At 41.5% G+C, this 66,084-nt stretch overlaps 2 pseudogenes; one reads left to right on the forward strand and one right to left on the reverse strand.

The window, feature by feature from the left end:
- Positions 1-22,762: 22,762 nt before the first annotated feature.
- Gm11810 lies at positions 22,763-23,095 on the reverse strand (annotated as a pseudogene).
- On the forward strand, positions 28,089-34,077 carry Gm18098 (predicted gene, 18098; annotated as a pseudogene).

The following is a 66,084-nucleotide window of genomic DNA, read 5'->3' on the forward strand; positions in this document are numbered from 1 at the left end:
CAGTGAGAAGTTTTGGAGTGAATGCACACAACTTTAAAATAACTGTTTTAAATGTGTTGAAGAATCAAAAGTAAATCACAGACAACATAAGGCGAGTTTTAATTATTTTTTAAGAGGCTGAGTAATGGGTGTGCACACATGGAAGTCAGAAAAAAATTTGCCAGAGTCACTTCTTTCCTTCTATCCTGTGGGTTTGGAAGATCAATGTGAAGTCACCAACTTAGGCAGCAACATCCTTACTTGGTAGACCATCTCACTAGCCCAAAACTCATGAACTCACCAAGTATACCTGCAAGGTGCCCAAGTTTCTCTGAAAGATACCTTCTCTCTGAAGTTGTAGAGGTCACCAGCCACCTAGTCATTCAGTCTTAAGGACTCTCCCAAAGGTTCCAGCCATGCAATGTGGCTAAAAATCCTTAGGACCTCTGGAGAAATGATTGCCTATCTTCATGAACATCTCTCTGCAGAGGGAATGCCCAGCTTTCATTTGACTCCTGTACTGGCTAGTTTTGTGTCAACTTGACACAGCTGGAGTTATCACAGAGAAAGGAGCTTCAGTTGAGGAAATGCCTCCATGAGATCCAACTGTAAGGCATTTTCTCAATTAGTGATCAAGGGGGAAAGGCCCCTTGTGGGTGGTGCCATCTCTGGGCTGGTAGTCTTGGGTTCTATTAGAGAGCAGGCTGAGTAAGCCAGGAGAGGCAGGCTAGTAAAGAACATCCCTCCATGGCCTCTGCATCAGCTCCTGCTCCCTGCCCTGCTTGAGTTCCAGTCCTGACTTCCTTTGGTGATGAACAGCAGCATGGAAGTGTAAGCCAAATAAACCCTTTCCTCTCCAACTTGCTTCTTAGTCATGATGTTTGTGCAGGAATAGAAACCCTGACTAAGGCAACTCCCATAAACTCTGAAACTCAAAACAGATTCTGCTAATTGAACTCCAGTCAATGTGAACAGGACTTCTCAGTCCTTACCTTAACAGCAAGCAGTTTCTAGCATCAGTGACCAAAAACAAAACAAAACAAAACAAAAAAACAAAACAAAAAAAAACTTCTGAGGAGGTGAACTAAGGTTAAATTGAGTTAAATGAAGTCAAGCTAAGAGAACTGATATTTGAGGAAGTATTTTTGTTAATCCAAGAAACATATGATGTATACATCCCATGCAGTACTCTTGCTCTTAAATGTATATATTTTCATTTGTGGAGAAGCTGTACAGGGCAGCTGTGTTCATCATTCTATGACCCCTAGTTGGTCATCTTCTTTGAAGGCTCCATATCCCAATCCATCCTAGAGGACCCACTGCACTCAGAGTAATTGGTAAGACCCACCCCCAACCCCAACCCCAACCCCCGTGCCCTGAGTCCTGGAGCTGCTGCTGGGAGCCTGGTGGACTCAGGACCCATCACCCACCAAAACCCGTGCCCTCCTAAACACCTCTCCCCTTTCTTCCATCCTTCCTACCCCTTCTGCCTGGTCCTTGCTGCTGGGGTGGAACCCTATTTGGTCTGTTCCCGTGAAGAGTCCATATCCCAACCCATCCTAGAGGACCTGCTGTACTCAGAGCACTTGAGAACTCACTGTACTCAGAGCAGTTGAGAAGTTGAGAACCCTCTGCACACAGGGCAGTTGAGAATCTGCTGCACTCAGAGCAGTTGGACAACAGCTTGACTGCTTCACTGAAGACCCAACAGTCTGAAGGCTTCCCAGGAGATCTACTGCAGCCAGGCAACAGATCAGCAGCTTCTCTGCCACTGTGAAGAGCCCCCATGTGGAAGACCCCACAGGGGTCTGATACAGCCAGGGCCTCAAGCCTACCAGAAGACCTGAATCAACTCAGGGAAAAAAGAGACAGACTCCATACAGTCACCTAGATCAACAAACACCAGAGATATCCAGATGGCAAAAGGCACGTATAAGACCATATGCAACAGAAGCCAATATATGTGGGCATCATCAGAGCCCAGTTCTCCCACCACAGCAAGCCCTGAATACACCAACACACCTGAAAATCAGGAATCTATCCTAAAATCCTATCTCATGAAGATAATAGAGTCTTTTAAGGAGGATATCAATAACTCACTGAAAGAAATACAGGAAAACACAGGCAAACAGGTGAAGGAATTGAATAAAGCAACCTAAGACCTAAAAGTGGAAGTAGAAACAGTAAAGAAAACACAAATCAAAACAAACCTAGAAGTGGAAAACCTAGGAAAGTGGTCAGGAATTACAGATTTAAGTATTACCAACAGAATACAAGAGATAGAAGAGAGAATTTCACATATGTAAGTATTACCAACAGAATACAAGAGATAGAAGAGAGAATTTCGGGTGTAGAAAACTGTCAACGAAAATTCAAAACATAAAAAACTCCTAACCCAAAGCATCCAGGAAATTCAGGACACAATGAAAAGACCAAATCTAAGAATAATTGGAATACAGGAGAATGAAGATTCCCAGCTCAAAGGAGCTGAAAATGTCTTCAACAAATCATAGAAGAAAACTTCTCCAACCTAAAGAAAGAAATGGACATAAAGGTACAAGAAGCATATAGAACACCAAATAAATGGGACCAGAAAAGAAAATTTTCTCATCACATAATTATCAAAACAGTAAATGCAAAGAGCAAAAAAAGAATATTAAAAGCTGCAAGGGGAAAAGGCCAAGTAAACTACAAAGCTAGACCTATCAGAATTACACCAGACTTCTCAACAGAGACTATGAAAGCCAGAAGATCCCAAGCAGAAGTCATGCAGACTCTAAGAGAACACAAATGCAAGCCCAGGCTACTATACTCAGCAAAACTCTCAATAACATAGATGGAGAAAACAAAACATTCTAGGACAAAACCAAATTCAAACAGTATCGATCTACCAACCCAGCCCTACAGAGGATCCTGGAAGGAAAACTCCAACACAAGGAAGATACCTGCACCAAAGAAAGGACAAGATAATAAGCATCTCACAACAAAGTCAAAAGTAGAGAGCCGGGGCTGGAAAAATGGCTCAGCAGTTAAGAGCACTGACTGCTCTTCCAGAGGTCCTGAGTTCAATTCCCAGCAACCACATGATGGCTCACAGCCATCTGTAATGGGGTCCGATGCACTCTTCTGGTGTGTGTCTGAAGAAAGCTACAATGTACTCATATAAGTAAAAATAATAAATCTTAAAAAGTAGAGAGCCACAAGCACATAAAACCACCTACAAAAACAAACATCAGGACTTAACAATCATCTCTCTTTAAATCTCTCACTATTGATGGATTCAACTCACCTATAAAAAGACATAAGCTAACAGACTGGATATGCAAATAAGATGCAGAAGTTTGCTGCATATAAGAAACACAACTCAACAACAAAGATAGGCACTACCTCAGAGTAAAAGGATGGAAAAAGGTCTTCCAAGCAAATGGTCCCAGGAAACAAGCAGGAGTTGCCATTCTAATATCCAACAAAATAGACTTTCAAACAAAAGTTATCAAGCATGATGAAGAAGGACACTTCATATTCATCAAGTGGAAAATCCACCATGAGAAAGTCTCAATTCTGAACATTGATACCCCAAATGCAAGAGCTCCCAAATTCATAAAAGAAACTTTACTAAAACTCAAAACACACTTTGAACTCCATGTTGAGAGATTTCAACACTCCACTCTCACCAATGGACAGGTCACTGAAACAGAAACTAAACAAAGACACAGTGAAACTAAGAAAGGTTATGAACCAACTGGATTTAACAAATATCTATAGAACATTTCACCCTAAAACATGGTACGATGGTGCCTTCTTCTAAGCACCTCATGGTACCTTTTCCAAAATGAACCATATAATTGGTCATAAAACAACCCTCAACAAATGCAAGAAGATTGAAATAATGCCATGCATTCTATCAGATCACCATGGCCTTAGGTTGGTCTTCCATAACAGCAAAAACTACAGAAAGTCCACATACATGTGGAAACTGAACAACTCTTTACTCAGTGATAACTTGGTCAAGGAAGAAATAAAGAAAGAAATTAAAGGCTTCCTGGAATTTAATGAAAATGTTGACAGAGCATACTCAAACCTATGGGACACAATGAAAGCAATCCTAAGAGGAAAGTTAATAGCACTATGTGCCCTGGTAAAGAAACTAACAACTTAACAGTACACCTGAGAGCTCTAGAACAAAAAGAAGCAAACTCACACAAGAGGAGTAGAAGGCAGGAAACAGTCAAACTCAGGGCAGAGATCAACCAAATAGAAACAAAGAAAACAATACAAAGAATCAGCAAAACCAAAAGCTGGTTCTTTGAAAGATAGATAAACCCCTAGCCAAACTAACTAAAGGGCAAGTGGTAGTATCCAAATTAATAAAATCAGAAATGAAAAGGGAGACATAACAACAGAAACGGAGGAAATTCAAAAAAATCATCAGATCCTACTATAAAAGCCTATAACTCAACAAAACTGGAAAATCTAGATAAAATGGATGGTTTTCTAAACAGATGTCACATACCAAAGTTAAATCAAGAGCAAGTAAACTATCTAAACAGGTCTATATCACACAAGGAAATAGAAGAAGTCATTAAAAACCTCAAAACCAAAAAAAGTTCAGGGCCAGATGGATTTAGTGCAGAATTCTACCAGACCTTCATAGAAGACCTGATACCAATTTTCCTCAGACTGTTCCATAAAATAGAAACAGAAAGGACTCATTCTATGAAGACACAATTACACTGATACCTGAACCACATAAGGACCCAACTAAAAAAGAGAACTTCAGACCAATCTACCTTATGAATATTGATGCAAAAATACTCAGTAAAATTCTTGCAAACCAAATCCAAGAACACATCAAAACCATCATTCATCATGATAAAGTAGGCTTCATCCCAGGGATCCAAAGTTGATTTAATATGAAAATCCATTAAGGTAATCCACTATATAAACAAACTCAAAGGAAAAAAAAATCACATGATCATCTCCTTAGATGCTGAAAAAGCATTTGACAAAATACAACATCCCTTCATGTTAAAAGAATTGGGGAGATAGGTATTGAAGGCCCATATCTAATCATAATAAAAGCAATTTACGAGACATCCAGGCACCTTCCCCGTAAGAAGAGAGGTGTCCACCCGGGAGGGCTCTGCCAGAACAGGTGGGGGAGCCATCTTGGGTCCCAGATCCCTCAGAGACTAGTCTGCACAGGTGAGAGTGCAGACTACAGAAGCTACACAGCTTCTGGGACAGGCCCTGTTTCCGGCCTTCATCTTCAGCCAGGAGGTAGGTTCCAACACCAGATATCTGTGCACCTTCCCTGCAAGAGGAGAGCTTCCCTGAAGAGAGTACTCTGACCACTAAGACTCAGGAGAGATCTAGACTCCCATGTCTGCTGACAGAGGCTAACAGAATCACAGGAGGAACAAGCTCCAACCAGAGACAACTATAACAACTAACTACAGAGATTACCAGATGGCGAAAGGCAAACATAAGAATCTTGCTAACAGAAACCAAGACCACTCACCATCATCAGAACCAAGAACTCCCACCTCAGCCAGTCCTGAATACCCCAACACACCCAAAAAGCAAGATTCAGATTTCAAGTCATATCTCATGATGCTGGTAGAGGACATCAAGAACGGCTTTAATAACTCACTTAAAGAAATACAGGAGAAAACTGCGAAAGAGGTAGAAGTCCTTAAAGAAATACAGGAAAACACAACCAAACAGGTGATGGAATTGAACAAAACCATCCAAGACCTAAAAAAGTAGGAACAATAAAGAAAACCCAAAGTGAGACAACCTGGAAATAGAAACCCTAGGGAAGAATATGGAACAATAGATGCAAGCATCAGCAACAAAATACAAGAGATGGAAGAGAGAATCTCAGGTGCAGAAGATTCCATAGAGAACATGAGCACAACAATCAAAGAAAAGGCAAAATGAAAAAGATCCTAACTCAAAACATCCAGGAAATCCAGGACACAATGAGAAGACCAAACCTATGGATAATAGGAGTAGATGAGAAGGAAGATTTTCAACTTAGTAGGCCAGCAAATATCTTCAACAAAATTATAGAAGAAAACTTCCCAAACCTAAAGAATGACATGCCCATGAAGATACAAGAAGCCTACAGAATTCCAAATAGACTGGACCAGAAAAGAAATTCCTCCCAACACATAATAATCAAAACAACAAATGAACTAAATAAAGATAGAATATTAAAAGCAGTAAGGGGAAAAGGTCAAGTAACATACAAAGGCAGGCCTATTAAAATTACACCAGACTTCTCACCAGAGACTATGAAAGCCAGAAGATCTTGGACAAATGATATGCAGACCCTAAGAGAACATAAATGGCAGCCCAGGTTACTATACCCAGCAAAACTCTCAATTACCATAGATGGAGAAACCAAAGTATTCCATGATAAAACCAAATTCACACAATATCTTTCCACAAATCCAGCCCTTCACAGGATAATAAAGGGAAAACACCAACACAAGGTCAGAAATGACACCTAGAAAAAGCAAGAAAGTAATCCTTCAACAAACCTAAAAGAAGACAAAAACAAGAACAGAATCCCAACTTTAACAACAAAAATAACAGGAAGCAACAATTACTTTTCTTTAATTTCTCTTAACATCAATGGACTCAATTCCCCAATAAAAAGACATAGACTAATAGACTGGCTACACAAACAGGACCCAATATTTTGTTGCTTACAGGAAACCCACCTCAGGAAAAAGGACAGACACTACCTCAGAGTGTAAGTCTGGAAAACAATTTTCCAAGCAAATGGTATGAAGAAACAAGCTGGAGTAGCCATTCTAATATCAAATAAAATTGACTTCCAACCCAAAGTTATCAAAAAAGACAAGGAGGGGCACTTCATAATCATCAAATCTACCAAGATGAACTCTCAATTCTGAATATCTATGCTCCAAATACAAGGGCAGCCACATTCATTAAAGAAACTTTAATAAAGCTCAAAACACACATTGCACCTCACACAATAATAGTGGGAGACTTCAACACACCACTTTCACCAATGGACAGATCCTGGAAACAGAAACTAAACAGAGACACATGGACACTAACAGAAGTTATGAAACAAATGGATTTAATTGATGTCTACAGAACATTTTATCCTAAAAAAAAAAAGATATACTTTCTTCTCAGCACCACATGGTACGTCCTCCAAAATTGACCATATAATTGGTCACAAAACAGGCCTCAACAGATACAAAAATATTGAAATTATCCCATGCATACTATCAGATCACTATGGACTAAGGCTGATCTTCAATAACAACATAAATAATAGAAAGCCAACATTAACGTGGAAACTGAACAACACTCTACTCAATGATTCCTTGGTCAAGGATAAAATGAAGAGAGAAATTAAAGACTTTTTAGAGTTTAATGAAAATGAAGCCACAACATACCCAAACTTTTGGGACACAATGAAGGCAGTCCTAAGAAGAAAACTCATAGCCCTGAGTGCCTCCAAAAAGAAACTAGAGAGAGCATACACTAGCAGCCTGACTGCACACCTAGAAGCTCTAGAACTAAAGGAAGCAAATTCACCCAGAGGAGTAGACAGCAGGAAATAATCAAACTCAGGGCTGAAATCAACCAAGTGGAAACAAAAAGAACTATTCAAAGAATCAACCAAACCAGGAGCTGGTTCTTTGAGAAAATCAACAAGATCCATAAACCCTTAGCCAGACTTACTAGAGGGCACAGCAACAGTATCCTAATTAACAAAATCAAGAATGAAAAAGGAGACATAACAACAGAACCTTGAGGAAATCAAAAACATCATAAGATCCTACTACAAAAGGCTATACTCAACAAAACTAGAAAATTTGAATGAAATGGAAAACTTCCTAGACAGATACCAGATACCAAAGTTAAATCAGGATCAGATTAACGCTCTAAACAGTCCCATTTCCCCTAAAGAAATAGAAGCAGTCATCAATAGTCTCCCAAAAAAAAAAAAAAAAAAAAAAAAAAAAAGCCCAGGACCAGATGGATTTATGGCATAGTTCTATCAGACCTTCAAAGAAGACCTAATTCCAACTCTTCTCAAAATATTCAACAAAATAGAAACAGAAGGTACCCTACCCAATTCATTCTATGAAGCCACAATTACTCTGATACCTAAACCACACAAAGATCCAACAAAGAAAGAGAACTTCAGACCAATTTCCCTTATGAATATCAATGCAAAAATACTCAATAAAATGCTCGCAAAATGAATCCAAGAACACATCAAAATGATCATCCATCATGACTAAGTAGGCTTCATCCCAGGAATGCAGGGATAGTTTAATATACGGAAATCCATCAATGTAATCCACTATATAAACAAACTCAAAGACAAAAACCACATGATCATCTCCTTAGATGCTGAGAAAGTATTTGACAAAATCCAACACCCTTCATGATAAAAGTTTTGGAAACATCAAGAATTCAAGGCCCATACCTAAACATAATAAAAGCAATCTACAGCAAACCAGTAGCCAACATCAAACTAAATGGGAAACAACTCAAAGCAATCCCACTAAAATCAGGGACTAGACAAGGCTGCCCACTTTCTCCCTACCTATTCCATATAGTACTTGAAGTTCTAGCCAGAGCAATTCCACAACAAAAGGAGATCAAGGGGATACAAATTGGAAAGGAAGAAGTCAAAATATCATTATTTGCAGATGATATGATAGTATGTATAAGTGACCCTAAAAATTCCACCAGAGAACTCCTAAACCTGACAAACAGCTTCAGTGAAGTAGCTGGATATAAAATTAGCTCAAATAAATCAATGGCCTTTCTCTACACAAATGATAAATGGACTGCGAAAGAAATTAGGGAAACAACACCCTTCACAATAGTCACAAATAATATAAAATACGTTGGTGTGACTCTAACTAAGGAAGTGAAAGATCTGTATGATAAGAACTTCAAGTCTCTGAAGAAAGAAATTGAAGAAGATCTCAGAAGATGGAAAGATCTCCCATACTCATGGATTGGCAGGATTAATATAGTAAAAATGGTTATCCTGCTGAAAGCAATCTACAGATTCAATGCAATCCCCATCAAAATTTCAACTCAATTCTTCACTGAGTTAGAAAGGGCAATTTGCAAATTCATCTAGAAAAATAAAAACCTAGGATAGCAAAAACTATTCTCAACAATAAAAGAACCTCTGGTAGAATCGCCATGTCTGACGTTAAGCTGTACAACAGAGCAACTGTGATAAAAACTACATGGTACTGGTACAATGACAGACAGGTAGATCAATGGGATAGAATTGAAGACCCAGAAATGAATCCACACACCTATGGTCACTTGATCTTTGACAAGAGAGCTAAAACCATCCAGTGGAAAAAAGACAGCATTTCAACAAATGGTGCTGGCACAACTGGCGGTTATCATGTAGAAGAATGCAAATTGATCCATTTTTATCTCCTTGTACAAAGCTCAAGTCTAAGTGGATCAAAGATCTCCACATAAGACCAGAGACACTGAAATTAATAGAGGAGAAAGTGGGAGAAAGCCTTGAAGATATGGGCACAGGGGAAAAATTCCTAAATAGAACAGCAATGGCTTGTGCTATAAGATCAAGAATTGACAAATGGGACCTCATAAAATTGCAAAGCTTCGCTCAGCCTCAGCAGCAGCGGTCGCCATCTTGGTTCCGGGACTCAGCAGAACTTAGGAAATTAGTCTGAACAGGTTAGAGGGTGCGCCAGAGAACCGGACAGCTTCTGGGACGGGCAGAAGCACAGAGCCACTGAGGCAGCACCCTTGGCGGGCCGCAGACAGCCGGCCACCGTCTGGACCAGAGGACAGGTGTCCGCCTGGCTTGGGAGGCGGCCTCAGCCTCAGCAGCTGCGGTCGCCACCTGGGTTCCGGGACTCCACGGGACCTAGGAAATTAGTCTGAACAGGTTAGAGGGTGCGCCAGAGAACCGGACAGCTTCTGGGACGGGCGGAAGCACAGACCTGCTGAGGCAGCACCCTTGGCGGGCCGCAGACAGCCGGCCACCGTCCGGACCAGAGGACAGGTGTCTTCCTGGCTTGGGAGGCGGCCTCAGCCTCAGCAGCAGCGGTCGCCATCTTGGTTCCGGGACTCAGCAGAAATTAGGAAATTAGTCTGAACAGGTTAGAGGGTGCGCCAGAGAACCGGACAGCTTCTGAGATGGGCAGAAGCACAGAGCTGCTGAGGCAGCACCCTTGGCGGGCCGCAGACAGCCGGCCACCATCCGGACCAGAGGACAGGTGTCCGCCTGGCTTGGGAGGCGGCCTCAGCCTCAGCAGCAGCGGTCGCCACCTGGGTTCCGGGACTCCGCGGGACCTAGGAAATTAGTCTGAACAGGTTAGAGGGTGCGCCAGAGAACCGGACAGCTTCTGGGACGGGCAGAAGCACAGAGCCGCTGAGGCAGTACCCTTTGCAGGCTGCAGACAGCCGGCCACCGTCCAGACCAGAGGACAGGTGTCCGCCTGGCTCGGGAGGCGGCCTCAGCCTCAGGAGCAGCGGTCGCCATCTTGGTTCCAGGACTCCCTGGAACTTAGGAATTTAGTCTGCACAGGTGAGAGTCTGCACCACAGAAGCTGACGGCTTCTGGGAACTGCCAAAGCAACACAGCTTCTGAGAGAGGCCCTGTTTTGGGCCTTCTTCTTCGACCAGGAGGAGGTCCAAAAACAAAATATCTGCGCACCTTCCCTGTAAGAGAGCTTGCCAGCAGAGAGTGCTCTGAGCACTGAAACTCAGAGGAGAGAATCTGTCTCCCAGGTCTGCTGAGAGACGGTAACAGAATCACCAGAAGAACAATCTCTAAACAGAGTCAACTATAACTACTAACTCCAGAGATTACCAGATGGCTAAAGGTAAACGTAGGAATCCTACACAGGAACCAAGACCACTCACCATCATCAGAACCCAGCACTCCCACTTCGCCCAGTCCAGGGCACCCCAACACACCCGAAAACCTAGACCTAGATTTAAAAGCATATCTCATGATGATGGTAGAGGATATCAAGAAGGACTTTAATAAATCACTTAAAGAAATACAGGAGAACACTGTTAAAGAGTTACAAGTCCTTAAAGAAAAACAGGAAAACACAATCAAACAGGTAGAAGTCCTTACAGAAAAAGAGGAAAAAACATACAAACAGGTGATGGAAATGAACAAAACCATACTAGACCTAAAAAGGAAAGTAGAAACAATAAAGAAAACTCAAAGTGAGGCAACACTGGAGATAGAAAGCCTAGGAAAGAAATCTGGAACCATAGATTTGAGCATCAGCAACAGAATACAAGAGATGGAAGAGAGAATCTCAGGTGCAGAAGATTCCATAGAGAACATTGGCACAACAATCAAAGAAAATAGAAAATGCAAAAAGATCCTAACTCAAAACATCCAGGAAATCCAGGACACAATGAGAAGACCAAACCTACGGATAATAGGAGTGGATGAGAATGAAGATTTTCAACTCAAAGGACCAGCAAACATCTTCAACAAAATTATTGAAGAAAACTTCCCAAATCTAAAGAAAGAGATACCTATGAACATACAAGAAGCCTACAGATCTCCAAATAGACTGGACCAGAAAAGAAATTCCTCCCGACACATAATAATCAGAACAACAAATGCACTACATAAAGATAGAATACTAAAAGCAGTAAGGGAAAAAGGTCAAGTAACATACAAAGGCAAGCCTATCAGAATTACACCAGATTTTTCACCAGAGACTATGAAAACCAGAAGAGCCTGGACAGATGTTATACAGACACTAAGAGAACACAAATTCCAGCCCAGGCTACTATACCCAGCCAAACTCTCAATTACCATAGATGGAGAAACCAAAGTATTCCACGACAAAACCAAATTCACACATTATCTCTCCACGAATCCAGCCCTTCAAAGGTTAATAACAGAAAAAAACCAATACAAGAATGGGAACAATGCCCTAGAAAAAACAAGAAGGTAATGCCTCAACAAACCTAAAAGAAGACAGCCACAAGAACAGAATGCCAACTTTAACAACAAAAATAACAGGAAGCAACAATTACTTTTCCTTAATATCTCTTAACATCAATGGTCTCAACTCCCCAATAAAAAGACATAGACTAACAAACTGGCTACACAAACAAGACCCAACATTTTGCTGTTTACAGGAACACATCTCAGAGAAAAAGATAGACACTACCTCAGAATAAAAGGCTGGAAAACAATTTTCCAAGCTAATGGTATGAAGAAACAAGCTGGAGTAGCCATCCTAATATCTGATAAGATTGACTTCCAACCCAAAGTCATCAAAAAAGACAAGGAGGGGCACTTCGTTCTCATCAAAGGTAAAATCCTCCAAGAGGAACTCCCAATTCTGAATATCTATGCTCCAAATACAAGGGCAGCCACATTCATTAAAGAAACTTTAGTAAAGCTCAAAGCACACATTGCACCTCACACAATAATAGTAGGAGACTTCAACACACCACTTTCACCAATGGACAGATCATGGAAACAGAAACTAAACAGGGACACACTGAAACTAACAGAAGTGATGAAACAAATGGATCTGACAGATATCTACAGAACATTTTATCCTAAAACAAAAGGATATACCTTCTTCTCAGCACCTCATGGTACCTTCTCCAAAATTGACCACATAATAGGTCACAAAACAGGCCTCAACAGATTCAAAAATATTGAAATTGTCCCATGTATCCTATCAGATCACCATGCACTAAGGCTGATCTTCAATAACAAAAAAAAAAAAAAAAAAAAAAAAACAGAAAGCCAACACTCACGTGGAAACTGAACAACACTCTTCTCAATGATACCTTGGTCAAGGAAGGAATAAAGAAAGAAATTAAAGACTTTTTAAAGTTTAATGAAAATGAAGCCACAACGTACCCAAACCTTTGGGACACAATGAAAGCATTTCTAAGAGGGAAACTCATAGCTCTGAGTGCCTCCATGAAGAAACGGGAGAGAGCACATACTAGCAGCTTGACAACACATCTAAAAGCTCTAGAAAAAAAGGAAGCAAATTCACCCAAGAGGAGTAGACGGCAGGAAATAATCAAACTCAGGGGTGAAATCAACCAAGTGGAAACAAGAAGAACTATTCAAAGAATTAACCAAACGAGGAGTTGGTTCTTTGAGAAAATCAACAAGATAGATAAACCCTTAGCTAGACTCACTAGAGGGCACAGAGACAAAATCCTAATTAACAAAATCAGAACTGAAAAGGGAGACATAACAACAGATCCTGAAGAAATCCAAAACACCATCAGATTCTTCTACAAAAAGCTATACTCAACAAAACTGGAAAACCTGGACGAAATGGACAGATTTCTGGACAGATACCAGGTACCAAAGTTGAATCAGGATCAAGTTGACCTTCTAAACAGTCCCATATCCCCTAAAGAAATAGAAGCAGTTATAAATAGTCTCCCAGCCAAAAAAAGCCCAGGACCAGACGGGTTTAGTGCAGAGTTCTATCAGACCTTCAAAGAAGATCTAATTCCAGTTCTGCAGAAACCTTTTCACAAGATAGAAGTAGAAAGTACTCTACCCAACTCATTTTATGAAGCCACTATTACTCTGATACCTAAACCACAGAAAGATCCAACAAAGATAGAGAACTTCAGACCAATTTCTCTTATGAATATCGATGCAAAAATCCTCAATAAAATTCTCGCTAACCGAATCCAAGAACACATTAAAGCAATCATCCATCCTGACCAAGTAGGTTTTATTCCAGGGATGCAGGGATGGTTTAATATACGAAATTCCATCAATGTAATCCACTATATAAACAAACTCAAAGACAAAAACCACATGATCATCTCGTTAGATGCAGAAAAAGCATTTGACAAGATCCAACACCCATTCATGATAAAAGTTCTGGAAAGATCAGGAATTCAAGGCCCATACCTCAACATGATAAAAGCAATCTACAGCAAACCAGGAGCCAACATCAAAGTAAATGGTGAGAAGCTGGAAGCAATCCCACTAAAATCAGGGACTAGACAAGGCTGCCCACTTTCTCCCTACCTTTTCAACATAGTACTTGAAGTATTAGCCAGAGCAATTCGACAACAAAAGGAGATCAAGGGGATACAAATTGGAAAGGAGGAAGTCAAAATATCACTTTTTGCAGATGATATGATAGTATATATAAGTGACCCTAAAAATTCCACCAGAGAACTCCTAAACCTGATACACAGCTTCGGTGAAGTAGCTGGATATAAAATTAACTCAAACAAGTCAATGGCCTTTCTCTACACAAAGAATAAACAGGCTGAGAAAGAAATTAGGGAAACAACACCCTTCTCAATCAGAAGATGGAAAGATCTCCCATGCTCATGGATTGGCAGGATCAACATTGTAAAAATGGCTATCTTGCCAAAAGCAATCTACAGATTCAATGCAATCCCCATCAAAATTCCAACTCAATTCTTCAACGAATTAGAAGGAGCAATTTGCAAATTCATCTGGAATAACAAAAAACCTAGGATAGCAAAAACTCTTCTCAAGGATAAAAGAACCTCTGGTGGAATCACCATGCCTGACCTAAAGCTTTACTACAGAGCAACTGAAACTTATAGAGGAGAAAGTGGGGAAAAGCCTTGAAGATATGGGTACAGGGGAAAAATTCCTGAACAGAACAGCAATGGCTTGTGCTGTAAGATCGAGAATTGACAAATGGGACCTAATGAAACTCCAAAGTTTCTGCAAGGCAAAAGACACCGTCAATAAGACAAAAAGACCACCAACACATTGGGAAAGGATCTTTACCTATCCTAAATCAGATAGGGGACTAATATCCAACATATATAAAGAACTCAAGAAGGTGGACTTCAGAAAATCAAATAACCCCATTAAAAAATGGGGCTCAGAACTGAACAAAGAATTCTCACCTGAGGAATACCGATGGCAGAGAAGCACCTGAAAAAATGTTCAACATCCTTAATCATCAGGGAAATGCAAATCAAAACAACATTGAGATTCCACCTTACACCAGTCAGAATGTCTAAGATCAAAAATTCAGGTGACAGCAGATGCTTGCGAGGATGTGGAGAAAGAGGAACACTCCTCCATTGGTGGGATTGCAGGCTTGTACAACCACTCTGGAAATCTGTCTGGCAGTTCCTCAGAAAATTGGACATAGTACTACCGGAGGATCCAGCAATACCTCTCCTGGGCATATATCCAGAAGATGCCCCAACTGGTAAGAAGGACACATGCTCCACTATGTTCATAGCAGCCTTATTTATAATAGCCAGAAGCTGGAAAGAACCCAGATGTCCCTCAACAGAAGAATGGATACAGAAAATGTGGTACATTTACACAATGGAGTACTACTCAGCTATTAAAAACAATGAATTTATGAAATTCCTAGCCAAATGGATGGACCTGGAGGGCATCATCCTGAGTGAGGTAACACATTCACAAAGGAACTCACACAATATGTACTCACTGATAAGTGGATATTAGCCCAAAACCTAGGACACCCAAGATATAAGATACAATTTCCTAAACACATGAAACTCAAGAAAAATGAAGACTGAAGTGTGGACACTATACCCCTCCTTAGAAGTGGGAACAAAACACCCTTGGAAGGAGTTACAGAGACAAAGTTTGGAGCTGAGATGAAAGGATGGACCATGTAGAGACTGCCTTATCCAGGGATCCACCCCATAATCAGCATCCAAACGCTGACACCATTGCATACACTAGCAAGATTTTATCGAAAGGACCCAGATGTAGCTGTCTCTTGTGAGACTATGCCGGGGCCTAGCAAACACAGAAGTGGATGCCCACAGTCAGCTAATGGATGGATCACAGGGCTCCCAATGGAGGAGCTAGAGAAAGTACCCAAGGAGCTAAAGGGATCTGCAACCCTATAGGTGGATCAACATTATGAACAAACCAGTACCCCGGAGCTCTTGACTCTAGCTGCATATGTATCAAAGAATGGCCTAGTCGTCCATCACCGGAAAGAGAGGCCCATTGGACACACAAACTTTATATGCCCCAGAACAGGGGAACGCCAGGGCCAAAAAGGGGGAGTGGGTGGGTAGGGGAGTGGGGGTGGGTGGGTATGGGGGACTTTTGGTATAGCATTGGAAATGTAAATGAGCTAAATACCTAATAAAAAATGGAAAGAAAAAAAAACAAAAAAACAAAAAAAAAATTGCAAAGCTTCTGTAAGGCAAAAGACACTGTCAATAAGACAAAAAAAAGGCCACCAACAGATTCGGAAAGGATTTTTACCAATCCTAAATCTGATAGGGGACTAATAGCCAATATATACAAAGAGCTCAAAAAGCTGGACTCCAGAAATTCAAATAACCCCATTAAAAAATGGGATTCAGAGCTAAACAAAGAATTCTCAACTGAGGAATACTGAATGGCTGAGAAGCACCTGAAAAAAATGTTCAACATCCTTAATCATCAGGGAAATGCAATTCAAAACAACCCAGAGATTCCACCTCACACCAGTCAGAATGGCTAAGATCAAAAATTCAGGTGACAGCAGATGCTGGCGAGGATGTGGAGAAAGAGGAACACTCCTCCATTGCTGGTGGGATTGCAAGCTTGTACAACCACTCTGGAAGTCAGTCTGGAGGTTCCTCAGAAAATTGGACATAATACTACCGGAAAATCCAGCAATACATCTCCTGGGCATATACCCAGAAGGAGTTGAACTGGTAATAAGAATACATGCTCCACTATGTTCATAGCAGCCTTATTTATAATAGCCAGAAGCTGGAAAGAACCCAGATGTCCCTCAACAGAAGAATGGATACAGAAAATGTGGTACATTTACACAATGGAGTACTACTCAGCTATTAAAAACAATGGGTTTATGAAATTCTTGGACAAAGGGATGGATCTGGAGGATATCATCCTGAGTGAGGTAACCCAATCACAAAATAAGTCATTAGATATGCACTCACTGATGAGTGGGTATTTGCCCAGAAACATGGAACACTCAAGATACAATTTGCAAAACACAAGAAAATCAAGAAGAGGGAAGACCAATGGGTGGATATTTCATTCCTCCTTAGAACAGGGAACAAAATACCCATGAAAGGAGTTACAGAGACAAAGTTTGGAGCTAAGACGAAAGGATGGAATATCCAGAAACTACCCCACCTGGGGATCCATCCCATAATCAGCCAACAAACCCAGACACTATTGCATATGCCAGAAAGATTTTGCTGAAGGGACCCTGTTATAGCTGTCTCGTATGTGGCTATACCAGTTCCTGGCAAATAGAGAAGTGGATGCTCACAGTCATCTATAAGATGGAACACAGGGCCCCCAATGGAGAAGCTAGAGAAAGCATCCAAGGAACTGAAGGGGTCTGCAACCCTATAGTTGGAACAACAATATGAACTAATCAGTACCCCCAGAGCTCTTGTCTATAGCTGCATGCGTAGCAGAAGATGGCCTAGTTGGCCATCACTGGGAAGAGAGGCCCCTCAGTATTGCAAACTTTATATACCCAAGTATAGGGGAATGCCAGGGCCAAGAAGTGGGAGTGGGTGGGTAGGGGAGCAGGGTGGGGGAAGGGTATAGGGAACTTTCGAGATAGAATTTGAAATGTATATAAAGAAAATATCTAAATAAACAAATAAATAAATAGCAATTTCCTGCAAACTAATATCAAATTAAATGGAGACATATTTGAAGCAATCCCACTGAAATCAGGGACAAGACAAGGATACTCACTCTCCCCATATCTATTTTATATAGAACTCAGAGTGTTAGCTAGAACAATAAGACAACAAAAAGAGATAAAGGGGATACAAATTGGTAAAGTAGAAATGAAGGTATCACTATTTGCAGATAATATGATAGTATACTATGATATATATAAGCGACCACAAAAATTCTATGAAAGAACTTCTGCAGCTGATAAGCAACTTCAACAAAATGCCTGGATATAAAATTAACTCAAATAAATCAGTAGCCTTCCTTTTTACAATGGATAAACAGGCTGAGAAAGAAATTAGAGAAACAATACCCTTCACAATAGCCACAAATAGTATAAAATGTCTTGGGGTAACTCTAATCAAACAAGTTATTGTATGACAATAATTTCAAGTCTCTTAAAAGAGAAATAGAAGACCTCAGAAAATGGAGAAATCTGCCACGCTCATGGATTGGCAGAATTAACATAGCAAAAATGGCCATCCTACCAAAGGCAATCTATAGATTCAATGCAATCCCCATTAAAATCCCAACACAATTCTTCAAAGACATGAAAAGAGCAATTCTCAAATTCATCTAGAAAGGCAAAAAACCCAGAATAGCGAAAACAATTCTTAACAATAAAAGAACTGCTAGGGGAATCACCATCCCTGACCTCAAGCTTTATTACAGAGCAATAGTGATAAAAACTGTGTGATATTGGTACAAAGACAGACATGTTGATCAATGGAATAAAATTGAAGACCCAGAAATAAAACCACACACTTACCATCACTTGATTTTTGACAAAGACACCAAAAATATACAATGGAAAAAAGAAAGCATCTTCAATAAATCGTGCTGGTCTAACTGGCTGTCTGTATGTAGAAGAGTGAAAATAGACCCATATTTGTCACCTTGTACAAAGCTCCAGTCCAAGTGGATCAAGGACCTCAACATAAAACCAAATACACTGAATCTAATAGAAGAGAAAGTGGGAAAAAACCTTGAACTCATTGGCACAGGGGGAAATTTCCTAAGCAGAACTCCAATGGCCCATGCTCTAAGATCAAGAATTGATAAATGGGACCTCATGAAATTGTAAAGCTTCTGTAAGGCAAAGGACATAGTTGATAAGACAAATCAGCAGCCTACAAATTGGGAAAAAAACGTTCACTAACCCCACATCCAATAGAGGGCTAATATCCAAAATATATAAAGATCACAAGAAGTTAATCACAAGAAGAAAAAAATGGGGTATAGAACTAAACCGAGAATTCACAACTGAGGAATTTCGAATGGCTGAGAAGCACCTAAAGAAATGTTCAAAGTCCTTAGTGATCAGAGAAGTGCAAATCAAAACAACACTGACATCCCACCTTACACCAATCAGAATGGCTAAGATCAAAACCGCAGGTGACAACATATGTTGGAGAGGATGTGGAGAAAAAAGAACACTCCTCCACTGCTGGTGGGATTACAAACTGGTACAACTCCTCTGGAAATCAATCTGGCAGTTCCTAAGAAAATTGGAAATAGATCTACCTGAAGACCCAGCTATACCACTCTTGGGAATATACCCAAAAGATGCACCACCATGCCACAGGGGCACGTGTTCCACTATGTTCATAGCGGCCTTATTTGTGATAGCCAGAAGCTGAAAACAACCTAGATGTCCCATAACAGAAGAATGGATACAGAGAATGTGGTTCATTTACACAATGGAATACTAGTCAGCTATTAAGAATGAGGGCATCCTGAGTTTTGCAGGCAAATGGATGGAACTAGAAAATATCCTGAGTGAGGTAACTCAGACTCAAAAGGACATTCATAGTATGTACTCACTAATAAGTGGATATTAGCCAAAATAAAAATAATAATACAGAATACAGAAGATACAGCCCACAAAACTCAAAAAGCTCAACAAGCTGAAGTGCCCAAGTGAGGACGCCTCGGTCCCACTTGGGAGAGAGAAGAAAGCAATCACACATGGGGAGAGAGGGAGGGACCTGGGAGGGAAAGTGGATGGGGTGAGGAGAGGGGAACCTGATCTGGTATTGGGTGAGAGAAAAGGACTAAAGCCTTAGGAAAAAGGCAACCTCAGGAAATACGATGTTGGGGGTGATCCCCCAGAATGCATCAGAGACCTGGGAGGTGAGAGACTCCCAGGGCTCAAAGGAAGAGACCTTAGATGAAATGCTTGACAGTAGGGAGAGGGAACTTGTAGAGCTCACCTCCAGCAGGAATACAGGGCATCAAGTGAGGGATAGGATTGCCATCCCACAGTCATATCTCTGACCCATAATTGTTCCTGTCTGAAAGAATTACAGGGATAGAAATGAGAGGAGCCTGAAGAAAAGAAGATCCAGCAACAGGCCCAAAGTGGGATCCAGCTCAAGGGGAGGACCCAAGGCCTAATACTATTACTGAGACTGGAGCAGTCACAAAAAAAGGGATCTATCTATCTATGACTGCCCTCCAAAAGACCCAACAAGAAACTGAAAGAGTTAGCTGACCCCTGTTGTTGAATTAAGGAAGGCTGAAAGAAGCTGAGGAGAAGGGCAACCCTGTAGGAGGACCAGAAGTCTTAATTAATTAATCTGGACCCCTGAGATCTTTCAAACACTGACTGACCAAACAGACAGAATACAACAGCTAATATGAAGCCCCCCAACACCCATACTGCTGGTCTGTGTTCATTCAGAGATGATGCACCTAACCCTCAAGAGACTGGAGGCCCCAGGGAATTTAGAGGTCAGGTGGGGTGGAGGCATCCACCTGGAGATGGGATGGGGTGGGGAGGAGGTAAGGGATGTGGAACAGTCGGAGGGTGGATGGGGGTGTGGGGAACAGAATATGGAGTGTAAAAAATGAATTAAAAATAAAATTAAATTAAAAAAAAAACTTCTCAGATCACAGAAATAGAGACGTGGCATGGACCAGGATTTAGTACTGTCCCTTTTGGACTTGACCTCTGGCATTTTTGACATGTCTCAATATCTCCACGTGATTCTGATCATTCAGCCTTAATTGACTTTACTCCTAATTAAGCTTCTTAGGTCACTTGGTTGGTATTTTAAGGCAGAGTGTTACTGTATAGCCCAAGCTAGCTTCTTATTCAAAATCCTCCAGCCTCAGCCTCCCAAATGCTGAGATTATGGGCATGCACCACCACACCTGCCTCTAGTTAATCGATAAACATTGTGATTCGATTGTGTAAGTGTCCTAAGCCTCTGATCACTCTGTGCCCTGAGCTATGTACTTGAACTCTGCACCTCAGTTTTCTCATTTATAGATGAGGAGTTGTTACAGGATTACATTACTCACATTTTAAGACACTTAGATTAGTGCCTGGCACAAGGTAAGTGCTTCAGTGGTGGCAGGAAGACAGCTGAGCTCTGCCAAAAGTACCCCTCAGAATCTGCCCACTCTGGCCATGGGACACCTACGCTCTAGCAGACCTGGTTACTTAACCATGCCACAGAAAGCAATCTGAGGATGAGTCAGAACAGGGAAAGAAAGCAAGTCTTTTAAGTGAAGCCAAATACACTACACTTCTGGTTTACACAGGGGCATTCAGAGAAGATCTGCTTAAGAGAAAGATTGTGCATAACCACCGAGAGATGGATGTAGGCTTCTTCAAAGACAGTCAGACTCAGGAGACTTTACAATGGAGGGGTGTGTGTGTGTGTGTGTGTGTGTGTGTGTGTGTGTGTGTATGTGTGTGTCACAGTGGTCTGCTGTGTGCACAGGGGATTGGTAAATTACATGGTTCAAAAGATATAACTTAGAACAAACTTTAAAGATTATACATACTTATAAAATTAGCTAAAGCTTAAAACTAAGCAGCAAATATATGTGATGGTTTACCTGTTTCCCTTATCTTAAATAATTCCCTTTGTTAAATGAACCTATAATGTATTCCTTTGAGGGGCATCGTTTCGGGGAGGTGTCCTAACACAGTTAAACTCAGGGCCATAAATGTCTGGTCCTACTTAAATATCGTTGTTTTGAACATCCTTGTCTGAGAGAGACATCTTCAGGGAAAGGAAGATTGAGAGCTGCCTTTGCAAGCAACTTCTGCTTTATCAATTGAAGACGATTGACTCTCAGTAAACAGGAAACAAACTGCATCCCCAGGTGTCCACCCAAGTCTCCCTATCTTTCTAGGCTGCCTCAGTTTCACCGCTGTGACTCTTGACCCTTAAATTTTAAGGGTTGATAATGGTCAAGTATCTGTTTTCTGAACCTTCTCTAGAGTGATCAGGGATGGAGAAACTGATCAGGGACCATCTCAGCCTGTCTGTTCAAGAAGGAGCTTGAGAGTATCTGAGCACCAGGGATGCTCTTTTGATGAGAACCATAAATGAAAAAGGAATTCAGACTACTTTTATTTGAGTGCTCACATTTTTTATTATTTTATGTGTATGGGTGTTTGCCTGCATGAATATCTGTGTTCCACGAGTGCAGTGCCTGAGGACACCAGAATAGCACTCAGATGCCCTGGAAATGGAGTTTCAGACAGCTGTGAGCCAACCTGTGGGTGCTGGAAATCAAAGCTGGGTTAACTGCATTGATAGCCTATGGTCTTAACCACAAAGCCATCTCTCCAGGTCCCCTGAGTACCCAGTTATTCATAAGACAACTTGAATAGAATCTCTTTGAGGAAAACTTCACCATATATGTGTATCACAAACTCCATATCCAAACATATGGGGCATAGAGAAATGTATATCCATACGCTAAGATGATATAACCTTTAAATTGAAACCTTGTTTATAAGGCAAAGCAATAGAGTAAAACAAATCTACCAAAAATCCAAATGTATGACAGAATAAAATAAATTAATATCATGTGTTTGTTTTTAAGTAAATCAGTTGTACATTAAGATATTCTTTGGGGGAATTTATTTTCATGGATCCCATGACAGTTTGATAAATAACTCCCATATGTCTGCAGCTTAGTTAGGACTTAAATGAGATAGCAAATTTAAATAATCAATCAAGTCAAATAAATAAAATTAAACCGAATAATCAATTTTCTACTTTTATTTATTTACTCTCTATTAGTTTAAATCCGGGATGGGTATAGCATCACACAGATTCTGTGTCCAGCAGCCTTTGCAGGAAGGTTGCTTCGGAATTTGGCACAAACCATACCGCTGTTTCCGTGGGCCCGAGTTACCTTTCCCCAGATCACTCTGGTTTTGTTTGGTTTGCCTCCAGGAGTCACTGTATTGTTTTTTGCTTTATACACATAAGCGCATCTCTTGCCTAAGTAGAACTCTGTTTCATCTCGGGCATAAACTCCTTCAATTTTAAGAAGAGTCGTGTGCTCTCTTTGGTTCCGGAGACCTCGCCTGTAGCCAGCAAAAATGGTCTTGCACCATGGCCTTCCAGACATTCTTGCTGTTAGAAGTTCTATTCCCAGCAGGCCTCCACAGGCGCCAAGATGCCGAAAGAGAGACAAATTGGGGTTTTATTTTGTTTTTTAATTTATACAGAGCTCTCTGTGCTTGTAGTACCTACAAGAAAAGAGTAGAGGGGGAGGAGGTAAAACTTGGAATATTCAGCATACTCAAGGGTTCTCCTGCAAGGATGCTGGCAAACTCACCTTGTCCTCACTCCCCTCAAAGGGAAATCCTGGGATACTCGTGCAGTTCCCATTCTGGCCTAGACCTCACCTGTCCAAGGTTGTCATTTGGCATTGGGCCTTCCTGTGACTTGGGTTGCTAGTGTTTTCTAAGCATCCCTGGAAACTTTCTGCATGGACTTACAGTGTCTCTTTATCACAGTTCTGAAGATACAGCCAAGTAGGAAGAGCAGCTATGCAAATGACAACCCAAGGACTTTGGGCTTCTTTGGATTTGTTTTGTTTGGTTTCTGAAACTAGGTTTCACTAAGCAGCTGTGGTGGCTTGAATAAAAATGCTCTTCATAGGCTCATATTTGAATGATTGGTCACCAGGAAGTGACACTGTTTGAAAGAATTAAGAAGTGTGACCTCACTGGAAGTAGTATGTCATTGAGATTGAATTTGGAGCTTCCAAAAACCAATTCTAGATCTCTCTCTTCTTGCTCCCTGTGGATCCAGATGTAGAACTCTCAACTACTTCTCCAGCACCATGTCTGCCTTTGTGTTGACATGTTCCCTGCCATGGTGAGAATGTACTAAACCTCTGAAACTGTAAGCCAGTCCCAATTAAATATTTTCCTTTATAAGAGCTTCTGCAATCATGGTGTCTCTTCACAGCAGTAGAACACTGACTAAGACAGTAACAGTAGCCTTGACAGGAACCTTCCTATGTAGACCAGGCTGGCTTCAAATTCACAGAGATCCACTGGCCTTTGCCTACATACACATAAACCAAAAGAAGAAAGGGACTGGAGAGATGGCTCAGTCAGTAAGAGCACTAGCTGTTCATCCAGTGGACCAGGCTTCAATTTCCAGCACCCACATGGCAGCTAAGAACTGTTTGTAATTCCAGTTCCAGGGTATTTGACATCTTCTTCTGACATCTGACCTCTTTGGACACCAGTCAAGAATGTGGTGCACATAAATGCACATGCAGGACAAGCATTCATACACATAAAATTACACACACACACACACACACACACACACACACACACACATACACACACATGTATGTACATATGTATATATGCATATATGTATGTATGTATGTATGTATGTATATATGATATATGTGTGTATATATGTATGTATGTATGTATGGATGGATGGATGGATGGATGGATGGATGGATGGATGGATGGATGAAAAAGACTGTTCAAAACAAAGTAGAGCTTTGGGAATCCATAAAGATGCTGACATAACCATTAAAAAGTGCCAAGAAAAGACAAACAATTCACAGAAAAGGTGAGCCAACTGGAGCTCTGGCCACTTGGCCATTGGTCAAGGAGAGAGGGAGAAGTGGAAGGAAAGGACAGAAGTCCCACTTAAAAAGAAAGCCAAGGCCACCACGTACCCAAATACCACTGGGAGAGAGCTGGTTTCCCAGGAGTGCTAACACTCCTCTGAGCACAAGTAAGACCACAACTTCTGCTCCAAGGGACCAGCCCAGAACCCTCAGGACACAGGAAAAGAGGAGCAGCCTAGGACAAGAACCTTCCAGTTTCTGTCTGGAATTGGAGCTGATACTGTGGCACAGCTTTCTATACCCAAATACTGCCAGGAAAGAGCTGGTCTCCCAGGAGTGCCAACATACCTGTGAACACAGGTAAGACCACCACTCCTACTCAAATTCCAAGCCCAAGAGGAACATGCCAGGGTCATCAGGATACAGGAACCAAGGATCAGCTGGGGACAGGATCCTTCTGGTTTCTATCTGCACCCAGGACCTGACCCTGTGTCACAGTTCTCCATAACCAAATTCCTCCCAGAGAGAACTGGTCTCCCAGGAGTATAACAAACAGGTTTGCAGGAGGAAAAAACCACAGTCAGAGACAGCAAGACCAGTTAACAACAGAGATTCCACATGGCAAGAGGCAATGGCAAGAACATAAGCAACAGAAACCAAGCCTACTTGGCATCATCAGAACCTAGTTCTCCCATCACAGTGAGCCCTGGATACCCCAACACACCAGAAAAGCAAGACTCTGATTTAAAATCACATCTTATGATGATGATAGAGGACTTTACAAAAGACATAAATAACACCCTTAAAGAAAAACAGGAGAACACGGGTAAACAGGTAGAAGCCCTTAAAGAGGAAACAAAAAAATTCTCTTAAAGAATTACAGGAAAACTCAATCAAATAGGCAAAGGAAATGAACAAAACAATCCAGGATCTAAAAATGGAAATAGAAACAATAAAGAATTCACACAGAAAGAAACCCTGATGTTAGAATACCTAAGAGAGAACAAGACTCATAGATGCAATATGAACGAACCAGTACCCCCCAGAGCTCCTTGGAACTATACTACCAATCAAAGAAAACACATGGTGGAACTTTTGTCTCTAGCTATATATGTAGCAGAGGATGGCCTAGTCAGTCATCAATGGGAGGAGAGGCCCTTAGTCCTGTGAAGACTCTATGCCCATGCCAGGACCAGGAATCACAGTGGGTGGGTTGAGGAGCATAGAGAGGGGGGAAGGGATAGGGGATTTTCAGAGGGGAAACTAGGAAAGGGGATAATATTTGAAATGTAATTAAAGAAAATATCTAATAAATTTTTTAAATAAAAAAAAGAAATTAAAAAAAGAATAATAGATGCAAGCATCACCAACAGAATACAAGAGATGAAAGAGAGAATCTCAGGGGCAGAAGATTCCATAGAAAACATTGACAAAACAGTCAAAAAAAATGAAAAATGCAAAAAACTCCTAACACAAAACATCCAGGACACAATGAGAATTCCAAACCTAAGGATAACCTAACCTAAGGATAGGTATAGAAGGGAGTGAAGATTCCCAACTTCAAGAGCCAGTAAATATCTTCAACAAAATTATAGAAGAAAACTTCCCTAACCTAAAGAAAAAGATGCCCATAAACATACAAGAAGCCTAAAGAACTCCAAATAGATGGGACTAGAAAAGAAATTCCTCCTGTCACATAATAGTCAAAACAACAAATGCACATAAGAAAGAGAGAATATTAAAAGCAGTTAGGGGAAAAGGACATAAAAAGTAACATATGAAGACAGACCTATCAGAATTACACCAGAATTTTCAACAGAGACTATGAAAGCTAGAAGATCCTGGGTAGATGTCATATAGACTGTAAAGAGAACACAAATGCCAGCCCAGACTACTATACCCAGCAAAACTTTCAATTACCATAGATGGAGAAACCAAGATATTCTATGACAAAAAGAAATTTACACAATATCTTTCCATAAATCCAGCTCTACAAAAGAAAACTGAAGAAAAACACCAACACAAGGAGGGAAACTATACCCTAGGAAAAAAAAAAAAAAAGAAAGTAATCTTTCAACAAACCCAAAGATGATATCCACACAAACATAAAAATAACATAGAAAATAACAGAAAGCAACAATCACTTTTCCTTAATATCTCTTAACATCAGTGGATCAATTACCCCCAAAAAGACATAGACTAACACACTGGATATGTGACTACGACCCAGCATTTCCTGCATACAGGAAAAGCATCTCAGTGACAAAGGCAGACACTACCTCAGAGTAAAGGGCTGGGAAACAAGTTTACAAGAAAATGGTTCCAAGAAACAAGCTAGAGTAGCCATTCTAATATCAAATAAAATCAACTCTCAACCAAAAGTTATCAAAAAAGATGAGGAAGGACACTTCCTACTGGTCAAAGGAAAAATCTACCAAGATGAGCTCTTAATTCTGAACATCTATGCTCCAAATGCAATGGCACCCAGATTCATAAAAGAAATTTTACTAAAGCTCAAAGCACACACTACACTTCACACAATAATAGTGGGAGACTTCAATACCCCACTCTCATCAATGGACAGATCATGGAAACACAAACTAATCAGAAACACAGTGAAACTAACAGAAGTTATGGACCAAATGGATTTAACAGTTATATATAGGACATTTCATCTTAAAACAAAAGAATATACCTTCTTCTCAACACCTCATGGTACCTTCTCCAAAACTGACCTCAAAAGATATAAGATATAAGGTAAGATATAAGATAAGATATAAGAAGATTCAAATAATCTCATGCACCCTAACAGATCACCACAGACTAAGGCTGGTCTTCAATAAAAACAAAAACAAACAAACAAAAAGACCAGAAAGCCCACATACACAAGGAAGCTGAACCATACTCTACTCAGTGATAACTTGGTCAAGGAAGGATAAAGGAAGAAATTAAAGGCTTTTTAGAGTTTAATGAAAATAAAGACACATCATACCAAAACTTATGGGACACAATGAAAGCAGTGGTAAAAGGAAAACTCATAGCTCTGAGTGTCTCCAAAAAGAAACTGGAGAGAGCATTTAACAGCACACCCAGAAGCTCTAGAACAAAAAGAAGCAAATATACTCAAGAGGAGTAGAAGGCAGGAAATAATCAAACTCAGGGCTGAAATCAACCAAATAGAAACAAAAAATCAACAAAAGCAGGAGCTGGTTCTTTGAGAAAATCAGCAAGATAGATAAACTCTTAGCTAGACTAACCAGAGGGCACAGAGACAGTATCCAAATTAACAAAATCAGAAATGAAAGGGGAGACATAACAACAGAAACTGAGGAAATTCAAAAAATCATCATATCCTACTACAAAAGGCTATACTCAACAAAACTGGAAAACCTGGATGAAATAGACAATTTTCTAGACAGCTACCAAATACCGAAGTTAAATCATGATCAGAGCCCATTCATATCCCAGTGTCCCTTGTACTAACTTCCTTTCTGACTCTTTCTGGATGCTCAAGATGTCGAAGTGAGGACACGGTGGGTCGTCCGGAGCAAAATTCCGGATTTTCCTGGGTCTTCCGGTCGGAGCTGTGATCAACTGTGCGAACAACACAAGAGGCAAAAACTTGTACATCATCTCTGTGAAGGGAATCAAGGGACAGCTGAACAGACTTCCTGCTGCTGGTGTGGGGGACATGGTGATGGCCACAGTTAAGAAAGGCAAACCAGAATTAAGGAAAAAGGTACCTCCAGCAATGGTAATTCGACAACAAAAGTCATATGGAAGAAAAGACGGGATGTTTCTTTATTTTGAAGAAACGCAGGGATCATAGTAAACAATTGTTGTATGCTGGCCTGTGGCTTACAAGGACCGGGTACACCAGGGAGGCAGGCTGGGGCTGAAAGAGACTTAGACTGCGAGAGGTTAATGGAGCCAAGACATGATTCTGCTCAAGGCTCTCCGTTTACTAAGAGAGTGTGCTTATAAAAGGGGGGAAGGCCCATCCCCCGCCAGTCCATTCTTGGTGTCTGGAGCCAGCCTGTAGGTGATGTGCAGAATAGGATGTTCCTCCGGAATGTATCAGGTGCTTCTCAGCAGGTAGCAGTGTCTTGGAGAGAGCAGTGGCAGGTGGCAGAACAAAAGAGCCATCTAGGTCGGAAGGCTCCACCGTAAGTAATTTCCTTCTCAGTGGCAGCAAAGTCAAAGTCTGGATCAGCCTGCTTCAGGGATGAGGGAGGCTACAATTCCTCCCTGATTATATAATAAAAATAGGCGGACCGAGGCATAAAATTTATTTATGCTCCATAGTCCTGCCTGGAAATTATGGTGGCTGGCGGCCGTGCCTTCCTTAGGATCTCAGATCTTCTCGAACCATCCAATTCTGTCATAGGAAGCTACATACAGCTAGTTTGTGTAATATTTCACACAAACATGGCTCTGTGGTGTATTATCAACAGCCACGGCCTTTTGGCATGTACCCCTGTCTTAGATTGGTATGATTCCAGATCTGGTTGCCCGTCATTGACTAACCGGCCCGCATAACACACCTTATTCCCAAATCAGACCAAAGCCACAATATGTACTTAGAATTCTTCTTGATGAAAATTAATAACTGCCACCTGCCTTGTTGGAGGCGAGGTTTTACATCTGCTGTAGTCAGGCTGAAGAGCGTTGCTGGCCTGCTTGAGAAAAAAAGGTGGGACAGTGAAAAGCAACAGTATAAAAGCTTCTTTGTGGAAGCCCAGGTACTTTATTCAGTTGCAAATTAGCAACAATCAAGCTCAGGCTCTGGCCTCCAGGTGTGGGGGAGCTGGCTTTTAGAATTAGCAAAAAGGCCAGAGATTCTCTGGAAGTGGAGGCTGTGCTCCAAATTAACTTTGCTAGGTAATTAAGATTTTTAGCTATCTTCATAGGAATCTCTAATATTAGACTTATTACTAGACCAGTGCAAGATTGAGTTAGAATAACTGGTCACATTGAAGGAAAAAGAAGAATCGTTATAATTCTTTCTTATGACTAATCTTTCTAAGTCAGATTCCACAGTCTTTGATGTTCTTTTTACCATAAGGTTAAAAAGCTTGAAGCAAGGCAGCTTTGCTTGTCCAAACTGGGAAAATGGCAAGCAAGGATGGGTCGAAAACATGTATCCAATTCAGCTTCCTTGTCACTACCGTCAGGGCACTGAGCGAACTCACCTGTCTTGTCACATGAATTAGCCATCATGTTTCTGCAGCATTCTGTGGAGAGAACCTATGCTTCTCCCTTTCCTAATAAGGTAGCTGTTCAGGATCAAGCCATACACCAATAGGTAGATCCTTTTAAGATACTATAAGGCATTTATTAAGTTCTTTGACATCTAAATTTCAAAATTCTAAAATAAAAGTATGATTTAAATAATGTGCACAGGAATGCACTAAATAATATGCACGGGGATATAATTTCCCTCTTCTTTGACTTTTAAGACGCTAAAGTTTTAAAGTTCCACAATACTTTGTCTTTGAGAATTAATAATTTGTTGACAAAACATCTCAAATACTTGACTGTTATAGTCAGTTTTAATGTAACATGGGCAGTGACTAACAGCACTTTCAATTGTTTCTCTTGAAGAGCAGTTATAACTAGAAAGCTTGAAAAGTTATTAATAGTCACATGTGCATAATTTATTTATTTACTAATCAGAAATAGGAGCATTTATTTGTAGCAATTTATTAAGTATAAGTCCTCAAGAATTAACACTATTATGTGGAAACAAGTAGTAACTGAGGATGCTAATAGCAAAGAATTTTTTACAATTTGATATGCATAATTTCTAAGAATATTAAAATACTATCTTAAACCATAACTGTTTTGAATATATAAAGAACGATATTATATATCCAATCTATCTTATATGTAGGACCTACAGACTGCCTGAGATATAAATCCAGCATGGCATTGTTTTAAGATGTCCAGACAATTCAGAACAATTTATTAAATGTACAAAAACAGCCTTCTTAAAAGGACAGCATTTTAATGAGTTGTATATGCATAAGCAATTGCAAATTTGAGAATTAATAGCATCTGAGGGATGAACAATCTTAAGCAATTGTGAGCTCTGAGATATAATATTAACTATTAATATACAAATTAAGATTTGATTGTTCAGCATTTTAAAACACCATTCACAGCACACAACTAATCTGTGCTGAAGCAGGGTGAAGCTCAAAAGAATAAACGTGTGATCTAATTCACATCTACTTATTTCCCATAGAGGGGTTGTTTTTAAACACTGGGATGCATGCATGCATGAATTTATAGAAGAAATAAAAGCATACATAAAAACAATTTTTTAACTTATCTTTGGGATATTGATTGTCAATTTTATTTTAAATGATGGTATGCAATAGATCGATTATTAACATTCTGTAATAACCAATTTGATTGCTGTTTGGAACAAGGAACAGATACTTAGTCAGGTTTTTAAGACACAATTTTTGTTATAGTTATCCCAAACTATATAAATTTACCTTATAATTCTTTTTTAGCACCACAGCCACTTAATAGGATGCTGAAACTATGCTTTGAGGTAAATGCCACCTCGGCCTCACCCTTGAGAGGCATTACTTTTCACTTAGGAAACAATATACACAGAAAGATTCAAACACTTAGCTTCTTGTATAGAAGCAGAAATGATAAAAAATGTTCTTATATAATGTAAAGCTGTGTTAGCCATACCTACAGCAATATTTTCCAGTGATTACCAGTTCACTAGAAGCAAAACTCTTTGCAATTATCAGAGTGTAAAGGAAAAAACAAACTCTTAAATGTATAATAACTTTACATGAAGTAGGCAAGTCAAATCACAATGTCCTGATAAGTTCTACAGCCTGATTGACCTTTTTATAAACTTAGAATTTAAACTTTAGAACAACATCTGGGTAGATCTGCAATAGTGTTCTTTCAGCTAAAAGAAATTTTCCCTGTAGGCAAGTTTCCAGAGCTTCCCTAAGCACCGTTTACAAGACAAAAGAAAGTCGCACAAACTGTGCAGAAGCTGCTCTGAGCTTAGTTCCTCTTGCCATGAGGACAGATTTTAGAATTACTAAGTTTCTTTTACAATATTAGACCATAACTACAACTTTGGGAAAGCAAAACCCAATTTCAAAACAATTTATCACCGTAGAATCAACATTAAAGCTTCACTACCACATTTCGAGATTTGGCTGCCAATTTATACCTATGAATGCATGACAGTGCGAGCTTTAATGCTTCATTAAAGAGACATTGCTTTAAATCTTAATCCTACTTTCTAGGATAAGAATCACATTTAATATTATCTCAACTAGAAGTATCCTTAGAGGCCTAGTTTTTTGGCCTGCTTTATACCACGTGTTTGAAAGACTCCTGAGTTGCCCATTTAAAACTAACGTTCTAGTAACCAGTATTGCACCTTTTTGATCATACACAATAACTAATACTCTACAATGAAGACACATAGAGCGTATTACACCTCTAAGACCAGTAAAAAACCAAATGAAGCGGCTATACTTAGGCCAATCAGAGAATTTTAATTTTTCTAGCTATAATTATAAAATAAAAATCACTTTGTCAATTGCTAAACACATTAATCACAATTGCAGAGAACCCTCCAGGCAAAAAAACATCTATCAGCTTTTTTGCCCCAAAACCAAGAGGCTACAGGCTCCTTTTCTCAAAAAACAGTTTTTCCAGCAGGAGCCCTCCTGCTGTGCCTGATAAAGCGTGTGGCCACTCTCTTGCTAAACCAGCAGATAAAGTTTTAGCCATCTTTATTTTCAAACATGAAACACAGAACATTCAGTCATTCAGACAATGAAACAAAATACACATGAATTGACACGTAAACAGACTGGTGCACCAGACATTAGACAACACAAAGAGGGCAGAGAACTTCTGCTGTAGAGCCAGAGAGAATAAAGCAGGGCATCCCCCGAATTCTCTCTGTTTCTGGGAGAGTTTCAAAATCCATTTTCCTCTATATATTTTACTCCATCATTTTAAACCCTATTCTTCTGGAATGATGCAGTTCTTGACTGCGTACAACCGCCTGTTTCATCATTTTAAACCCTATTCCTCTCACCTGAAAAAGCTTTTAAAAGCTGTGGACAACTGCCTGATTCAGTTTCTAGTCCCACACATATTTTGCTGTCAAATCCTAAGTGGAAAAAGCGCCGGGTTAGCACTGTTCCAAACTTAGCCCATATCCTTCTGTACCTCCAGCAACACTTTTTTAAAAAATGAAGTTTAAAGCCAGCACTAGCATAAATACCTGTTGCTCACCATGCCCCATACGATCTGATTCTTTCCTTCCCTTGGAGCTTCGTACAAGACAGCGATTCCCTCAGTGTTTTCCTGCCATTCCCATGGTCCCTGGTCTGGGGGCCAATCTGTTGTATGCTGGACTGCTGCTTACAAGGACCGGGTACACCAGGGAGGCAGGCTGGAGCTGAAAGAGACTTAGATGCTGAGAGGTTAATGGAGCCAAGACATGATTCTGCTCAAGGCTCTCCGTTTACTAAGAGAGTGTGCTTATAAAAGGGGGGAAGGCCCATCCCCCGCCAGTCCATTCTTGGTGTCTGGAGCCAGCCTGTAGGTTGAAAGATCCTGACAGAATGTAAAAGGTCACAGAAGCCCTGAAATTGGCAAAATAGATTTCATTGTTAGTAGAACTAGCTTCACTGATTTAGAAAAATAGAGGTGCACAATTCTCTGGCCGATCCTTGAACCTGTGTGTCTGCCAATGTTCTGACTAGGTGTGTGCCCATTGCTGCACCTCACTGCCAGGTGTTTGTGATATTGGTTGCTGGGAAAGAGTCAGAAAATCTCCCCAGCAACCATAGTCGGGGCCAATCCAGAGTTGCTACACCTTCATTAGACTCCTTCCTTGTTTCCCTCCCATACCCATTTCTTGAGGAATCAATCATTTTAGAATAGGCATTGTTTAGATCTGGAAATTCCCTACTTCCCCCCTTCTCCTTTCCCCCTCAAGGACCTATAAAAACTGAAACCCCTTTTCCCTCAGAGTCGACTCCTCTACCACTGCATGGGATACAAGTCATCCCCAGAGCTCTGGTTTTCCCTGAATAAAGCCTCATGTGGTTTGCATCAAGCTTGGTCTCTCATGAGTTCTTGGGGGGTCTGCTATTATCCCGAGGCCTGAGCAAGGGGCTCCTCTGGGAGTCTTTCAGGTGATGTGCAGAATAGGATGTTCCTCCAGAATGTATCAAGTGCTTCTCAGCAGGTAGCAGTGTCTTGGAGAGAGCAGTGTCAGGTGGCAGAACAAAAGAGCCATCTAGGTTGGAAGGCTCCACCTTAGGTAATTTCGTTCTCAGTGGCAGCAAGGTCAAAGTCTGGATCAGCCTACTTCAGGGCTAAGGGAGACTACAAACAATAAAAGAGAGATGAAAGGTTCTGTTATCACAGGTCCAGTAGCAAAGAAGAGTGCAGACTTGTGGCCCAGGATTGCAACTAATGTAGGCAGCATTGCATGATTCTCCCGTGTATTTGTAAAATATATTCATTAAAAAGTCTTTGCTCTGAGAACTGGTCTTCTGGACACCTTTTCCAATATCAGCTTTGCAGAAGGAACCTTCTAAATTTCAGCTCAGAGCATGACCTTGCAAAACTTCACTTTCCAGGTTAAGTAAGGGGCTGTCCAGATGGATAAACTATGAAAATTCATTAGCTATTATAGAAGACAGAAGGTTCATGTCTCAATGCCCACATGGTGGCTGTAACTTCAAAAAAAAAAAAAAAAAAAAGAAGAAAAGAAAAACAAACCAATGCCTTCTTTCAGGTCTCTGCTGGGACCAGGTACACGTGGTATACAAATAAATATGCGAGCAAAACATGCACGTATAATAAATTATCTTTGTGTTTTGGGTCCCTAAAATAGAGTGGTGTGTTCATCATCAAATAAATAATAAATAATTTTTAAAAATTATGATCAGATCAACCATCTAAACAGTCCCATAACCCCTAAAGAAATAGAAGCAGTCATAAAAGTCTCCCAACCAAAACAAGGCCAGGACCAGATGAGTTTAGTGCAGAATTCTATCAGTCCTTCAAAAAAGACATAATACCAATACTCTCCAAACTATTCTACAAAATAGAAATAGAAGGAACACTACCCAATTTGTTCTATGAAGCCACAGTTACACTGATACCAAAACCTCACGAAGACCCATCAAAGAAAGATAACTTTAGACCAATTTCCCTTATGAATATAAATGCAAATATACTCAATAAAATTCTTGCAAATCTAATCCAAGAATGCATCAAAATGATCATCCACCACGATCAAGTAGGCTTCATCCCAGGAATGCAGAGATGGTTCAATATATGAAAATCCATCAAAATATTCCACTACATAAACAAATTCTAAGAAAAAAACCCACATGATCATTTCATTATATGCTGAAAAAACATTTGACAAAATTCAACATCCTTTCATGTTAAAAAGTCTTGGTAAGATCAGGAATTCAAATCTCATACCTAAACATAGTAAAAGCAATATACAGCAAACCAGTAGCCAACCTCAAACAAAATGTGAAGAAACTTGAAGGAATCCCACTAAAATCAGAGACTAGACAAGGCTGCCCTCTCTCTCCCTCTCTATTCAATATAGAGTAAGAACCCCGAAACTGGGGAGACCTCAGCTCAAGTCCCGGAATAAGCTGGCTGGCACCCCAATGACTCAAGAGAAAACCACACCTGATGCAAACTGCAAGAGGCTTTATTATCAGCTAGCTGAGGACGAACTCCTTGAGCCACACAGGGCAGGGGAGTTAGACCCTGAGCGGTAACAGTAGGGGGCTTTTAACAGCTAGCTGAGGAATTGGGAGGAGTTGGGAAGAGTTGGGAGGAGTTGGGAGGAGAGTTGGGAGGAGTTGGGCTACAGCTCTTCTCTGGCGGGTGTCCTTGGTAAAATTACAAGGCATGAGGAATGAGGAGTGAGTTATAGCTCTTCTTTGTGACATTTTCTCTGTGTCCTTGGCACAGGGAGCCAGGCAAGCGCCTGGCTAGGTCTTTTTACAATTAAAGCATCTCTGCCTGTAAGGTATAGAAACAAAAAGGCTTTTTGCTGACTATAGAGAACAAAGAGCTTCTTTCTGGCTGTATTTTTAGAGATGGGGAAAACAAGCTTGGGGAACATCCAGGGGCTTTACCTTTCAGGGAGAAATGCTTTAAGTCGGGGTCTCACAATAGTACTTGAAGTTCTAGCTAGAGCAATTAAACAACAAAAGGAGGTCAAAGGGAAACAAATTAGAAAGGAAAAAGTTAAAATATCACTATTTGCAGATGATATGATAGTATACTTAAGTGACCCCAAAAATTCCACCAGAGAACTCCCACAGCTGATAAACAACCTCAGCAAAGTGACCGTATATAAAATTAACTCAAATCAGTAGCCTTCCTATTCTCAAAGGATAAATAGGTTGAGAAAGAAATTAGGAAAATGATACCCTTCACAATAGTCAGAAACAATATAAAATATCTTGGTGTGACTCTAACTAAACAAGGAAAGATCTGTATGACAAGAATTTCACGTCTCTGAAGAAAGAAATCCAAGAAGACCTCATAAGATAGAAATATCTCCCATGCTCATGGAATGGCCATCTATAAAATCAATGCAATCCCCATCAAAATTCCAATTCAATTCTTCTTAGAGTTAGAAACAGCAATTCCCAAATTCATTTGGAATAACAAAAAAAACCCAGGATAGTGAAAACAATTATCAACAATAAAAGAACTTCTGGGGGACTCACTATCCCTGACCTCAAGCTGTTCTACAGAGCAATAGTGATAAAAATTGCATGCTATTGTTATAGTAACAGGCAGGTAGATCAATGGAATAGAATTGAAGACCCAGAAATGAGCCCACATACCTATGCTCACTTGATTTTTGACAAAGGAACTAAAACCATCCAGTGGAAAAATGACAGCATTTTCAACAAATGGTGCTGGTATAACTGGCAGTCAACATGTAGAAGAATGTGAATTGATCCATTCTTATCTCACTGTACAAAGCTCAAATCCAAGTGGGTCAAGAACCTCCACATAAAACCAGATACACTGAAACTAATAGAAGAGCAAGTGGGGGAAAGTCTCAAACACATGTGTACAGGGGAAAAGTTCCTGAGCAGCACACCAATGGCTTATGCTCTAAGATCAAGAACCGACAAATGGGGCCTCATAAAATTGCAAAGCTTTTGTAAGGCAAAGGATACTACCAATAGGACAAAATGGCAACCAACAGTTTGATCTTTACCAATCAATCCTACATCCAATAGAGGGTTAAATATCCAATATATACAAAGAAGAAGTTAGACTCAAGAGAACCAAATAATGCAATTAAACAGAATTCTCAACTGAGGAAACTTTAATGGCTGAGAAGCAGCTAAAGAAATGTTTAACATCCTCAGTCATCAGAGAAATGCAAATCAAAACAACCCTGAGATTTCACCTCACACCATTCAGAATGTCTAAGATCAAAACTCAGATGGCAGCAGATGCTGGCAAGGATGTGGAGAAAGAATATTCCTCCATTGCTGGTGGTTTTGCAAGCTGGTACTACCACTCTGGAAATCAGTTTGGCGTTTCCTCAGAAAATTCAACATAGTACCCAACTGAACTGAGGACCCAATTGTACTGCGCCTGGACATATACCCAGAAGATGCTCCAACATGTAATAAGGACACATGATCCACTATGTTCATGGCAGCCTTATTTATAATAGCCAGGAGCTGGAAAGAACCCAGATGTCTCTCAACAGAGAAATGGATACATAAAATGTCATATATTTACACAATGGAATATTACTCAGCTATTAAAAACAATGACTTCATGAAATTTACAGGCAAATAGATGGAACTAGAAAATATCATCTTGAGTTAGGTAACAGTCACCTCACTCATGATATGTACTCACTGATAAGTGGATATTAAGAAAAAAAAATCTCGGAATATCCATGATACAACTTATAGACGATATGAAGCCCAAGAAAAAGGAAGACCAAAATGTGGATGCTTCAGTGCTTCTTAGAAGGTGAAACAAAATGCAGGAGGAAATATGGAGACAACGTGAGGAGCAGAGACTGAAGGAAAAACCATCCAGAGACTGTCCCATCTCATATACACACACCAGACCCGAACGCAATTGTGGATGCCAGGAAGTGTTTGCTGATGGAAGCCTGATATGACTGTCTCCTGATAGGCTCCACTAGAGCCTGACAAATACAGAGGCAGATTCTAGAAGCCAACCATTGGACTGAGCTCAGGGTCCCCAATGGAGGAGTTGGAGAAGGGACTGAAGGAGCTGAGGGGGTTTGCATCCCCATGGGGGGAGCAACAGTGTCAAGGCCAGACCTCCAGAGCTCCCGGAGACTGGATCACCAACCAAAGAATATACATGGCTCCAGCCGCATATGTGGCAGAGGGTGGCCTTGTTGGACATCAGTGGGAGAAAAGGCCCTTGGGCCTGAGGGTGTTTGATGTCCCAGTGTAGGGGAATGCCAGGCAGGGAAGACAGGAGTGCGTGGATGGGTGGGAGAGCACCCTCATAGAGGCAGGGGTAGGGGGGAGAAGATAGGGGGCTTCCAAAGGGGAGACCTGAAAAGGGGAAAACATTTGAAATGTAAATAAAGAAAATATTTATATATTAAAAGAAAATAAAGGAAAAAATATGGATTTATCTACACAATAAAAAGAAAGGAAAAAGAGAAAAAGAAAGCCAGGTGGTCCTGGTAAGAACAGTCCTGCCTTCAGGGGCTGGAGCCCATGGCGTAAACAAACAGCTCCAGATGTGGACTTTGTGTGTCCTTCCTAGAAAGGTCAAAAGTGTAGAGGACTCTGAATTTTCACTCTCTGTGCGACTGTGAGGGCAGCAACCAAACATCCTCTTTAAAAGAATTGTGTTGTTTAAAACTGAGTTACTCTGGGGCCTGAAAACAGGAAATAACAAGACAGGAAGCCTTAATTTAAACTGCCATAGCCCCATGGTGAGAGACAGTACTAGAAGTTGTATGTGGGGAGCTAGAGGAACAGACCCTCTAGGCTGAAAAGTGAATACCAAAAGAAGCTCTTCTCAGGCACATTCCTGCCACTAGTGGCCAGGAGTCTACCTGGTCAACTGAGAAGAACTCAGAAGTTGCATAGCCCTGAACCTGAGGTCAGCCAGTGGATCAACATCTGGCAAGGCACCTGCCATTCACTGAAGAGTCTGAGAACTCTAAAGTGTCTCCCTCTAGCTAAGTGATCAATGCTAAAGACATCTTTAAAGAACAAGGCCATTCTCCTGTATAGACCTTAGTGTTGTAGTTACTTCCCACATTCTTAACACAGCCGCCAAAGTAGAGTATCGGCACACTCCACGGACTATGATCTGAGGAGATCCAGAACCTGCTCACTTACAAACTGCAAAGCTAAGTGAGGCCGGCCAAGGACCCTGGCTCTACAAAGGACAGTTGTCCAATGCACAGTCAAGGGCAGGGTAAAATCCAGCTCACACCCACTCCTGTGCATAGAATTAGCTGTCCCCAAGTGTACTGGCTAGTTTTGTGTCAACTTGACACAGCTGGAGTTATCACAGAAAAGGGAGCTTCAGTTGAGGAAATGCCTCCATGAGATCCAACTCTAAGGCATTTTCTCAATTAGTGATCAAGGGGGAAAGGCCCCTTGTGGGTGGGACCATCTCTGGGCTGGTAGTCTTGGTTCTATAAGAGAGCAGGCTGAGCAAGCCAGGGGAAGCAAGCCAGTAAAGAACATCCCTCCATGGCTTCTGCATCAGCTCCTGCTTTCTGACCTGCTTGAGTTCCAGTCCTGACATCCTTGGTGATGAACAGCAGTATGGAAGTGTAAGCCAAATAAACCCTTTTCTCCCCAACTTGCTTCTTGGTCATGATGTTTTGTCCAGGAATAGAAACCCTGACTAAGACACCAAGGTTAGAGGGACCACTGATACTTTTTTAAACTTCTCTCTTTCTTTTTTATTATATTTTTGTGTTGTTATATTTTCATTATAAGTTTTTATTCTTCAATATGTTTATCTAATTTTGTTTGTGCATTTTTTGGTTTGGTTTCAGATCCAAGGACAAGGGACAGAAGTCGATATCTTACACACCAAAGCTACCTGGCCTCCAGGTTCTCCCAGCATCTCTTAGTCCCTACCTGGCACACCCTGCCCCAACTGTGAACTTTCCAGCCCAGGAGCTTGGGGCTGCCTTCTCCCAGAGCCTCTTCCCTATGTAATCCAGACATTGTGGTCTCCTCTCCCTCTCTCCCTCTCTCCCTCTCTCCCCCTTTCGCCCTCTCTCTCCCCCTCCCCCTTTATCCCTCTCTCCCCCTTTCTCCCTCTCTCCCCCTCTCCCTTTTTCTCTCTCTCCCCCTTCCCCTCTCCCTCTCCCTCCCTTCCCTCTACTGTGCATGTATGCTTTCTTTCTTTCTCTTCCCCCTCTCCTCTCTCTCCCTTCCCATGGTGACTTTCCTGGCCTCCTTCCCTGAGGCCAATGAACTTTCCCTAGAACATTTTCCAAAAAAACCTGTATTTAATATAATCTAATTTGGCTTGAGAAGGCTCATTTCACCCAGTGGAGGAGAAATAATTTATCATTTTAATCTTTGCTTAAATTTTTATTTATTTTATGTTTTTATTAATTCTTTGAGAATCTCATACAATGTATTTTTGTCAAATTCATTCTCCTCACCCAACTTGCCCCAGATCCTCCCTTCCTCCCTGCCTGTCTACTCCCCTCATGCACAGGTATGAGACCTGCCCCTGGAGTGTGACCAACATAGTAGGTCAGACTATTGGAGGAAACTGACTTCAGTCTCCCAGATCAATGAAATGTCAATCATTCCTCAGGTAGAAGTAGGACTTCCTCTGGCTGAAGCTTGTGCCCATCTTGTACATGCTGTCACAAATGCTGTGAGCTCCAGTGTGCATCTGTCCTGAAGCCAGCCACCATCTCTGGCTTTGACAATCTTTCTTCCCTGTCTTCTGCACAGCTCCTGAACCTTGAGGAGAGAAGTGTGATGAAGACATCCTGTTTAGGACTGAGCATCCCAAAGTCTCTTAGTCTCTGTATGTTGGCAAATAGTCTCTCTGTCCCAGTTGTCACCTACTGCAAGAAGTTGCTCTGATGAGTGTTTAGTGGTGTACAGATCTTTTTCCCTATCACTCTAGTCTTGGGTTCTTGGCTCAACTGAAAGTGTCAGGTACAGGTTCCATCTATTGGAATGGGCCTTGAATCCCAAAAGAAGAGGTTGGTTACTCCCATAACAACCCATGTACCAGGGCATGCACTACCTTTCTCCTCTGATAATATATTTGGGGCATTCTAACACTATGCTCTTCCAGAACCTGGGTTCGATTCCCAGTACTCACATACTGCTTCACAACCATCTGTAACTCCAGATCCAGGGGCTCTAATGCCCTCTTCTGGCTTCTCCAAGCACTAAGTGTGTATATGGTACACAGACATCCATGTAGGAAAACACCCATACACATAATTAACATAAAATACTTCTAGAATCAATATATCAACAATATATTTTGAAAGGAACAATAGTAAGACATACAAAGAAAAGCACATCAGAATAAAACCAGACTACCTCTCATCAGCAGTCCTCAAGGCCTGGAAAAGATGGGATATATTTTTTTTTTTTGAGCCCTGAAAATGAATAACTTCCTAATAAGATTACAATAAACCCATCTTACTGGTGAGAAATGAGGATATTGTATTCAAGGCCAGCACTGCCAGTCATAGCACTGGGCTGGGTAGTTTATTGTCTACTTGACACAAGCTAAAGTCATGTGAGAAGAGGAAGCCTCAATTAGTAAAATGCCCCCCCTATGATAGAGCTGTAGGCAAGCCTGTAGGACATTCTCTTAATTAGTGATAGGGAAGGGCCCAGCCTAATGTAGGTACTGCTGTCCCTGGGCTGGTTGTCCTAGGTTCTATAAGAAAGTAGGCCGAGCTAGCCGTGAGGAGTCGGCCCGTAAGCAGCATCCCTCCATGCCCTCTGCATCAGCTCCTGCCTCCAGGTCCCTGCCCTATTTGTGTTTCTGCCCTAACTTCCTTCTATGATGAATGGTGCTGTACAAGTACAAACCAAATAAACCCCTTTCCTCCTCAACTTGCTTTTTGGTCATGGTGTTCTATCACAGCAATAGAAACCCTAACTAAGACAGCTACAGATGATGCTTAAGGAGCAACATACAGAAAGGAGGAAGACAGATAATCTCAACCCTGAGACCAGAGGAGAGAACCAACTTCATGAGAGGTCTAAATTAACAAAGGAGAGTGAGGAAAGAACTCATTGTGTCTAGAATAAGAAATCAGCAAACCCAAACATGACCAAGGAAGAAAGCAAAGAACAAATAATGATTCAACACCTTGGAAAACAGCCAACAGGACTACAGGAATTACTAAACATCCCCTAATGATATCCCTAATATGCTGAGCACTGTGACACAGCCTTTAATTACAGTACCTGGGAGACAGAGGCAGCTGGATCCCTGAGCATTCTGAGTCAGCCTGGTCTGTGTAGTGAGTCTATGTAGTGAGTTCCAGGCCAGACAAGGCTACATAGCAAAACCTTTTCTCAAAAGCAAGAAATGACAACAACAAAAAAAAACCTTAAATGAACATGGTCTCTATCCATCTATAAATAGATTCAGACTAGCTTAGTAGGCTAAAAGTCAATTTAACTATTTATTGTGTTGGAAAAACACACTTCACCAACAAAGACATTCACAAACATAGAGTCAAGAGAGTCATAACATGTTGGCCATACCAAGCCAATGGAAGCTGAAACAACAGATTGGTATGGCCAACATGTTGTTTGATAAAGTAGATTTCAAACCAAATTTAGTTAAGAGAAACAAAGAAGCAATGCACAGCACTAAAGTGAATGGCTCATCAGGGTGATATAACAACTGTGAGGCAGAGAAGATGACTCAGCAGGTAAAACTGCAGGACCAGCATGAAGACCTGGGTCTCTAGTACACATATATAAAGCCTGGCATGACCATGTCTGTGCCTTTCACCATTGTTGTCGGGGAATAGAAAAGGGATTTGAGGATTGCTTGGGCTAGCCGTCCACCTGCTCAGCTCTCAGTTCAATAAGAGACCATGTCTCCAAGGAATAAAGCAGAGAGTAAAAACAAGATACCTGCCATCCACTGTGTATTACACATATACAACAGGTAAGTGCATCTGTACACATATGTTCGTGTATTATAGGCACACACACAAGCACACACACATGTGCGTGCATTTATACACACATGCACACAAAATTATACACACAGACACACACACACACTGGGGCAGAGGCAAAAGAAATACAACACTTGAGAGTATATATGTACAAAATTCTGGGGCTCCCAATCTGATAAAATAAACACTAATGGCTATAAAAAATCAGATAGATCATGACACAATAGCAACGGGTGACCTCAATACCCAACTCTCACGTTTAGATATAACATCCGAATAAAATGATGAAACTTAAAAGTTAAAAACTATAGCAAATGTCAAATGGATTTTAACAGACAACCACAGGATATTCATTCAACTGATATGGAAGACACATTCTTTGATCAGGACATGAAACTGCCTCTAAAACAAATGACATGCTGGACAACAAAGCAAGTATTAACAAATACAAAAGAGTCAAAATAATGTAATTTTTAATAAGGTCATAGTAGAATAAACCAGAAGTTGATAGCAAAAGAAAGTATAGAAAATGCACAAATAATTAGAAACAGAAAAAATATACTTTGGAATAACCCTGTGGGTCACTGAAGAAATCAGGAAGGAATAGAATTAAAAGAGAAATTTATAAGAACTTTGGGGAATAACTAAGAAGCTTCTAAGAGGCAAGTTCATGGGCCTAAGTACATATCCTTAAAACCCACATTTAAATAAATAACCTAATGATGAACCTCAAAGTCCTAAAAGCCAAATAAAAAACCAAAACAAACAAAAACAATAACAAAACGCAAGAATACATCATGTCCAAAACCAGGAAACAGCAAGAAAAAGTAAAGATAAAATTAGGGTTGAACTAGCAAGATTTTATTGAAAGGACCCAGATGTAGCTGTCTCTTGTGAGACTATGCCGGGGCCTAGCAAACACAGAAGTGGATGCTCACAGTCAGCTAATGGATGGATCATAGGGCTCCCAATGGAGGAGCTAGAGAAAGTAGCCAAGGAGCTAAAGGGATCTGCAACCCTATAGGTGGAACAACATTATGAACTAACCAGTACCCCGGAGTTCTTGACTCTAGCTGCATATATATCAAAAGATGGCCTAGTCGGCCATCACTGGAAAGAGAGGCCCATTGGACTTGCAAACTTTATATGCCCCAGTACAGGGGAACACCAGGGCCAAAAAGGGGGAGTGGGTGGGCAGGGGAGTGGGGGTGGGTAGATATGGGGGACTTTAGGTATAGCATTGGAAATGTAAATGAGCTAAATACCTAATAAAAAATGGAAAAAAAATGGAAAAAAAAATTAGGGTTGAATGTATAAAACGGACACTACAAGAACAATACAAAGAATCAATAAAACAAAGACTTGAATCTTTGAAGAAAAACTAAACAAATCCCTAGGCTAACAAAAAGAACGTGAGAAAATTATCAAATTTGCAAATTTGAGATGAAGAAAGTGAAAGTTACAACAGATTTCAGCGGAACCCAAAGGGTTTTTAGGAAATACCTTTGAAAACACATTCCAAAACAACAGGAAAGAAGGCAGGAATGCATGAGTTCCATGACTATATGAACTTCTGAAATTAATTCAAGAACACAGAACCGGAAGTGAGATTAAAATAATAATAAAAATTCTCCCTACCAAAAAAAAAAAAAAAAGCCCAGAACTGAACAGGCTTGCTACAACATTCTGTCAAAGCCTTCAGGAGTAAAGGGGAGAGAGCACTACTAAATTCACTTGACGAAGTCAGTATGCTCTGGTACCAAAACTAGACGACACAATCACCTTATGGTAGAAGCCCTGAGGAAATTAGAGAGAGGAGGAATATACCTCACCCTAGTAAGGATGCACTTATATCCAACATTGTACTAAGTAGAGAGAAACTGAAAAGCATTTGCTCCAAATGTAGAAAAGAAGTAAGCATTTTCTCATTCAATACAAAGTTCAAGGTCACAGCTGGAGCATTAAAACCAGAACTGGTTCTTTGAGAAGAAACAAGGCAAACACTTAAGCCAGTTAACTCGGAGAGGAAGGAAACCCAAATTAATAAAACTAGGAACAAAGGGGGGACTTTATAACAGTAACCAGAAAATCATAAGTACATACTTTAAAAACCTATATTTTATATACTTATATAAAAATTGGAAAATATTTTTAAATGGATAACTTCCTGGGTGCACGGAGCAAAGTATAATTAGAGCAAGAGGGAGGTTCTTGACAGTTGGCCAGCAGGAAATGCAACCTAGATATCAAGGTGAAGGGCTTTCTCCCCTTACCACATCTTCCTTAAATATTCTTTCTATTCTAATTCAACTGCACAATACAAGGGGTCGTGCATGCCTGTAATCTTGGCACTGGGGGTGAGGGGTATCATAGGAGGATCACTGTATGCTCGGGGCCAGTCTGGGCTACTGTAAAGATTAAGCTGTATCCTGCTCTACATTTCTTTAGATTGCGCAAACAGTAGCTTTCTAGCTGTTGACCTGGGTAAGTCCATTTTATAAGCATCAGTTGGCTCCATTTTGAAAGCAAATATTAAGGCGTAATGACTTTACATCTTCCTTGTGCATGTAGATACCTGTCCAGCATGAACCATGATACACACCTGGAAAACAATGTGCTCATCACGCAAGTAAGAAGGCACAACCTCTGTACCTATGCAGTAAACTGGAAATACATGAACTCGTGGTCATATTAAAACCATTGGATTTCTGAGTTTGAGGCCAGCCTGGTCTACAAAGTGAGTTCCAGGACAGCCAGGGCTATACAGAGAAACCCTGTCTCGAAAAACAAACAAAAACAAAAAAACAAAACAAAAACCATACCAGAGAGACCAGTTCATGAGAACTTATGGGTGGAAACAGCTCAACAGCCTCACAGACACCCCCATTACCAAGAACCTAACACCACCATGGCAACAATAGTGGCAGCCACACCAACCTGTTCTTAACTATTCAGTACAAATGTCAAGGGACCAACAGGCAAAGTACTCTCAACTGTCGCACAAATTTGAGCTCAGCATGCTTAACGTAGTGCACTTGAGTTACCATACTTCCATCTGCCTGTCTGTTCACTCTTACAGACCAATTCACACCTCTCTCAAATGGTCCAGCATCGCCTCGCCCAACACTTGACTCTATGGGTGACCAAGCCACCTCAGTCAGTCAACGGGTTCTCCAGGGAAGGAGTGAGGATTAAAGAGGGAAAGATGATTAGACAACACTATAAAATGACTCCAGCCAGTGCTGAGGCTGAAGCAGGTTGATTTTTTTCTTTTTTTTTTAAATTTTTTATTAGGTATTTAGCTCAAGGTTGAATTTTTTTAATTTTTTATTAGTTATTTAGCTCATTTACATTTCCAATGCTATACCAAAAGTCCCCCATACCCACTCACCTCCACTCCCCTACCCACCCACTCCCCCTTTTTGGCCCTGGAGTTCCCCTGTACTGGGGCATATAAATTTTGCGTGTCCAATGGGCCTCTCTTTCCAGTGATGGCCGACTAGGCCATCTTTTGATACATATGCAGCTAGAGTCAAGAGCTCCGGGGTACTGGTTAGTTCATAATGTTGTTCTACCTATAGGGTTGCAGATCCCTTTAGCTCCTTGGCTACTTTCTCTAGCTCCTCCATTGGGAGCCCTGTGATCCATCCATTAGCTGACTGTGAGCATCCACTTCTGTGTTTGCTAGGCCCCGGCATAGTCTCACAAGAGACAGCTACATCAGGGTCCTTTCGATAAAATCTTGCTGGTGTATGCAATGGTGTCAGCGTTTGGATGCTGATTATGGGGTGGATCCCTGGATATGGCAGTCTCTACATGGTCCATCCTTTCATCTCAGCTCCAAACTTTGTCTCTGTAACTCCTTCCAAGGGTGTTTTGTTCCCACTTCTAAGGAGGGGCATAGTGTCCACACTTCAGTCTTCATTTTTCTTGAGTTTCATGTGTTTAGGAAATTGTATCTTATATCTTGGGTATCCTAGGTTTTGGGCTAATATCCACTTATCAGTGAGTACATATTGTGTGAGTTTCTTTGTGAATGTGTTACCTCACTCAGGATGATGCCCTCCAGGTCCATCCATTTGGCTAGGAATTTCATAAATTCATTCTTTTTAATAGCTGAGTAGTACTCCATTGTGTAAATGTACCACATTTTCTGTATCCATTCCTCTGTTGAGGGGCATCTGGGTTCTTTCCAGCTTCTGGCTATTATAAATAAGGCTGCTATGAACATAGTGGAGCATGTGTCCTCCTTACCAGTTGGGGCATCTTCTGGATATATGCCCAGGAGAGGTATTGCTGGATCCTCCGGTAGTACTATGTCCAATTTTCTGAGGAACCGCCAGACTGATTTCCAGAGTGGTTGTACAAGCCTGGAATCCCACCAACAATGGAGGAGTGTTCCTCTTTCTCCACATCCACGCCAGCATCTGCTGTCACCTGAATTTTTGATCTTAGCCATTCCGACTGGTGTGAGGTGGAATCTCAGGGTTGTTTTGATTTGCATTTCCCTGATGATTAAGGATGTTGAAGATTTTTTCAGGTGCTTCTCTGCCATTCGGTATTCCTCAGGTGAGAATTCTTTGTTCAGTTCTGAGCCCCATTTTTAATGGGGTTATTTGATTTTCTGAAGTCCACCTTCTTGAGTTCTTTATATATGTTGGATATTAGTCCCCTATCTGATTTAGGATAGGTAAAGATCCTTTCCCAATCTGTTGGTGGTCTTTTTGTCTTATTGACGGTGTCTTTTGCCTTGCAGAAACTTTGGAGTTTCATTAGGTCCCATTTGTCAATTCTCGATCTTACAGCACAAGCCATTGCTGTTCTGTTCAGGAATTTTTCCCCTGTGCCCATATCTTCAAGGCTTTTCCCCACTTTCTCCTCTATAAGTTTCAGTGTCTCTGGTTTTATGTGAAGTTCTTTGATCCATTTAGATTTGACCTTAGTACAAGGAGATAAGTATGGATCGATTCGCATTCTTCTACATGATAACAACCAGTTGTGCCAGCACCAATTGTTGAAAATGCTGTCTTTCTTCCACTGGATGGTTTTAGCTCCCTTGTCGAGGATCAAGTGACCATAGGTGTGTGGGTTCATTTCTGGGTCTTCAATTCTATTCCATTGGTCTACTTGTCTGTCTCTATACCAGTACCATGCAGTTTTTATCACAATTGCTCTGTAGTAAAGCTTTAGGTCAGGCATGGTGATTCCACCAGAGGTTCTTTTATCCTTGAGAAGAGTTTTTGCTATCCTAGGTTTTTTGTTATTCCAGATGAATTTGCAAATTGCTCCTTCTAATTCGTTGAAGAATTGAGTTGGAATTTTGATGGGGATTGCATTGAATCTGTAGATTGCTTTAGGCAAGATAGCCATTTTTACAATGTTGATCCTGCCAATCCATGAGCATGGGAGATCCTTCCATCTTCTGAGATCTTCTTTAATTTCTTTCTTCAGAGACTTGAAGTTTTTATCATACAGATCTTTCACTTCCTTAGTTAGAGTCACGCCGAGATATTTTATATTATTTGTGACTATTGAGAAGGGTGTTGTTTCCCTAATTTCTTTCTCAGCCTGTTTATTCTTTGTATAGAGAAAGGCCATTGACTTGTTTGAGTTTATTTTATATCCAGCTACTTCACCGAAGCTGTTTATCAGGTTTAGGAGTTCTCTGGTGGAATTTTTGGGGTCACTTATATATACTATCATATCATCTGCAAAAAGTGATATTTTGACTTCCTCTTTTCCAATTTGTATCCCCTTGATCTCCTTTTGTTGTCGAATTGCTCTGGCTAATACTTCAAGTACTATGTTGAAAAGGTAGGGAGAAAGTGGGCAGCCTTGTCTAGTCCCTGATTTTAGTGGGATTGCTTCCAGCTTCTCTCCATTTACTTTGATGTTGGCTACTGGTTTGCTGTAGATTGCTTTTATCATGTTTAGGTATGGGCCTTGAATTCCCGATCTTTCCAGAACTTTTATCATGAATGGGTGTTGGATCTTGTCAAATGCTTTTTCTGCATCTAACGAGATGATCATGTGGTTTTTGTTTTTGAGTTTGTTTATATAATGGATTACATTGATGGATTTTCGTATATTAAATCATCCCTGCATCCCTGGAATAAAACCTACTTGGTCAGGATGGATGATTGCTTTAATGTGTTCTTGGATTTGGTTAGCGAGAATTTTCTTGAGGATTTTTGCATCGATATTCGTAAGAGAAATTGGTCTGAAGTTCTCTATCTTTGTTGGATCTTTCTGTGGTTTAGGTATCAGAGTAATAGTGGCTTCATAAAATGAGTTGGGTAGAGTATCTTCTACTTCTATCTTGTGAAAAAGTTTGTGCAGAACTGGAATTAGATCTTCTTTGAAGGTCTGATAGAACTCTGCACTAAACCCATCTGGTCCTGGGCTTTTTTTGGCTGGGAGACTATTTATAACTGCTTCTATTTCTTTAGGGGATATGGGACTGTTTAGAAGGTCAACTTGATCCTGATTCAACTTTGGTACCTGGTATCTGTCCAGAAATTTGTCCATTTCGTCCAGGTTTTCCAGTTTTGTTGAGTATATCCTTTTGTAGAAGGATCTGATGGTGTTTTGGATTTCTTCAGGATCTGTTGTTATGTCTCCCTTTTCACTTCTGATTTTGTTAATTAGGATTTTGTCCCTGTGCCCTCTAGTGAGTCTAGCTAAGGGTTTATCTATCTTGTTGATTTTCTCAAAGAACCAACTCCTCGTTTGGTTAATTCTTTGAATAGTTCTTCTTGTTTCCACTTGGTTGATTTCACCCCTGAGTTTGATTATTTCCTGCCGTCTACTCCTCTTGGGTGAATTTACTTCCTTTTTTTCTAGAGCTTTTAGATGTGTTGTCAAGCTGCTAGTATGTGCTCTCTCCCGTTTCTTCATGGAGGCACTCAGAGCTATGAGTTTCCCTCTTAGAAATGCTTTCATTGTATCCCAAAGGTTTGGGTACGTTGTGGCTTCATTTTCATTAAACTCTAAAAAGTCTTTAATTTCTTTCTTTATTCCTTCCTTGACCAAGGTATCATTGAGAAGAGTGTTGTTCAGTTTCCACGTGAGTGTTGGCTTTCTGTTATTTTTTTTTGTTATTGAAGATCAGCCTTAGTGCATGGTGATCTGATAGGATACATGGGACAATTTCAATATTTTTGAATCTGTTGAGGCCTGTTTTGTGACCTATTATGTGGTCAATTTTGGAGAAGGTACCATGAGGTGCTGAGAAGAAGGTATATCCTTTTGTTTTAGGATAAAATGTTCTGTAGATATCTGTCAGATCCATTTGTTTCATCACTTCTGTTAGTTTCAGTGTGTCCCTGTTTAGTTTCTGTTTCCATGATCTGTCCATTGGTGAAAGTGGTGTGTTGAAGTCTCCCACTATTATTGTGTGAGGTGCAATGTGTGCTTTGAGCTTTACTAAAGTTTCTTTAATGAATGTGGCTGCCCTTGTATTTGGAGCATAGATATTCAGTATTGAGAGTTCCTCTTGGAGGATTTTACCTTTGAGGAGAACGAAGTGCCCCTCCTTGTCTTTTTTGATGACTTTGGGTTGGAAGTCAATCTTATCAGATATTAGGATGGCTACTCCAGCTTGTTTCTTCATACCATTTGCTTGGAAAATTGTTTTCCAGCCTTTCATTCTGAGGTAGTGTCTATCTTTTTCTCTGAGATGTGTTTCCTGTAAGCAGCAAAATGTTGGGTCTTGTTTGTGTAGCCAGTTTGTTAGTCTATGTCTTTTTATTGGGGAGTTGAGACCATTGATGTTAAGAGATATTAAGGAAAAGTAATTGTTGCTTCCTGTTATTTTTGTTGTTAAAGTTGGCATTCTGTTCTTGTGGCTGTCTTCTTTTAGGTTTGTTGAGGGATTACCTTCCTGTTTTTTCTAGGGCGTTGTTCCCGTTCTTGTATTGGTTTTTTCTGTTATTATCCTTTGAAGGGCTGGATTCGTGGAGAGATAATGTGTGAATTTGGTTTTGTCGTGGAATACTTTGGTTTGTCCATCTATGGTAATTGAGAGTTTGGCTGGGTATAGTAGCCTGGGCTGGAATTTGTGTTCTCTTAGTGTCTGTATAACATCTGTCCAGGCTCTTCTGGCTTTCATAGTCTCTGGTGAAAAATCTGGTGTAATTGTGATAGGCCTGCCTTTATATGTTACTTGACCTTTCTCCCTTACTGCTTTTAGTATTCTATCTTTATCTAGTGCATTTGTTGTTCTGATTATTATGCGTCGGGAGGAGTTTCTTTTCTGGTCCAGTCTATTTGGAGTTCTGTAGGCTTCTTGTATGTTCATAGGCATCTCTTTCTTTAGATTTGGGAAGTTTTCTTCAATAATTTTGTTGAAGATGTTTGCTGGTCCTTTGAGTTGAAAATCTTCATTCTCATCCACTCCTATTATCCATAGGTTTGGTCTTCTCATTGTGTCCTGGATTTCCTGGATATTTTGAGTTAGGATCTTTTTGCATTTTCCATTTTCTTTGATTGTTGTGCCGATGTTCTCTATGGAATCTTCTGCACCTGAGATTCTCTCTTCCATCTCTTGTAGTCTGTTGCTGATGCTCAAATCTATGGTTCCAGATTTCTTTCCTAGGGTTTCTATCTCCAGTGTTGCCTCACTTTGAGTTTTCTTTATTGTGTCTACTTCCCTTTTTAGGTCTACTATGGTTTTGTTCATTTCCATCACCTGTTTGTATGTTTTTTCCTCTTTTTCTGTAAGGACTTCTACCTGTTTGATTGTGTTTTCCTGTTTTTCTCTAAGGACTTGTAACTCTTTAGCAGTGTTCTCCTGTATTTCTTTAAGTGATTTATTAAAGTCCTTCTTGATGTCCTCTACCATCATCATGAGATATGCTTTTAAATCTAGGTCTAGGTTTTCAGGTGTGTTGGGTTGTCCTGGACTGGACGAAGTGGGAGTGCTGGGTTCTGATGATGGTGAGTGGTCTTGGTTCCTGTTAGTAAGATTCCTACGTTTACCTTTCGCCATCTGGTAATCTCTGGAGTTAGTAGTTATAGTTGATTCTGTTTAGAGATTGTTCTTCTGGTGATTCTGTTACCGTCTCTCAGCAGACCTGGGAGACAGATTCTCTCCTCTGAGTTTCAGTGTTCAGAGCACTCTCTGCTGGCAAGCTCTCTTACAGGGAAGGTGCACAGATATCTTGTTTTTGGACCTCCTTTTGGCCGAAGAAGAAGGCCCAAAACAGGGCCTTTCTCAGAAGCTGTGTTGCTTTGGCAGTTCCCAGAAGCTGTCAGCTTCTGTGGTGCAGACTCTCACCTGTGCAGACTAAATTCCTAAGTTCCAGGGAGTCCCGGAATCAAGATGGCGACCGCTGCTGCTGAGGCTGAGGCCGCCTCCCGACCTGTCCTCTGGTCCGGACGGTGGCCGGCTGTCTGCGGCCCGCCAAGGGTGCTGCCTCAGCGGCTCTGTGCTTCTGCCTGTCCCAGAAGCTGTCCGTTTCTCTGGCGCACCCTCTCACCAGTTCAGATTAATTTCCTAAGTTCTGCTGAGTCCCGGAACCAAGATGGCGACCGCTGCTGCTCCAAGGTTGATTTTTTTCAGTCTGCTTTTATACCATTTTAAGGACATGCAAATAATAAGCTCAGTTTTAGGTCAAGGAGCAAACAAGGCAATTAAACAAGTCCCATGATCACTGTTTCTAGGGGCATATCAGAATGTCCAAGATAAAAAGAATGACACACGTTCCTCTGCTGAGTTTACCTTGAGCTGTATTAGCCCAAATGTAAACATTCTTTTTTTCTTAATTTTTAATTGGATATTTGATTTATTTACATTTCAAATGTTATCCACCTTCCCAGTTTTCCCTGCAAAAAATTCCTATCCCACCCCTTCCCACCTGCTTCTATGAGGGTGCTCCCCCACCTACCCACACCCACCTCATCACACTAGCATTCCCCTACACTAGAGCATTGAGTCTTCACAGGACCAAGGGCATCCCCTCCCATTGATGCCAGATAAGGCCACCCCCTGCTACATATGCAGCTAGTGCCACCGGTCCCTCTATGTATATTCTTTGGTAGATGGTTTAGTCCCTGGGAGCTCTGGGGGCGTCTGGTTGGTTCCCCTTCAGCTCCTTCAGTCCTTCCCCTAACTCCTCCTTTGGGGTCCCCATGCTCAGTCCCATGATTGGCTGTGAGCATCCACATCTGTATCAGCAAGGCTCTGGCAGAGCCTCTCAGAAGACATCCATATCAGGCTCCTGTCAGCAAGCACTTCTTGGCATCAAATAGTGACTGAGTTTGATAGCTGCATATGGGATGGATGCCCAAATGGGGCAGTCTCTGGAAGGCCTTTCCTTCAGTCTCTGCTCCACTCTTTGTCCCTGTATTTCCTTTAGACAGGAGCAATTCTGGGTTAAAATTTTGAGAAGGGTGGGTGGCCCCATCCCTCAACCAGATGCCATGTCTAACCTCTATAGGTTCTCTCTCTTCCCTTTGTTGGGTATTTCAGCTATCATTCCGGTTAGGTCCTGGGAGCCTTTTACTTTCCTGGCATCTGGGACTTTCTGTTGGCTACCCCGAGTCATGTCCGTCCCCCCCATTGATATACACCTCTGTTAATTTCCTGACCCTTTGTACATCTCCCTTGTCTCTGCCTGATTCTGCCCCCTTTTTGTTTACTTTCCCCCTCCTTTCTTCCTCCCAAGTCCCTCCCACACTCTACCTACTGTCATTATTTTGTTCCTCCTTCTAATTAGGAGTGAAGCGTCCATAGTTTGGTCTTTCTTCTTCTTGGACTTCATGTGGTCTGTAAGTTGTATCATGAATATTCTGAGCTTTTATCTTAATATCCACTTATCAGTGAGTACATACCATGTGTGTTTTTTTGTGACTGTGTTACCTCACCTCAATATTTCCTAGTTCCATCCACTTGACTGCGAATTCCATGAAGTCATTGTTTTTAATGGCTGAGTAGTACTCCATTGTGTAAATACATTTTCTGTATCCACTCCTCTGTTGAGGGGCGTCTGGGTTCTTTCCAGCTTCTGGCTATTATAAATAAGGTTGCTGTGAACACAGTGGAGCACGTGTCCTTTCTATATGTTGGAAAGAGGGAATGGATTTTATTTCCTCCCCATATTCAGTGCTACAATATCTTCTCCAAGCTGGCCCCAAACTCTCTATGAATGTAGGATAACCTTGAACTTCTGCTCTACCTCCCATGAGCCAGGGATGCAGGCTCTTAACCAACTGAATTCCATCCTCTTGGGGACTCTGTCAGCAAAAGGTATTTTTCTTTTCTTTTCCTTAGTTCCCATGAGTATCAGAAGGAAGTTCTCAACTCAGCTCTTTTGGATTTCTGAGTAACTTTACACTTAACTTTTTCCTTATGATTTTATTCTTATTTCCTTTGCAAACAAATTAAGTAGCCACTATGTTTTGAACTGCATGAAATATCAACAAACTTTGGCAGAAAACATGGTTGGACTTCTAACTCATGCTCTAAGAACTGTATCAAGTATTGCTGTTTGGGACCTGCCAAGGCTGTCCATCTTCCTGTTGCAAAGACAGCATTTCCAATCACCCTTCTGGGTTTCAGTGTCTGAATGAAAGTCACAGGGCTCAGGTGCACTGACTCCATTCTCTTAGTGAGGAATGGAGCCTGGCCCAGTCAACACAAAATCAAAGCATCATAGTCCCCAAGTTGCCAGTCGATTGGGTAACAGGAATACAGGGAGTCTCACTGAAGTCATAAGGTTAGATTTGGAAGTTCCAATAAATTAATGAGAAAATAACACCTCCACCATACCTCACTCATACTTTGAATATTTATTCACCAGATGGATAGTCCTGCTATTTCAGAAGAGTGTGGAACCTTTAGTTGGGGCTGTGCAGGACTTGGCAACCATGAACTGTAAAGTAGGATGGGTACCTAAGGGTATGGTAAGGGCAGCACCCATGCACATACAAGGCTCTGTTTTGGATCCCTAATACCACAGGGAGGAGGGGAAATGATTACTGCATAGAGTCTCACTATGTGACACAGTTCCTACGCACTGCTCTGAGAAGCCTACTGTATTAGTCAGGGTTCTCTAGAGTCACAGAACTTATGGATAATTTCTAAATAGTAAAGGAATTTATTGATGACTTACAGTCGGCAGCCCAATTCCCAACAATGGTTCAGTCGCAGCTGTGAATGGAAGTCCAAGGATCTAGCAGTTACTCAGTCTCACGCAGCAAGCAGGCGAAGGAGCAAGAGCAAGAGCTAGACTCCCTTCTTCCAATGTCCTTATATTGTCTCCAGCAAAAGGTGTAGCCCAGATTAAAGGTGTGTTCCACCACACCTTTAATCCCAGATGAAAGGCATAGCCCAGATTAAAGGTGTGTTCCTTAACTCGGAGATTCAATCTTCTGGAATCCATAGCCACTATGGCTCAAGATCTTCAAACCAAGATCCAGATAAGGATCTCCAAGCCTCCAGATAAGGGTCACTGGTGAGCCTTCCAATTCCGGATTGTAGTTCATTCCAAATATTGTCAAGTTGACAACCAGGAATAGCCACTACAATCCACCCCTTGTCAACTTGACACAAATAATATCTCATGTTCACATGAAACAATAACAAGGTTGTAAATACGCCTAACATGATATAACTATCCCTCGTACAATCACAAACGCATTAGTAAATTTACAATGGGCATTCATATTACTTTATAATCCTCGTTTCTGCAACTGGTTACGTGGCCTTAATTGGTATTTATAACTACCTTCCTCTACTACCCATTCTGTATTTCCTTCACCTTCAGCCAGCACCTCAGCAGGTCTTGGCTCTTTTCCTGGAGGATTGACCCATACCTTCATTCCTGATGGGTCTGTGTCCTTTGTCATCCTGCTTGGATTAGGCTGTTGTAGTTTCCCATTGACTTTAATCACAGGACATGGTAGTACTAAGAGACGCCCTAAGGGATCTCCTGCACTCCAGACATAATCTTGCTTACCACCATTGTGAAGAGGTAATCCAATTTCCCCATGGTAATCTGGATCTATCACCCCTCCTAACACTGTTATTCCTTTTTTAGCCTGTTGGTTTAAGGGCATTAGAAGCCCAAAATGACCAGGGGGAAGTCTGAGCTTCCAGTTCAATGAAATGTTTGTTGTAGCTCCTGGTAGGAGCACTCCCCTCTCTGGAGCCAAAACTTCTAAGCCAGCAGAACCTAGAGTTATGGGGACAGGAAGCAAAAATTTTCCTAGAGGGTCACTAGGAGTGATAGTAAGTGGAACTATTCCGTTTTCCACCCCTTGATTCCTGGACCCATGAATCCTGGCTATGGGTGAAACTGTACCATATATCGAGCGCTGATTCAAAGCATATACTGCCTTCTGAAGAACTCTGCCCCAGCCTTCCAAGCTGTTACCACCTAATTGGCGCTGTAACTGCGTCTTCAAAAGGCCATTCCATCTTTCTATCAGCCCAGCTGCTTCAGGATGATGGGGAATGTGGTAAGACCAGTGAATTCCATGATCGTGAGCCCACTGTCGTACTTCTCTGGCTGTGAAATGAGTTCCTTGGTCAGAAGCAATACTGTGTGGAATACCATGACGATAGATGAGGCATTCTGTCAGTCCGTGAATGGTGGTTTTAGCAGAGGCATTACGTGCAGGAAAGGCAAATCCATAACCAGAATAAGTATCTACTCCAGTAAGAACAAAACGCTGTCCTTTCCACGAAGGAAGTGGTCCAATGTAGTCAACCTGCCACCAGGTTGCTGGCTGGTCACCTCGAGGAATGGTGCCATATCTGGGGCTCAGTGTTGGTTTCTGCTGTTGGCAGATCTGGCAATCAGCAGCAGCTGTAGACAGGTCAGCCTTGGTGAGTGGAAGCCCATGTTGCTGAGCCCAAGCATAACCTCCATCTCGACCACCATGGCCACTTTGTTCGTGTGCCCATTGAGCAATGACAGGGATGGCTGGGGAGAGAGGCTGATTGTCCACAGAACGGGTCATCTTATCCACTTGATTATTGAACTCCTCCTCAGCTGAAGTCACCTTTTGGTGAGCATTTACATGGGACACAAATATCTTCACATCCTTTGCCCATTTGGAGAGATCTATCCACATACTTCTTCCCCAGATGTCTTTCTCACCAATTTTCCAATTGTGATCTTTCCAAGTCCCTGACCATCCAGCCAATCCATTGGCTACAGCCCATGAGTCAGTGAATAATCGTACATCTGGCCACTTCTTCTTACAAACAAACTGTAATACCATGTGTACTGCCCGAAGTTCTGCCCACTGTGAAGATTTCCCTTCACCTGTGTCTTTCAAGGTTGTCCCAGAAAGGGGTTGTAATGCTGCAGCTGTCCACTTCTGGGTGGTGCCTGCATAACGTGCAGAGCCATCAGTAAACCAGGCTCTAGTCTTCTCCTCTTCGGTCAGTTGATCATAGGGAACACCCCATGAGGCTATAGGTGCATGCTTGGCAGCAGATGGCATTGTAACAGGAGTAGAAACCATAGGCATTTGAGCAACTTCTTCATGTAACTTGCTTGTGCCTTCAGGACCTGCTCTGGCCCGATCACGTATATACCACTTCCATTTGATAATAGACTGCTGCTGTGCACGTCCCACTTTATGATTTGCAGGGTCTGATAGTACCCAGCTCATGATGGGTAATTCAGGTCGCATAGTGACTTGGTGTCCTATTGTCAGACGTTCAGTTTCCACTAAGGCCCAATAGCAGGCCAAGAGCTGTTTTTCAAAGGGAGAATAGTTGTCTGCAGATGATGGTAGAGCTTTGCTCCAAAATCCCAAAGGTCTTTTCTGTGATTCACCTATAGGGGCCTGCCAGAGGCTCCAAACAGCATCTCTATCAGTCACAGACACCTCAAGTACCATCGGGTCTGCTGGGTCATATGGTCCAAGTGGTAGAGCAGCCTGCACAGCAGCCTGGACCTGTTGAAGGGCCTTCTCCTGTTCCAGGCCCCACACAAAGCTAGCAGCTTTCCGAGTCACTTGGTAAATAGGCCTAAGTAACACACCCAAGTGAGGGATGTGTTGTCTCCAGAATCCAAATAGACCCACTAAACGTTGTGCTTCTTTCTTGGTTGTAGGAGGGGCCAGGTGCAATAACTTATCTTTCACCTTAGAAGGAATATCTCTGCATGCCCCACACCACTGGACTCCTAAGAATTTCACTGAGGTAGATGGTCCTTGAATTTTGGTTGGATTTATTTCCCATCCTCTGATACGCATATGTGTTACCAATGAGTCCAAAGTGGTTGCTACTTCCTGCTCACTTGGTCCAATCAGCATAATGTCATCAATATAGTGCACCAATGTGATATTTTGTGGAAGATCCAAACGATCAAGATCCCTTCTAACTAAATTATGACACAGGGCAGGAGAGTTAATATATCCTTGAGGCAAAACTGTGAAGGTATACTGTTGGCCTTGCCAACTGAAAGCAAATTGCTTCTGGTGGTCCTTATGGACAGGTACTGAGAAGAAGGCATTTGCCAGATCAATAGCCGCATACCAGGTGCCAGGAGATGTGTTAATGTGCTCAAGTAAGGAAACTACATCTGGTACAGCAGCTGCAATTGGAGTTACTACCTGATTTAGTTTTCGGTAATCAACTGTCATTCTCCATGATCCATCTGTTTTCTGCACTGGCCAGATAGGAGAGTTAAATGGAGATGTGGTGGGAACCACCACCCCTGCATCTTTCAAGTCCTTGATAGTGGCAGTAATTTCTGCAATTCCTCCAGGAATACGATACTGTTTTTGATTCACTATTTTCTTTGGCAGAGGCAACTCTAAAGGCTTCCATTTGGCCTTTCCAACCATAATAGCCCTCACTCTACAGTTCAGGGAACCAATATGAGAATTCTGCCAATTTCTGAGTATATCTATCCCAATTATACATTCTGGAACTGGGGAAATCACCACAGGATGTGTCCGGGGACCTACTGGACCTACTGTGAGTCGGACATCAGTCAAAACTCCATTAATCACCTGCCCTCCATAAGCCCCTACTTTAACTGGAGGGCCACAATGTTTCTTGGGATCCCCTGGGATCAGTGTCAACTCAGAACCAGTATCCAGCAGACCCCGAAAAGTCTGATTATTTCCTTTTCCCCAGTGTACAGTTACCCTTGTAAAAGGCCGTAGGTCCCTCTGGGGAAGAACTGGAGAAAGGGTAACAGCAAAACCTTTGAGTGTCTTATCAAGATCCTTCCTCAGAGGAACCTGGCCACCCCTTCATTCAAGGGGTTCCGGATCTGCAAACTGTCTCAAGTCTGGAAATTGATTCACTGGCCGAGATTGCTGTTTACCACGATCTAATGTAGCCTTTCTTTCATTTGTTTGAGAATTTTTCTGCTTATACAGATCAAACAAATATGCAGTAGGCTTCCTATGTATTTCATTCCTGGAAACACCATGATTGATTAGCCAGTACCAAAGGTCCAAGCGAGTCATGCCATTATAAATTTCACCTCTCCTGTGCTGACCATTACTGGGTATGTTATTATAAACATTCTTTTGTCTATGCTGTCCATTATAATAACTAGGATCACCTTGTCTCCGGCGATTCAATGCTGCCACCTGGCCCTTGTTACCTCGGGATCCAACTAAACCCAGTGAATTTAATTCATCTAATTGAGCAGAAGCATCTCCAATGCTAAGATCTGGCACAAGGAAAAGGGAAAGAACAAAACCCTTCAAATGTGCTGGTGCCCCTCTCACCAATTTGCGTCTTATAGAGCTGGTGAAAGGCATATCTTCTGGACCTTCCCATTGTGGACAATTATGCTTTACACAATATATCCACTCTAGCATTGCAATTTCCCTAAGTCTTAAAATCCCTTCATCAACACTAAGCCACGGAATATCAGGCATCTCCAAGTCATTTCCAGTAGGCCATCTTTTGATAAACACCTCAGCCAACCATTCAAACAAACTTTTGACACCTTTTTTAACTATGCGAGCTTCCGTATTAAACCTAGAATCTCTACTCAGAGGACCCATGTCAATAAACTCAGCCTGCTCTAGTCTTATGTTCCTTCCACCCTTATCCCACACCCTTAAAATCCATTCCCACACATATTCACCAGGTTTCTGCTTGAATGAATTAGCAAACTCATTAAGCTCCTTAGTAGTGTAGCGAATTTCCTCATGGACTATACTTTCTACCTCCCCTCTAGGAGCCTGTTTTGCTTTGAGTCTGGTTACAGGTCTAGAAGAAACTATTGGTGGGCCGTGAGCAGACTCTGCAAAATTAATTTCCTCATGTGGGGAAGGCATTATTTCAAGAGGTGGGGCTGAGGGTACTACTTCCTCAGGTGGGGCAAACCCTTGAGAATCTGAGGATTCAAAATTCTCAGCTTCAACATGGTCTTCCCACACATCCCCGTCCCATGTTGTAGGATCCCATTCTTTGCCAATTAGAGCCCTTACTTTAACTGTCGACACACTCTGAGGCTGAGACTTGAATTTTCTCTGTAGTTCAGCCAACCTTACAATGAGAGTTTCTGTTTGATTTTCTGCAACTTGAGCTCTATTGCTACAAGAGAGAAGATTCTCCTCAAGGACACACTTAGCAACTTTTAGATCGTTTACTTGTGTCTGGAGCCTTTCGATTTTATCACACAACTCCTTCCTTTCATTCATCATTTTTTCCACAGATACTAAGAGCAGCCAGCCAGTAAAATCATTTTTCGATTTTTTCCCCATCTTGTAGAAAGCTTTGTGCACTGAATCACCTAATTCATTAAGAAAATCAAGGGCATTAGCTTCTTTAAGTTCGGAATATAGTTTCAACCATGGGTCTTCAAAATTCTCTGAGCTCCCAGGAGGGAGAGAATCTGGAGAGTTTTCAATAGTTGAAAGTGCTGGTGGATCAACAAGCCAATTCCAGAATTTTAAAAGATTCATCCTTGTACTTCTGTTACTCTAGAACCACTCCTGGTACCAACTTCTGTATTAGTCAGGGTTCTCTAGAGTCACAGAACTTATGGATAATTTCTAAATAGTAAAGGAATTTATTGATGACTTACAGTCGGCAGCCCAATTCCCAACAATGGTTCAGTCGCAGCTGTGAATGGAAGTCCAAGGATCTAGCAGTTACTCAGTCTCACGCAGCAAGCAGGCGAAGGAGCAAGAGCAAGAGCTAGACTCCCTTCTTCCAATGTCCTTATATTGTCTCCAGCAAAAGGTGTAGCCCAGATTAAAGGTGTGTTCCACCACACCTTTAATCCCAGATGAAAGGCATAGCCCAGATTAAAGGTGTGTTCCTTAACTCGGAGATTCAATCTTCTGGAATCCATAGCCACTATGGCTCAAGATCTTCAAACCAAGATCCAGATAAGGATCTCCAAGCCTCCAGATAAGGGTCACTGGTGAGCCTTCCAATTCCGGATTGTAGTTCATTCCAAATATTGTCAAGTTGACAACCAGGAATAGCCACTACACCTACGAATTGGGATTTGTATTTTCTGGTTGTTTTGTTTTATTACCTGTGCACAAAGTCTTTGCTTTCTGTTTTCTTTTACTCTTCCCTGTTTTGACATGTTTGTTTGAGACAGTCTCAGGGGCCCATGGCTGACTTTGAACGTCTCTGATCCTCCTGCCTTTACCTCCCTTGGGCTAGGATGGTAGTAAATGTCCTTTTGCTGACTCTCCCAGGCTCTAACAGCTTAAGAAACAAAACTGAGCGTTTTGAATTTTACCAAGTTAAAAAAAAAAAGATTTTATAGGTTTATTGTTGTTTGTTCCTAAAGTACAGTGGCTTGTATTTTAATTTCAGAATTAGTATTAAAAACTCCCACACCCCCAGGAAAGTTACACTGCTTTAATATTCTGTGACTGATGGGGAGGAGAGATGGCTCAATGATTAAGAGTACTTGGTATTTTACTGAGGGTCCTGAGTTTAATTCCCAGCACACACATGGCAACTCACAATATAACAGACCTGGATGCCCTCTTATTTGTGCAAATGGTTATGTAGTCAAAGCATCCAGATACATAAAATAAATAAATCCTTTAAAAGAAACAAAGATTTTATGATATGATTGAAAAGTAAAAGTTACTATGACTCCTCTTTCACAAGATTAAATAAATGAATGTACCCAGAGCACTTGGAGCAATGCTCAGTATATAGTTACTACTCAATAAATGGTTAATAAACATCTGTTGATTAACCTGAGGGGGTCAGCACATACTTACAATCCCAGCACTCAAGAGTCTGAGATAGGAAGACTAGGTATTCTAGACAAGCTTGAGATATATGACAAGAGTCTGGGTCAAAAATAAAATTTCATGAGTCTGGAGAGATGGCTTAATGGTTAAGAGCACTGGCTGCTCTTCAAGAGGTCCTGAGTTCAATTCCCAGCAAAAACATGGTAGTTCACAACCATCTGTAATGGATACCCTCTTATGGTGAGCCTGAAGACAGACCACTTGAATACATCAAATAAATAAATAAATAAATAAATAAATAAATAAATAAATGTTCATTTTAAAACAAGTGTTAGCAAACTCAATATTGGCTTAAAGAAATGATAACAATTTCATACATGTGAGAAACTACCAGCCTAGCTAGCTTCAGGGGTTGAAACCATACCCGTGGCACTAGGTGTCTCCCTTCTCCTTAGCATAGCACTTCAGTCTCAGGCGGACTTTTCTTCATTGGCTCAGCAGCTGCAAGCTCACTTTCTATAACAGAGTGAGAATGTTCATGGTTTGTCTTCCTCACAGCTCAAAGCATAATCTTGGGTAGGAGTCCTATCAGGCCTCCTTGGCTTACATTCCCATACCCCAAGTCCATCAGTGTGGCCAGTGTGGTGATGTGAATGAGACTGGCCCCCATAGGCTCACACTTTTGAATGCTTGGTACCCAGTTAGTGGAACTGCTTGGAAAGGATTAGAAGGTGTGACATTTTGGAGTAGGTATGACTTTGAGGGAGCACACGTGTCACCGAGGATGAGCTTTGAGGTTTCAAAACCCACACCATGCCAGGTCTCTGTCATCCCCCTCTACCTCTGCCTGCTAGTACAAATCAGGATGTAAAGTTCTCAGCTCTGACTACAGCACCATGCCTGCTTGCCACCACGATGATCATGGACTTATCCTATAAACAAGCAATTCTCAATCTGTAGGTCACAACCCTTTCACATAGGGTTGCCTAAGACTACCAGAAAACACAGATTGCTATATTACAATTCATAACAGTAGAAAATTACAGTTATGAAGTAGCAATGAAAATAATCGTATGATTGGGAGTCATCACCACATGAGGAACTGTATTAAAGGAAAGTGGAGAACCACTGCTCTAAACTGTAAACAAGCTCTCACTTTAATGCTTTCTTTTATAAAAGTTGTCTTGGTCATGCTGTCTCTTCACAGCCAAAGAACAGTAACTAAGATAGCCAGAGAAAATGAATGCAGTGCTGTGGTTAGCCACCCTAACCCTAACAAATGAATGCCTATGGAGGCCAGAAAAGGTGTTGAGTACCTTCAAGCTGGAATTACAGGATGATTTAAGTTCTAGGAACAGAACTCAGGTCCTCTTCAGGAACAGAACATGTTCTTCACTATTGAGCCCTTTCTCCAGGCCCATGATTTGGTTCTTAAATCGCCCCCAAAAGCTTTTTATGTTGAAGGCTTGATCTCAAGTGTAACCATCTTCACAGGCAGAGCTTGGAAAAAATTAGGGTCTTAGGGCTCTGACCCTGGATTCATCACTTACAGGGCTACTGGGAGGTGGTGGAAACTTTAGGATGTGGGGCCTAATTAAAGAAAGTTGGCACTTGTACATGTGCCCTTGAAGAACATATTTTCCTTTATCTCTCCTCCCCTTCTCTGCATCAGGATGCCATCATGTACACAACTTTATACTTCTGTATCTTTGCCCCATAGTGCTCTGTGTCAGGGCTAAAAAAATAAAAGTAAAAATAAAAAAATTAAAAAAAAAAAACAAAGCCCATTGACTATGGATGGAAATCTTGGACTATGGATAAATCTTTCCTTCTGTAAAGCTGATTTGCCCAAGTATTTTGTCATAGCAATGAAAGCTTACTAATAAATACAGTGGGTACCTTTTTCTTGAGAAATATCATGAGGTCAAGGATTTGCTTGTCTCCATTCAATGGTGCTTCCTTATGTATGGAGTGTACAGCTTGGTGCTGAGGCTGATGTGGGTTAAGTCTTCTGGGTCCTTGTCACTATGAGAAGGATATTTGTTATACTACATAGTGAGAAGGAATCAGACTGAGACTAGAGAAATCAGGATGCTCTACTGTCCTCCGTGTCCCAGCAGACACCTACCACTGTCATGGCAGAGCTCTAGAGAACCACTCTGAGATGGTGTGGGAACTAATAAGGGGGCCATGGGGAAGAGAGGGAGGAAAGACCCACGTCCCACCAGAGTTTCACTTATGCTCTGGTCAGATGAACGTGGGAGGGCTGCCACACGCTTTCCACTCAGCCCCGGGTGGGCATCTAAGCCTCTGACCCACTCTTTGGGGGTTGGACAAGGGGCAGCCCAACCTGGGAGCCCTGGGGCCACACCCTGTAGCCCCAGGGTTATGGGAGAGAGGGAAGAGGGAATAAAGGTTCCTACACCAGTGAGAGTGAGCACAGTGGATCTTGATGAGCAGAGACTGTCTATGGTTTTAGAGCTTTATTATAGAAAGGCAGGGAGAAAGAGAGAAGGTAGAAAAGAGAGAGGGCAAAGGCTAGAGAGAAAGAGAGAGTAAAAGGGAGAGAGGGAGAGGAGAGGAGAAGAGAGGAGAGGAGAGGAGAGGAGAGGAGAGGAGAGGAGAGGAGAGGAGAGGAGAGGAGAGGAGAGGAGAGGAGAGGAGAGGAGAGGAGAAGACAGAGAGAGGAGTGAGAGAAGTGAGAGGTAAGAGAACAAAGGAATGAGAGAAGTGAGCGAGGAGAGAAGACAAAGAAAGGAGTGAGAGGGTGAGAGTGAGGAATAAGAGAGAGGAGTAAGAGAGAGATGAGGAGGGGCCTAACAGCCCCTTTTATGGTCTTTACTGCTGCTAGGTAACTGGGGAGGAGTTTAGCCTGAAGGTCAGAAGCTTAGGACATTGCCTACATGACTTCTAGCCATGCTTCTCTTGTGGGGGCTGGGGGGGTGGTAAGTGAGACAGGAGGCAGTTCCAGGAGCATGAGGGAACACCTACTGTGTCATGTAGGTGAATTATCACCCTTCTGGGGTTCAGATCTCAGCTTAACTGGAGACCAGCCTGTCTGTGCATAGCCCAATGCCCCACAAGATGGGAGTGTGATCTTGGGAAAGATGAATGTCCTTCACTGAAACCAGTCTAAAAAGACTGACCGTATCCACAGGGAGGTTGGAGTATACATCTCTCATTACTTATGAGGACTTGGGCCGCACACAAGAGACTAGCATTGGAGCACATGGGTAATGTTGGGATAACAAGGCTTTCTCCTAGGCTTCCAAAATGTAGAGAGTATAGCTCTTTAAACAATAAATGTATAATATTTTCCTCATGCAGTAAAATGATTCAGTGAAATTACAAGACTTTGGGGGATGGAGGGATGATTTTGTTTTGAGATCCCTTCTCACATTGTATCCCAAGCTGGCCTGGAACTTACTATGTAGCCCAAACTGGCTTAGAACTCACTATGTAGCCCAAACTGGCCTAAAACACACTATGTAATCCAAGCTGGCCTAGAACTCACTATCCTGCTTCAGCATCTCCACTCAGGGGTGATAAGCATGAGCCACCAACTCCCAGATAAATTACAATGATGATTAAGGACCTTTTCCCCCAGCTGGGGCTCTACCTGAAGGCAGGCTCTGCAGCTGTCTCCTGTGGGAATTCTGAGTCAGTCATGGATGGCATCTGTCAGGAACCAGGGCAAATTTCAAGGAGATTAAAACACCCTGAGAGTGCCTACAATCTGGAGGTATTTATGATTCCTGAGGTTGAAGTAATAGCAGACCCTAAGGGATTATGGGTAGAGCCTTGTCATGCTGGCAGCTTGTCTCTGCTGATTAATAGGATGTTTCGACAGAGAACGAGCTTAATCTTTTCCACACTGGCCTTGTACCCATAACTCACCTTCTGGTTTTAATAAGAAAGTCAGGCACCTTGGCAGGACAGGGTGAAGGTGAGACAGCGCTTCCCCTAGCTCAGTATTGGAACAGACAGACCAGAATAAAACTAAGAATGTTCGCTCTCACCTTCCAGGCTGGTCATGACTCATCATTTCCACAGGCTTGCAAGGAAAGATCACTGAGCATAAGAAAATAGCAAAAGTAAGCAGACCTTAAAGGAAATA

This window comes from Mus musculus, chromosome 4, assembly GCF_000001635.26.
Source record: "Mus musculus strain C57BL/6J chromosome 4, GRCm38.p6 C57BL/6J".
NCBI classification, from domain to species: Eukaryota; Metazoa; Chordata; class Mammalia; order Rodentia; family Muridae; genus Mus; species Mus musculus.